At 45.6% G+C, this 71892-nt stretch overlaps 2 protein-coding genes and 1 long non-coding RNA gene across 3 annotated transcripts in view; all 3 read right to left on the bottom strand.

Annotated features, from left to right (window-relative positions):
- Positions 1 to 2963, bottom strand: part of LOC103674501 (signal-regulatory protein beta-1-like) — a 10083-nt gene extending 7120 nt beyond the window's left edge. Inside the window, exons 1-3 of the mRNA XM_040638663.1 lie at positions 2921 to 2963; positions 2480 to 2826; positions 1 to 5 (exon numbers count right to left, since the gene is read on the bottom strand). The exon at positions 1 to 5 is cut by the window's left edge and continues 350 nt beyond it. Of these exons, the coding sequence (XP_040494597.1) occupies positions 1 to 5; positions 2480 to 2826; positions 2921 to 2963 (395 nt within the window). The remainder of the gene's footprint in view (positions 6 to 2479; positions 2827 to 2920) is intronic.
- A 26753-nt stretch (positions 2964 to 29716) lies between these two features.
- Positions 29717 to 54154, bottom strand: LOC103674375 (signal-regulatory protein beta-1). Its single transcript, XM_008703283.2, has 6 exons — positions 54000 to 54154; positions 37902 to 38255; positions 35157 to 35477; positions 34034 to 34354; positions 30816 to 30923; positions 29717 to 30269 (listed from the first exon to the last, which is right to left on the bottom strand). The coding sequence occupies exons 1-6, from the start codon at positions 54100 to 54102 to the stop codon at positions 30250 to 30252; spliced, it is 1227 nt and encodes a 408-aa protein (XP_008701505.2). The 5' UTR covers positions 54103 to 54154; the 3' UTR covers positions 29717 to 30249.
- A 14396-nt stretch (positions 54155 to 68550) lies between these two features.
- LOC121104579 overlaps positions 68551 to 71892 on the bottom strand; it is an 11043-nt gene continuing 7701 nt past the window's right edge. The window contains exon 3 of the long non-coding RNA XR_005836905.1: positions 68551 to 69202. This is a non-coding gene — a long non-coding RNA (uncharacterized LOC121104579). The remainder of the gene's footprint in view (positions 69203 to 71892) is intronic.

The following is a 71892-nucleotide window of genomic DNA, read 5'->3' as shown; positions in this document are numbered from 1 at the left end:
CATGACTGTGGTCATCAACAGTAAGGATACGTGTGTGACACTGTGGAGAAACCTCGGCCTTTCTGATAGTGTGGGGAGGGCGGTGTCATCTCCTCATCGCACAGAGGAGGACCCCAGGTTCCAGAGCTGAACTCTGAGTCGGGGACAGGGCCCAGGGGCAGTTCCAGGCCTGAGTTCAAGGTCCCCCTTCTCTTCTCTGCCAGGTGACTTGCCACCAATCTGGGCACAGGAATGACATTTCTGACGGGTCTGATTCTTGGCATCAACCATCCTAGCCGCCTCCCTGCAAACCTCACCGAGGTCAGAGAGCGTGTGCAGCAGTCCGTGCAGGGGAAGCAGGGGCTGAGCGGGACCCCCATGGAAGCCAGAACGAGGCTGGCCAGCCCACAGGAGGTGTGGCCGTGGCACAGTGTGGCTCCTCCTGTGTGAAATGGGCATGTCTCCTTCCTGGGGTCACAGTGAGGGGCGAGTGAGGGAATACAAGCAGTTCTGCTTGGCATTTATCACTGAAAATGCACATGGAAAGGAGGGGATAACTCAGTGGTTGACAGTAACTTCAGTCTCATTATAATGTTAAGATCTCCCTCTGAATATTCATCCAAAGCCCTCATAAATGGAGCTTGCTTGCCCCTGTTTGGGGTCACGCTTTGGAAATTATTCCCCGAGATCTCTTTATCTGTACAAATAAAGACAACGTTGTGAGGGAACTCCCCCTGCGTAGTCTCTGTCTATACCTCGCCAAGGAGCCGACCTCCTCTGGTCCAGTTACAAAGGGGCTGTTCCTCACCCCTCATTGTATCCTAGAGGGACTTTTGTGGCCTCCAGCTGTTTCATCCACAACAGAGCAACGGTCCCGCTTTCTCCAGCCCGACAGTGACCACTGCCCTCCTTCTCCCTCAGAGATTCTCCACTGCAAGCAGTTAGGGGGAGGGGTCCCTCTGGTTGCCCAGACCTGCTGGCCCTGTAGCAACAGAGGGAAGATGCGGGGTCCCAACAGCTGAGTCTAGAATATGAACTCCGGTTCACGGAGCTGAGACACAATCCAGGAAGTGCCTCCCTAGCATCCTCAGTCTGCAGAGCCAGGAATGGGGTGCCCCGTGATGCTGGGCTTGCGGGGGCCCCTCTGCTCTGTCCAGGTCATTGCCCCAGGCTGCTCAGTGAAGGAGAACATTGCACAGAAGGGAAAGACTCTTGATGCTCTTATGTGTGCAGCCATGTCCTCCAGGAGCAGGCTCAACACTTCGTGAGATGACTGTGTGTCTGTCAGATCTGGGGGTGCAAAACAGCACCACCTTCTCTCATAACTTTTTAAAATGCTTACTGCTGAAAAAGAGAACAATGCAAGATTTTCAAGGAGAAAGTCGGCACTTTCTTCATTTTGACCAGCGCAGTGAGTATGCAGGGAGCAGGGCTGTAAGTCCAGAGGCTTGGGGTCATCTTGGCTCCTCTGCCTGCTTAGGTCAGGTCCCCTGAGCCTCAGTGTCCTCATCTGTAAAAGGGCAGCGGCGGCTCCTCCTTGCTACCTCTGGTAAGAGAAGCGCCTGCCACAATGAAGACGCAGGGTCTGGCCTGCTCCCTGCCCTGGCCCCTCCGTCTCTGTCCATTCCCATCCAGGGCATCACCTGGGTAGGCAGCTTGGGGAAGAGGAAGGAGCGGTCTCCTAGGAGGCCACGTACCAGCTGTGGCTCCAGGCAAGGGAAACACCACGGGAACTTCTGTAATATCTGCACAATCAGGATAAAGCCACCTTCATGCCTATGTCCAGGCGCTGTGGGGAGACTCAGTCGCTATTACATGAGCCAGGCCTGAATTTCATGAAGCTTTTCTGGATGGACCCACAACAAATGCCCAACTTCTGGCATCTTCTCCTGCCTGGGTTGTCAGAGTAAACAGTAAGCCTATGCCTCTTCCCACTGTGATTTTTCTGAAGCTGAAAGAAAGAAAGACCTTGTCCCACCTCCCTGCCCTAAGTGTATTCCTACATGGCAAGGGAAGGGAATGTCAGCTTCACGAGAGAGGAGACTTTGCCTGTTTTGTTCCCTGCTGCTCCACAGCATCTGAAACAAAGCCTGCATACAGCAGGTGCTCAGTAAGTGCTGAGTCAAGAGAGGACTGGCCACATGGAAGACAGTGTTCTCAGGAGGCAAGGGTGAGGTCTGGCCTTAAGACTGGGAAAGCCACTCAGACTTCAATCTCTCATCCCTGGACCAGAGGGCTGGTCAGGACTGGAAAAGGCAAGAGCAATGGAGTCTGCAGACAGGAGTTCTAGATTTTCCCACCGTTTTACAGCCATGGAGCCTTGAGCAAATAGCATGACCTCTCCAAGCCTCAACTTCCCTGATCTGTGGAAGGGGCTGAAGTCAGGGACACCCACCACCACAACACCTGATTCCAAGCTGTCAGACAATGGAGGGCATTCTTATTGACCGATTGTCACAACCAAGGGACAGCAGAGGCCCACATCATACTCACCACTCACAGTGACCTGGGTGCCTGGTCCAGACCTAATCTCTACATCAGGGAACCCTTTCTGGAACTTCACACAGTAGTAGGTTCCCGTGTCGGCTGGGATGATGTTACTGATGCGGATGGAAAAGTCTGTGTTGTTTCTCCTTCTGGTGTCTGAAATATTTGTTACTCGGGGGAAGTGGCCTCCTCTGAAACTGAAGATTAACTCCCGGGCTGGCCCTGCTCCCCGGAACCACACAACCGGCCCAATGGGGAGCATGGAGGTCAGGGTGCAGTGCAGAGTGGCTGTCTGTCCGGTTGCGACAGACACTGACTTGTCAGGCTGGATCACCTGCAGCTCCGGCTCTCCTGCCGCACCTGGAGGGAAACAGCCGGCATTTATTGCTCCTGACGTGATCCCATACGTCCCCTCAAGTGTTTATCCACAACAGCTCATTGACTGAGTGCGCACCGTGAGCGGGCCTGGAGCTCAGCATGTCACATGGACTCGCCATGCAGCCCTCCCCACGAGCCTGTAACGTGAGACCCCATCACCAATGAGGAAACTGAGACACAGAGAGACTCCGTGATGTGTCACACAGCAGGTGTGAGTGCCTCAGCCTCTCTGAAGTGTCGTGTTTCACCCAGTGTTTCTGGTTGTCCACTTTCTGGCCTCATGGCGTGTTGCACTCTCTAGACCCTTGCATCCAGGGGGACCCTGAGACTTCTTTAGACCACTGTGTGTGAGCTGAAGGGAGGACGTGTTTTCTGGGCTCTGCATTTAATTTCAAGAACCTCTGTGGATCCACTTCCCTCCTCCACACGCACGTGCACGTGCTGGGTCTGCTGATCAGTCTGGACACGTGAGTGATGGTGATGACGGAGCTTCCGACACGTGAAAAGGTAGTTGAAATGAGAAGTAAAACATTGTTTCAAATCTCTAGGATTCTTTTCCCCCCATATTGCAATCATATCGTATCAGTTTCTAAATGCTGCTGTAACAAATCATTTAAAATGTAGTGCTTGAAACCTGCATAAATGTACTATTTTATAATTCTGGATCAGGAGTCCAAAGTTGCTGTCACTGTGCTAAGACTAAGGGTCAGCCAAGCTGCATTTCTTCTGGAGGTCTGTTCCTTGCCTTTCCAAATTCTAGAAACTACTGACATTCCTTTTCTCATGGTTTGTATCTTTGTATCACTCCAAATTCTCACCTCTATTGTCACTTATTCTTTTCTTTTTTTTTAATAATATTTTTTATTATATTATGTTAGTCACCATACAGTACATCCCTAGTTTTTGATGTAAAGTTCCAGGATTCATTACTTGCGTATAACACCCAGTGCACCATGCAATACATGCCCTCCTTAATACCCATCACTGGCCTATCCCAATCTCCCACCCCCCTCCCCTCTGAAGCCCTCAGTTTGTTTCCCAGAGTCTATAGTCTCTCATGGTTCATTCCCCCTTCTGTTTACCCCCCCTTTCTTCTTCCCTTTCTTCTCCTACCGATCTTCCTACTTCTTATGTTCCATAAATGAGTGAAACCATATGATAATTGTCTTTCTCTGCTTGACTTATTTTGCTTAGCATTATCTCCTCCAGTCCCGTCCATGTTGCAACAAACTTTGACTTTCCTGCTCCTTCTTGTAAGGATTCTTGTGACTATATTGAGACCACTTTGATAATCTAGGATAATCTCCTCAGATAAGAGACTTAAGTTAATCATTTTTACAAAATGTCTTTTGCTATATAAAAGAAAACTGTTCACAGGTTCTGGGTATTAGGATATGGACCGCTTTTGGGGGGGGCATTGTTCTGTCGACCACATGTCTCCCTGGACTGTTACAGAAACCAGTCACTGTAAAACAAACAAACAAACAAACAAACAAATAAATAAACAAACAAACCCTTTGTATGGGCCATCGTCACAGAGGCTGATTGAGCAGGCAACTTACTGGAATCTGGAAGAAGAAATATTGAAGAAGTGAACTAGTGAAGGAGCTTGTGAAATTAAACTAGAAATCAATAACAGAAGAAGAAATCAAATGTTCTCAAATATATTGATATAAAACAACACACTCTTAAAAAATCAAAAGGGCCAAGAAAGAATCACAGGGGAAATTAGAGAACACCTTGACTTGAATGAAAATGGAAACACAACATGCCCAGATCTACAACCTGGAGTGAAAGCAGTGCTAGAGTTAAATTTATAGCTGTAATGCCTACATTAAAGAAAGGTCACAAATGTATTAATAACTATACACATTAAGAAATCAGAAAAAGAAGAGAAAAATAAACCGCAATCTCAAAGCTAGCAGAATGAAGGAAATAAAAAGGACTAGTATAGAGTTAAATAAAATGTTAATAAACAATGAATCACGGAACACACATCAAAAACTAATGACGTACTGTATGGTGACTAACATAACATAATAATTAAAAAAATAAAAGAAAATGTTAATAGAAAAACAAGGGAGAAAATAAAAAAGCCCAAGAGTAGTTCTTCAAAAACAACAGCAACAACAGCAATATAGTTGACAAAACTTTAGCTAAATTGACTAACAGAAAAAAGAGAGAGAGAGAGACTTGATTAAAATCCGAAATAAGAGAAAGATATTACTAACCATTTTATAGCAATAAAGGGGATTCTAAAAGTGTACCTCAAACAATTACACACCAATAAATTGAATGACCTAGATTAAAAGGACAAATTTCTAGACACACACAATTTACCAAGACTGAATCAGGAAGACATAGAAAATCTGAATAGAATATCACTAGTAAGGTAATTGAATCAATAATCAGAAATTTCTCAACAAAGAAAAGTCCAGGACCATGTAGCTTCACTGGTGAATTCTTAAAACTTCTTTTTTTCTAAAGATTTCATTTATTTGTTTTAGAGAGAGACCGAGACAGAGAGAGGGAGGGAGAGAGAGTGGGGGGGAAAGCAGAGGAAGAGGGACAAGCCAACTCTGCGCTGAGCATGGAGCCTGACTTGGGGTTCTATCCCACAACCCTAAGATCAGCCAAAATCAAGAGTCGGATGCCAACTGAGCCACCCAGGTACTATCTTCCCAAACTTTTTTTTTTTTTACGATTTATTTGACAGAGAGACAGCAAAAGAGCACAAGCTGGGGGAGCAGGAGAGGGAGAGGGAGAAGCAGGCTCCCCACTGAGCAGGGAGCCCAATGTGGGGCTTGATCCCAGGACCCTGGGATCATGATCTGAGCCCAAGGCAGACGCTTAACGACTGAGCCACCCAGGCGCCCCTCCTTCCAAACTTTCAAAGAAAAACTAACACTAATCCTCTTCAAACAATTCCAAAAAATTAAAGAGTACGGAAGACTCCTGAGTCATTTTGAGTCATTCTGAGACTCATCCTAGGGCAGCATTATTCTGATACCAAAGCCAACAAAGACACTACAAGAAAACTACACACCAGTATCTTGTCTGGATACTGATGCAACAACGCTCAACAAAACATCAGCAAAGCAAATTAAAAGAATTATACACAACGACCAAGGGGGTTTCTTCCTGGAATGCAAGAATGATTCACCATATGAAAATCAGGCAGTGTAATAGGCCACATTTATAGAATGAAGAAGAAAATTACCAAGATCATCTAATTTGATGTAGAAAAGTCACTTGACAAAAGTCAATGTTTTTCATGATAAAAATGATCATTAAACTAGGAATAGATGGAAACTTACACAAAATGAGAAAGTCATATACGAAAAACCTATAGCTAACATCATCCTTGATGATGAAAGTTTGAGAGTTTTTTCCCTAAGATCAGGAATAAGGCAAGGAAGTCCACTTCCACCACTTCTATTCAACGCAATACTGGAAATTCTAGAAAATGCAATTAGTCAAGAAACAATACATAAATAGCACTCACGTTGCAAAGGAATAAGTAAAACTACCTCTCTTTGCACATGACATGATTTCATGGGTAGCAATCCTAAAGATTTCATACATAAACGTAAACTGTTGGAGTTAGTTATAAATTCAGTTAATTTATGTTCTACAAATTCAACAGTCAAAATCAGGTGCATTTCTTTTCTTTTTTTTTTTTTAAAGATTTTATTTATTTATTTGACAGAGAGAGAGACAGCCAGCGAGAGAGGGAACACAAGCAGGGGGAGGGGGACAGGAAGAAGCAGGCTCATAGTAGAGGAGCCTGACGTGGGGCTCGATCCCGTAACGCCGGGATCACGCCCTGAGCCGAAGGCAGGCGCTTAACTGCTGTGCCACCCAGGCGCCCCAAAAATCAGGTGCATTTCTACACAGTTGTGATGAATAGCTCAAAAAGGAAATTCAGCAAAGAATTCCACTTACACTAACATAAAAAAGTATAAAATACTTAGGAGTAAATTTTTGCATGGAAATGAAAGACTTGTACACTGGAAAGTGCAAAACATTGCTGAAAGAAATGAAAGAAGACATAAATAAATGGGAAAACATCCCCCATTCATGGATTGGAAGATTTCATATTGTTGAGTTGTCAATACTACCTAAAGTGATCTAGAAATTCAATGCAAGCACTTCCAAAATCCCCAGGGCATTTTTTTTTTTTTTAAAGAAATAGAAAAGCCGGGGCGTTGGGTGGCTCAGTCATTAAGCGTTTGCCTTCGGCTCAGGGCATGATCCTGGCGCTCTGAGATCGAGCCCCGCATCAGGCTCCTCTGCTGGGAGCCTGCTTCTTCCTCTCCCACTCCCCCCGCTTGTGTTCCCTCTCTTGCTGGCTGTCTCTCTCTGTCAAATAAATAAATAAAATCTTAAAAAAAAAAAAAAGAAATAGAAAAGCCCATTTAAAAATTCATATGCAAACCCCAAATCACCAAATAATCTTGAAAAGAACATAGTTGGAGAGTTCACACTTCTTGATTTGAAAACCTACTACCAAGTATAATACTTAGAGTACTGTGGTACTGACAATAGAACAGAGATATAGAGCAAGAGAATAGAGAGCCTAGCAATAAAGCCTCACATATAAGGTCAAAGGATTTTCAACAAAAGTGCTAACACCTTTCAATGGGGGGGAAGAACAGTCTTTTCAACATAAGATGCTGGGAAAACCGGATATCTACATGCAAAGAATGAAGTTGAACTCTCACTCTATATAGAAAAATGAACTCAGATTGGATGAAGGGACCTAAATGTCAAAGTCAAACTATAAAATTCTGAGAAAAAAAAAAACTGTAGGCAAAGCTCATGATATTGGATTGGGCAATGATTTCTTGGACGTCACACCAAGAGCACACATAACAAAATAAAAAAATATAGAAATTGGACTTCATCAAAATTAAAGACTTCTATGCAGCAGAGGGCAAGATCAAAAGTGAAAAGACAACTTATAGAATGGGAGAAAATATTTGCAAAGCATATCTCTCAGAAAGGATTATTAACAGCATATATAAAGAACTCCTACAATTCGACAAGAAAATAACAAAAAGCCGGGTTAAAAAATGGACCAAGGGGGTGCCTGGGTGGCACAGTGGTTAAGCGTCTGCCTTCGGCTCAGGGCGTGATCCCGGCGTTGTGGGATCGAGCCCCACATCAGGCTCTTCCGCTATGAGCCTGCTTCTCCCTCTTCCACTCCCCCTGCTTGTGTTCCCTCTCTCGCTGGCTGTCTCTATCTCTGTCGAATAAATAAATAAAATCTTAAAAAAAAATGGACCAAGGACTAGAATAGACATTTGTCCAAAGAAAATATCCAAATAGTGAGAAAGTACATGAAAAGATGTTGAACATCACTAGTTATTAGAAAAATGAAAATCAAAATCACAACGAGATACCCCTTCATCCCTTAGAATGGCTTTTATCAAAAACAAAACAAAACAAAACGAAATACAATACAAAAAAATCAGAAAATAAGTGTTGAGTAAGTTGTGGATAAATTGAAGTTCTTGGACATTGTTGGTAAGAATATAAAATGATGCAGCCACTGTGGAAACAGTGGTATTTTCTTTAAAGTTTAATTATGTATAATTTGCCATATGACTCAACAATTCTATTCTTAGGTAAATACCCCTCAAATTAGAGGAAGGTACTGAGATAATTGTACATCAGTGTTCATAGCAGCATTATTCATGATAACTGAAAGGTAACAGAAAAAGAAATAATTTCCATCAATAGATGAATGGATAAACAAATGTATGTATGATATATGCAATGGAATATTATTCAGCCTTAATAAGCCATGACAATCTGATATGTTCTATAATGTGAATGAAACTAAAAAAAAAAATCCTAAGCGAAATAATCCAGATACAAAAGGACGGATATGTGATTTCACTTACATGAAGTAGCTAGAAGAGACAAATTCACAGATAGAACAAAGTAGAATAGGGAGCCTGGCTGACTCTGTTGGTTAAGCATCTGCCTTCCACTCAGGTCATGATCCCAGCGTCCTGGGATTGAGCCCCACGTTGGACTCCCTGCTCAGGGGGGAAACTGCTTATCCCTCTCCCTTTGCCTGTCCCCCCTGCTCATGCTCTTTCTCTCTCAAATAAAGAAATAAAATCTTAAAAAAAAAACTGGAATAGAGATTACCAGTGGCCTTGGGAAGAAGGAATGGGGAATTCTTATTTAATGGGTGCAGAGTGTCTGCTTAGGATGTCAAAAACGTCCCTGAAATGTACGGTGGTGTTGGTTTCACAACATTGTGAATGTACTTAAGGCCACTGTATTGTATCCTTAGAAATGATTGATTTTATGTTACGTATATTTTAGCACAGTAAGAATTATGTACTCAAAGAAGGTAATGGCCCCATGTAGAGCCTTTGATTGGACTAAATGGATCGAGGGAAAAGAGAAAATGTATTGTTCCAGGGGCTGGGAGATTTGAGAAACCTGTCCTTGAATGGGAAGATAGAACCACGGGAGTAACCAAGTAAGGGTACCAGGAGGCTCCAGACTTGTGTTCTGAAAAGAATTGTGGGTGGTTCTATGTCTGGACAGTGAGTTATGCATTGAAGGGACACGAGTTACCTTCAGGATATCATTTAACCACAGGTGCAAGACTTTGCAGTTGGATTTCCCTGCCTCAGTGACTAGCCAGTCCCTGGAGACACCGAGAAATACAGAATCATTCCTTCTTACTTGAAGTGTCCTACAAACCAGGCAGGGATATAAATCAGAGGAGCAGGCTGCTGGTGCAGCACACATGGGCTCAGGGTTCTTTTCTATTTCTCTTAGCTGCCCCTCGGGGAGAAAATCTGTGGTTCATTCTTGCAGCGTGTGAGCTGGGAAAACCCATGCACATAGCAGTATTTGCAACCAAACATGCCTCTTAAGGAGGGCACGTGCTGTTACGGACAGGGCTTGCGTGTGCCAAGAACATCAGGAACTTCGGTGTGTGTCTGGAGAAGATTGGGGTTGGGAAGCTGAACTGCTAAGACAATAATGGGAAGAAATAGGAATGCATCTTGGAGGGAGACATGGAGGGAATATGGGATGGAAGAGGGAACAGGGATTAGAGGGTCAAGAGGAGCCAGGGGGGGAAAAAAAAAAAGAGGAGCCAGGGAAAGATGAAAACTCTGCCATGTGTGTATCTGTAATTCTCATAGTTCATCTCTGGCCCAGGCCTTGCCGCTAAACTCCACAATTTTTGTGTACAACCAGCCACTCAACATTTTTCGTAAATAGAAATCTCTCAAAACAAAACAAAATAAAACAAAACCTCTCACAGTTAACATGTCTCAAACTGAACTCCCCAGTTTCCCATACATCCTTGTACGTCTCTTATTCTCCCAGATGCTCTGGTCCCAAGCCCTTAGAGCCTTTTTAAAAAAATTTTATATGTTATGTTAGTCACCATACAGTACATCATGAGTTTTTGATGTAGAGTTCCATGATTCATTATGGCTTATAACACCCAGTGCTCCATGCAATACGTGCCCTCCTTAATACCCACCACCAGGCTACCCCATCCCCCCACCTGCCTCCCCTCTGAAACCCTCAGATTGTTTCCCCGGAGTCCGGAGTCCGAGTCTGTAGTCTGTCATGGAGCCTTTCTTTCCCACCCCAATCCTATGCATTGGGAAATCCTGTTGGCTCCCCTCTGCATGCACCCACAATCTGACCTCTTTCCCCTTTCTCTCCTGGCTGCTATCTTGGTTAAAAGTGCTTTTCGCTGTTTGCATGAAGGCAGTGAGCTCTTGAGGCTCCGATTGCTTCTGTTTATGCCCTGTGGTCGTCTATTCTCAACCAAACGCTAGAATAATTTAAAATTCATGTCACATCATGTGACTTCTGTCTTCAAAACCTTGCAAGGGCAACCATTTCACTCAGAGTAAAAGCCCAAATCCTTGGGGGCACCTGGGTGGCTCAGTTGGTTAAGCATCTGCCTTCAGCTCAGGTCATGATCTCAGGGTCCTGGGATCAAGTCCCATGTCAGTCTCCCTGCTCAGTGGGGAGTCTGCTTCTCCCTCTGCCCCTCCCCCTCCCACTTGTCCTCTCTCTTGTTGTCTCAAACAAATAAAATCTTTTTTTTTTTTTAGAAAAGTCCAAATACTAGAACAGAGCAGGAGAATTCTGCTCTCATGCTGTTCCCATGCTGTTCAGGAAGGCTCTTCCCCCAGAAAATCACATGGCTCACTCTCCCACTTTCTTACAGTCTTTGCTCAAATCTCCATTTCCAGGGATGCCTTCCCTGAAGGTTTAAATGCGTCCTACCCTGGAAGTTCTCTCATCGTCGTATCCGGCTGTGCTGTCATGTTTTTTTCTTTTTTTTTTTTTTTAAAGATTTTATTTTATTTATTTGACAGAGATAGAGACAGCCAGCGAGAGAGGGAACACAAGCAGGGGGAGTGGGAGAGGAAGAAGCAGGCTCATAGCGGAGGAGCCTGATGTGGAGCTCAATCCCATAACACTGGGATCACGCCCTGAGCCGAAAGCAGGCGCTTAACCGCTGTGCCACCCAGGCGCCCCTGTCATGTTTTTTTCTTAACACTCATCCCTTTCTGTGTTCTATGTTATGTTCTGATTTATTATGCCCACTGTTTCCTGTCCTTTCCTCCACTCTGATATAACTTCCCTAAGGGCAACTACTTTGTCTCATCTATACAGAGGTAGGCATGTCCGGGTGTGTGTGGGACATGGCGAGTGTTGAAGGAATTGGCAAGTTACTACTTATGAGATTTCCCGAGGTATGGAGGGGTCAGCTGGTACTAGATACTGGGATCAGGGTATACAAATGTGGATGGAATTATAGATGTGGATCGTACAGGCAGGAGTCGCCACATCTTTGATCCCCTTCTGCCCTCCCCATCCCGACCCAGCATGGAGGGGGATCTCCAGGGTAGTAATGCACAAAGCTCTACTCATTTTACCAAGAGAGAAGTTGGCTTGTCTTAAGAGCGTGGTGGGGGGTGAGCAATAAGTTTAGAGAATTAAAAAAGAGGGTGAGTAGCTGAGAGACAGGGAATCAGATATCTGTTCAGTGTGCATCTCGGGTAGACGGGACCTGATGTGAAGAGAACAATATGAAAATCATTTTCAATGATCGCGTGTGTGTGCATGCCTGGGGTGTGTACCCTTCCTCACGCCCACTCATATGCATACACACACACACACACAAGTGCATTCACAAGTCTATATAAAGTGTGGCTTGTCATGCTAGTATACAAATAGTTTTGAGGATTAAATGAAATTATAATACATGTTAAAGTTCAGTAAAAAATTTGGCACATGGGAACCATCATTAACAAGAGTTTGGGAGTACAGCCAGCACAAGTGGAGTCCTGGCGACCTCGGAGTGTGATTAGTGATGGCTCTTCTTCTGTTTGCCTCTCTGTGTTTTCTGATGTTTCTGCAATTAGCCTCCACGGAGGAGCCAAGCAGCATAACAGGGTTAACAGGGTGAACTGTGGAGCTGAGTGGCCTGGACATGAATCCCAGCTTCTCCATTGACTTAGGTAAGTGACTCTAGGCTGGGTGCACTCTCTGCCTCAGTTTCCCCATCTGCAATCAGGAGTCCAGTCATAGCTAATAGGCGGGTGTTGTGAGGATTAGATTAATTAATTCGCATAAAGTTGTCGTTGTTACTAATCGGAACATTGTCTGTTTGGACACCCCTGGTAACTAGCTGCAGGTGACGGATTCATAGAGGAAATGCTCAGATCCCTGATTTCACGCTCTCAGATGAGACCCTGTCCTTGGCCTTCTGTGGCAAGTCTGGGTAGCACACCTGTGTTTATGTCCAGGGGCAGGGAGAGGGTGAGGAGGCAGGGAATGGGGAGTCCCCCCCCCCCACAAGGCATTGCTCACCTGTGAGTCCCAACAGCAGAGCCAGCAGCAGGTAAGGATGAGGGCGGGGTCCGGAGGCAGCAGGTGACATTGTGGAGGCCTGAGGACCCTGCTCTGTGCAGATGTGTGTGCTGGGGAGATGGGCGTCTGTTCTGTGGGGGAGGAACAGCCCGCCCCTCCTGTGATAGAAGAGGAAGCGTCTATGATGCAGTGACATGGCTGTGAGGCAGTAATCTGCTTCGGGATTGTGAAACAGAAGTCAGGCAGAGAAGGCCTCATGGCGGGGAGGGCCTCTTCCTAGGTTTCAGAGAGTGGACATACCCAGCAGGAATGATGCTTCCTGCCCACTGGGGGCCTCTGCTCTCTGCTCTGGGTCCCTTCCCCCATCTGGAGGTTCATGGTGATTCTCCACTTTGGGGCTGTGTCCCAAACTCCTGAGCCCAGGATACTCGGGGGTGGCTGGCTTGTGGCCTCATTCTGCACCAGCCTCCACGGAGAGCTACTCAGCTGGAAGAAAGAACAGGTACGCCAGGGCCTGCAAAACCTTGGGACTGAATGAGGTCTGCTCCAGAAATGACTCCCTTTTCTAACCCTTTATTGATGGAAAGGGTAAAACTTTGCCCCAATGCGCAGTGCAGCGTGGACCTCAGAAGTAGTATGTGTCTGGGGTGCCTGGCTGGCTCAGCCAGTGGATTGTGCGACTCTTTAGATTGGGGTTGTGGGTTCAAGCCCCAAATTCAGTGTAGAGATTACTTAAAAAAGAAATAAAATCTTAAAAAAAAGAAGTTGTTTATGTGCTTGCCTCCAACAAAAAGCATCATTTCCTCCATTCTTTCAGGAGAGGAAGTGGGTTCTATGTCCCCCAAATCACACTCCCAGACATTCATCTGAGTGTAATGAAGGCTACAGCCTCACAAAAACCTGGGTGTGAATGTGTAAATGAGCTCTCTTTGCTGTGCCAACACCCCGGAAGCACCCAAAATGCCCAGTGATAGGTGAATGGTTGAATGAACTGTGGTGCATTCCTACGGGGAAATACTACCCAGTAAGGAAAAGGAGTAACTTACCTACATGTGCACAGCTTGTCAGTTTCCAAAGGCCTTATGCGCAGTGAACAAAATCAATCTCAGAATGTGTCATACCGCGTGACTCCACTTGCACAACATTCTCGAAGTTGTAGAGAACAGATCGGCATGGGCCAGCGGTTTGGGTGCGGGGCCGGCCGTCACTACGAGAGGCGAGCAGAAGGGAAGCTCTGCGGCCGTGATACTGTTCTGTACCCTGAGTATGGTGGTGGTTACCCAAACTACACGCCAGCAGATGGACGCAAACAAAAGCTGGGAATGTTACAGATTGAGCTAGAAAACACAATGTCCTTGTCATTGTAATGTGGACACTGACTATGACATTAGTTAAAATGAAAATATTAAGGTGGTGGGGTAGAAGTGTGCACACGTAGTGTGGGGTCTGGAGTGACAGAGCGTTGTATCCCGACCACCCGGAGGGAGAAGTCAGTGATTAACGCCTATGGACGTGTTCAAGAAGTGATAATATAAGATGCTAGATGAGATCTGGCTGGAACATTTAGAGGATGCAGTTAAAAATCAATTAAGTGTGGCAAATGGTTGCCTCTGGGAGGTGGAAAATAGTGGGAGGTCGGGAGACTCCAGTTTTCATATACAGAAGGTATAGAACTCTTTGCCCATTGAAGCTGGTGCATGTGTAGCTTTAATGTGGGTAAAAACTAACGTAGGTGAGTCGATTGATGTTGTAAGAGTTACGCAGAAGAGAATGTCCATGCGATGAGCACTAGTCCGAGTGGGATAAGCTTGCTGGAGTAAGAGTGATGTTCAAAACTCAATTACATTCGTATACAGCAGTCCCAAACCCACGGCAAACAGTAATAATAGTATTTAAAGATTCCATAAACTAGAAAGTATGAAAGATAGCTCTCAGTAGGGATGTATGAGACTATCATGGGACCCAAAAGCCCTGTGAACTGGTGAGCTGAAAGTCATCAAAGAAAACCCAAGGGATGCCTGCGTGGCTCCGTCGGTTAAGTGTCTGCCTTCAGCTCAGGTCATGATCCTGGGGTCTGGGGATCGAGTCCTGCATTGGGCTCCCTGCTCAGCGGGGAGCCTGCTTCTCCCTCTACCTTCTGTTCTCTCTCTCTCTTTGACAAATAAATAAAATCTAAAAAAAAAAAAAAGAAAAAGAAAGAAAGAAAACCTAAAACATCTCATATCTGTGAGTGTCAAAACTCATATCGGAAAGATGTCCATTCGCCCACATGAATATATAACCAATGCAGTCAAATTATAATTGTAAAAGGGTTTTTAATGAAAGTTGACAAAGTGATTCTAAAATGCATCTGGGCCAAGGAGAGCCATAGCAGTTTTGAGCAACAGGTCCGAGGTGGGAAGTTTAGCCCAAAAGAGGTATCGAAACTTATTATAAAGCTGTTCTAATTAAGACAGAGCAGTTTAAAAAAACAAATACATTTTGCATCAGCAAAACTCTCGTTGCTGCTGGTATATGTTCTTCAATGGAGTTCTGGTAAAATCTTCTATGCACATAAAAAATATGATTCTCATATGTGGAATTTAAGAACTAAAACAGATGAACATAGGGAAAGGGAAGAAAAAATAAAATAGGATGAAAACAGAGAGGGAGACTCTAAACTATAGGAAACAAACTGAGGGTTGCTGGAGGGGAGGTGGGTGGGGGGATGGGGTAACTGGGTGATGGGCATTAAGGAAGGCCCTTGATATAATCAGCATCGGGTGTTATATGCAACTGATGAATCACTAAATCCTGCCTCTGAAACTAATAATACAGTATATGTTAATAAAAAATAAAAAATTAATAATAATAAAAAATAAAAAGTCTCTATGAACCAAAGAATATAAAGATTTTATTTTGTTTTTTTCCTATGGTCTCTTCTAGAAACTTTACAGCTTAAGGTCCTAAATTTAGGTCTGTGATCCATCTGATCATACAATTTTTTTTGATATTTTGGTGTAAAATGTACAATAATATTGCTATAAGCTAACATTATTTTAAGACAATATTCAACTTCGTGTATGTTATAAGGAAACAGTCAAGATTCTTCTTCTCGTTTTGGTTCTGCTTCTTCTTCTTCTTCTTTTACATATGAGTATGTAATTGTTTCAACACCATTTGTTGAGAATCCGATCCTTTCCACATTGAATTACTCTGGGAACTTTTTCAAAAATCACTTGGCCAAATACATATTATGTATGGGTCTATTTCTCTTTTTTTTCATGCTTTAAAATAAAAAAAAATTTTATTATTAAAGTTGACATACGGTGCTATACTAGTTTTATGTCCACAACATAGTTATTTAAAAATTATATGCATTCTGCAGTACTCAGACCACAGTAAGTGTAATCACCCTTTGTCACCATACAACGTGATTCCAATTCTTTGACTGTAGTCCCCTGTGCTGTACTCTCATCCCCGTGACTTACAGGATAGGGTAGTTTTGACAGATAGACAAGTAGCTACATGGCAATAAGACCCCATAAAAAGAATCACACATTAATGGAGTGGTTTGCTGTATGGCAAAGGCGGCTGTCCAGATCAGTGGGAACTGGATAACTCTTCCCAGTGGGAGAAAAAATATAAGATCCCTACCATTTATAACACACACACACACACACACACACACACACACAGAGCTCAGAAAAATAAAGCTAGGTCAAAGGTATATGGAAAGAGCAAAACTTCATGAAAAATTAAAAGCTTTTTTTTTTTCATATTACAAAAGCTCCCAAATGATACTACACTCCTGCTCTGTGGACCATGGCAGAGGAGCTAGAAGGAGTCTACCACGTGTGCCCAAGGAAACAGAGAAAAGTGCTCATTGCAAAGCTGTATTACCCAAACAGCAGATAGAGCTTTCCTACCATCCTGAGAAAAATACTTAAGTTGTAGGATATGCTTATAATGGAAAGCTGTAGAACTGTGGAAAACTGATAAAATTGAACTATGTATATCAGCATGAGCAAATACCATGCACTGTGTTGAGCATACAAAATAAAAGTTCCAGAACGCTGTATACAGGACAACAGCACTTATATAAAATATAAATTGGTTAAGGATTTATAATACATTATTAAGTTATAAAATCAAATTTAAGAATGATAAACTCCAAATTGAGGATAGTGTTTTTAAAAGAAACAGAAGAGCATAAGGGCAAAATTATTATTAATATTTTGCAAAGATGGGATGGTAGGACCAAGGATTTTTTATATATTTCAGAACCAAAAAATGCTTATTTCATGTAGTGACTTCAAAATGTGTAGGTGTTAAAATAAAATCATACTTGGGGAAGGTCTGTATAAGAGTAAAATGTGCTCTTCCAGACTATGGAAGCAGCCCAGGAGTCCATCAACAGGTGAATGGATAAAGGAGATGTGGTATATATATAATGGAATATATTCAGCCATAAAAAAGAATGAAATCTTGCCATTTGCAACAACACGGGTAGAACTAGAGAGTATAATGCTAAGCAAAATAAATCACTCAGAGAAAGACAAATACCATCGGATTTCACTTATATGCGGAATTGAAGAAACAAAACAAATGAACAAAGGGGAAAAAAGGAGTCAAACCAAAAAACAGACTCTTAACTATAGAGAACAAACAGATGGTCACCAGAGGAAGGTGGGGGTGAGGACCGGGGGTTGGTGAAGGGGATTAAGAGCACACCTGTCAGGTGAGCACTGAATAATGTATACAGTTGTTGCATTATTATATTCTACGCCTGAAACTAATGTAACACTGTATCTTAACTATACTAGAATTAACTTGCAAAAAATAAAAAATAAAATACAAGTAAAATGTGCTCTGAAAAGTAAGGGTTGTTCCTGATCAGGAGCAGAATGGAAACCTTGTTTTTTTTTTTTTAATTTAAAGATTTTATTTATTTATCTGACAGAAAGAGAGAGCACAAGCAGGAGGAACAGCAGAGGGAGAGGGAGAAGCAGGTTCTCCGCTGAGAAAGGAGCCTGATACGGGGCTCCATCCCAGGCCCTGGGATCATGACCTGAGCCAAAGGCAGACATTTAACTGACTGAGCCACCCAGGCACCACAACCACCAACTGGGTTTTCTTGACCCACTTGATTCTCTTTTGGGCAGAGGCAGGGCCAGGTTGAAGCTCAGTGCATTCAGGGTCCAGACATCCCTGGGTCCCTCAGACCAAAGTCCATCCCTTGACTCAGCTCTGAAGCTCAGAGAGAAGGAACATCAGGAGTGTGAGGAAGAGAGGATGTTCAGGGTAGAAGTGGGGGCGGTAGCTTCTCCCCCCATGTGAGCCTCTTGGACAGGGCCGGAGGCAATGTATTACAGAGCATGTAGGAGCACTCGGGGAAAAATTCATTCATTCATTCATTCATTCATTCACTCACTCATTCTTGTATTAATTCCCCAAATACTTCTTGAACATCTACTATGTGGCAGGCACTCTCAAGATTAAATTCATGGTGCAAATCAGAAAAAAGACCCCCTACTAACTACAGCCCAGCCCCTCTCTGTCTGTGTTCTGAACTCTCCTACACCCACGATCATCTTTGCCACTAGTTAAAGCCTTCCAGTCCCTCGTTGGCTCCGTTAGTAGAGTTTAGCTTTACTTTTCTTATTTATTCCAAAAATAAGTCCTATGATATTTGACATATATAATAGTATATGGGGACACTCTTTGGAGTTTGGAGCTCAAAGCTTTGAACTTCATCCCACCTCTACACCTTGGACCCCCACCCAGGATTCCAAGGGACTTCACTGAAAAACCTCCAAACCCCAGGGCACTGCAGGATGCATGAAAGCTGGAAGCCTCTGAGATCTCCATCAGACATTTACAGAAAACAAGACTGCTTTCAGCCTTTTCTTGAGGCTGGATCTGCCTGGTATGTGCTGTGTGAAATAGCGGGCTCACCTTGGACTCCAGTGGTCAGCCTATGATGGTGACCATGACCTCTCTCCCTATGTACTAAGGCCTGCCCACAACTCATCTGTTACAGTTCTACCACCTGCAGATGTAGGTGACTACGGAACTCATCACCAGCAGCACCTTGAAGCCCAGAAGGAAAGCCACAAAGATAAGGACAGGCATCTCTGGACCTACCAATAGGTGGAAGGAGACAGCAGATGGGACTCTGTGAGTTTAAATACTTCACTCCACTCAGGAGACAAGGCTGACCCAGTAGCTCAGAGCAGTAGAGATGAGCTTACCTGAGCTTCCAATGGGCTTATATGTGCCATGGGCTTCTGTGGGCAGTATGAGGTTGGCCTGGATGGGAGGTTGTGCCTCATGCTGCACCTTACAGGTGAGGACCTGCTCAGATCCCTGCCCCGACACATTCACCAAATGCAAGCTTTCCAAGGTGTAGGTCCCATCGCTATTCTGCTTGGATGTGACTTGCTTGACTCCCTTGAACGTAGGACACTTCTCTCTCCAGGTGGGATGCACACTCTGTGGATGGAATCTCTGCATGTGGCAGGTAATGGCCACCAAGTCCAAGCAGGGTGATGACTGGGACACTGTCACTGTAGGCGGACTGACACATTCCAGAGAAAGCACAGAATTACTATAGGAAATCCACTGTGGGAGCCGGGACCTCCTGAAGATGGGTCATCTGCTCAGCCACCTCCCCACCCCCAGAGGAGGATTCAGGTACCCACTGGCAGATGTACGCATAAGAAAATGCACGGCTGAATGAGAGAGTGGATTGAGTGAGTTCATGCTTGATGCATGGGTGGGTGGAGGAATGTATGGGTGAGAGAATGATGGGATTGAGGAAAGCCATCCAAATCTCTCTCTCTGGTTTTTTTTCCCCTCTACTTTGGCTATGAAAGATGCAAAGATGAATATTCCATTCCATTTAAGAACCTATAAGTCAGAACATTCCTTTTAAGAAACTATCACTCACTCTGTGACTTGATAATTCTAAAGTTTGAAGATTCACTGACTCTACATGGTTATATGAGTCCAGATAGTGAGATTTTACATAGGAAGGAACTAGGGTTTGGAGAAGTTCATTAGTAGCCCAAGGTCACGAGGGGCGAAGCTAGGATAACGCCAGCCAGAGCATGTTTTACCATCATGCTGGTCTTACAACTTTAAGGCTATATGCATTTGTGATCCTAGCTTCTGAAATTATGACCTGATGTCTTCTAGAAGTCTTTTCGACCAGATTTTCAGCTGTGCAGTAGAATGTATTCATAATGAGGAAACCCTGCAAGATGTTTAGATGCTATAAAATGTTACGTATTTCAGTAGAATTCATGTGAACACACAGCTTGGTGCAGTCTACCAGTAAACCAAGGGCAGGGAGATCCAGATTGTGTCCCTGCACTAACACCACAGTCAAATGCAAGAGAATGGTAGGTAAGCCACCTAGACTATATTTTTCAGCTTGAGGCAAATATGTACATTTTCCATGGCCAGTTGGATGGCATAGAATGTGGCTGGACTTGAAGAGAACATTCCTGAGGAAGACTAGTTTTCCCAGCAGAACAGATGGATACACCAATCTCACTGTATTTAATGTCATCAATTCAGAGAGTGGCAAGAAGCAGGAAATGCTGGTGATCTGAGAGACTAAGAGAACAGCAGAGCAGGGGTAGACCAGGGCAGACCAGGGAAAGATTAAGTGCCAGGAGAGTGACTCAACCCTTCCAGGACAACTTTTCCAAGCAAGACCTGGGAGTGGATGACACACAAGACCCCTCCTTCTAGTCTCCTAGATCCATAGTAGGAGACCACTCCCACTCATTGACTTCCTGTGTGGTGAACAGTTCCCTGACTACATTGTGGTGGCCCTTCAGGGACCTGCCACCAGGCCTCAATCACATTCCAGGTAGAAAAGGGTGAGTGGAATTATGCAGGCTTGCAGAGCTTCTGCCTGCCTGTGTTTCCCTTTGTTTTGATTCAGAAGATGCTAGGCTTGGGGGCTAACAACACCCATGTTGAGATTTCATCCAAATCCGGAAGCTAACATGTGGCTACGGGGGTCTGTGACTGGTGTGTAGGGAGTCAGGAAATGGGCTACAGTAGACACAACGCAGACGCTTGAGCTCAGGTTTGTCCCTAAACCTCACAAAGGCCAGTCAGACTTCTATGCTCCGTTTACCAGCTTTTTGGACCATGCAGTGCACACTTGTGGTTGCACTTTACCTACTGAATATCTTTTTATTTTTGAATTTCTCTTGCACTATGTTCAGGTTCTGGTGGTTGGGCCATCAGAGAAGGACATGGTCTGTCAGTACGGCCTGATGCAACATGGGGCACAGGGCCCTGGACTGACAGAAGGGACATCCGTACACTCCCATTCTACAGGATTGTTTGTGGATTCAGGGGCACAGTATCCAGTGTATAGTGATGATTTGGTACATGTTTCAGATTTAATAATTTTTATTTTTACAAACCAAGAGAATGGAGTTTCTCAGAGTGTACTCAGCATTCATAGACACATCAGTGCCTGAACCAGATAAACAGGCCATGTCAAGATGCCCAATTGTTTTTTTTAAACATAGATTTATGTATGTATGTATGTATGTATGTATGTATTCATTTTAGAGGGAGAGACTGACCTGGGACTCATTCTCATGGCCCTGAGATCTTGAGCTGAACCAAAACCAAGAGTCAGATGCTAAACTGACAGAGCCACCAGTCCCTCCCAGATGCCCTCTTGTTCACTTCACACAGCAACAGGTACCCACATCCCTGATGTAGATGGACTAGTCTGTTTGGTTGACCTCTGTGTTTTCTACTTGGTTTGTTCAGGGGCAGTGGCTTCCATTGAAACTGTAGATTAATTGCTGTCCTGGCCCAATTTCCCAGAACCACAAGACAGGCCCTGCCGTGGAGCGAGCACACACTTTGCGGCCCAGAGTTAAGACCTCTCCAGCTCTGAGTGAAACTGAACTCTTAGGCTGGGTCACCTGGAAGTCTTCATCTGAAGTTCCTGGAAAGAAAACTTGTGTCATTTCTCATGTTCTTATCTTGGGCCCAAGATGATCTGAAGGTCTGGTTCTAGGTCAAGGTGAGGAGTCTTACACACTCTTTTAGCAACACATACTGGCTCCAAAGTATGAACATTACAAATTGGGTTGCTACGTCGAATGAGGGGAAAGGAACCGATGTATAGAAAGGGGGCGGGTACCTTCCTTCTGCATCATGACAGGAGGAGGGCCTGGAGCATAGTTGGTGCTATAGGAACAAGGGAACTTGGTGAAGAATAAATTACCACAAACTTAGTGGTTTAAAAAACATATTCTTTCATAGTTCCTGTGGACCAGGAGTGCAGGCACGGCTTAGCTCAGCTGTCATACACAGAGGGATGATGATGTGAAGACACAGGGGGAAGTGCCACGTACAATCCGGGGATGGTCTGAGGCTGCCGGAAGCTAGGAGAGGCCTGGAACAGATTCCTCCTCACAGTTTGTAGCAGCTTTAGTTATAATTGCCAAGCTTGAAAGCAACCAAGATGACCTTCAGTAGGTGAATGGGTAAAGAAATCGTGGTACATCCAGACAGTGGAATGTTATCCAGTGGGAAAAGAAATGAGCTAGCAAGTTCTGAAAGGATACGGAAGAAACTTAAATGCTTACTATTAATTGAAAGGAAGAGGCTGCATACTACCTGATTCCAACTACATGACATTCTGGAAAAGGCAAAACTATGGTGAAGGTAAATATATCAGTGATTGCCAGGGGTTAGGGGGAAGGAGCTAAAAGGAGGATTTTTAGGGCAATGAAACTACTCTGTATAATATTATAAAATATTAAATACTATATAAACTATAGTTACTATATATAAACTATAAATACTATAAAAGTATAAAACTACTATACATTTGTCCAAACCCGTAGACTATGCAATACTAAGAGTGAACCACAACGTGAACTATGGACTTTGGATGTTAATGACATATCAGTGTAGGTTCATAATTTGTCATAAATGTACCACTCTGGTGGAGGATATTGATAATGGCAGCAGCTGTGATGTGTGGGGACAGGGCATAATATGGGAAATCTCTGCACCTTCTGCTGAATTCTGGTGTGAACCTAAAACTGCTTTAAAAAAGGAAGTCAATCCTTAAAAAAAAGTAATCCATATCAAAGGTCATCTAGATTTTCTTCTATGATATCTTCTATGAATCTTATAGTTTCGTGTGTTATATATGAGTTATTTTTATGAAGGCTGTTGGTCTGTATGGTGAAGCAATATTTTTTGCATGTCATGTGCAGATGTCCAATTGCTCCCGCAACATCTGTTGAAAAGATTATCTTGGTCCTTCCCAAAGATCAATTGGCTGTATTTATGTGGGTCTATTTCTGGACTTTGTATTCTGTTGCAGTGATCTGTGTGTCTAGTCTCTCACCAATGCCACTGTATCAATGACGGTAGGTTTCTAGAAAGTCCTGTAGCCCAATGGTGTCAATCTTTTAGTTTGTTCTTCTCCAACATTGAGTTGGCTATTCTGGTATTTAACTTCTCCATGTAAACTTTATAATCAGTTTGTCAATATCCATATCCATAAACTAGTTTGCTGGTATCTTGATTGGGATTGCATTTAATCCCCAGATCAAGTTCGGAAGTACGTATAGCCTGACAGGATTGAGTCTTCCACTCCATGAACGTGGGATGTTTCTCTATTTATTTAGTTCTTTGATTGCTCTGATCAGCTTTCGAACATTCTTTATATAGCTCTTGTACATATTTTATGAGATTTCTACCTAAGTATTTCTCTCTTTCTTGGGTGGTAATGAAAATGTTCATGTGTGTTTTTAGTATATAGAAACACAATTGATTTTTGTGTGTTGATCTTTTATCCTTGAGGAACTCACTTATTAACATTAAGAGTTTATTTGTAAGTAGATTCCTTGGGATTTTCTATGTAGACAATTCTGTCATCTGCAAATAAGGGAAGTTTTATTTTCCGTCTCAATCTACATTCCTTTCCTCTCCATTCCTATGCTTCCCTTCCTTTCTTCCTGGCCCTTTTGCTCCTACAACTTCCAATACTATGTTGAATAAGAGTTGTGAGAATGAATATCCTTCCTCAGTCCTTATCTTAGGAAAAAAATACACTGCCATTTGTCATTAAGTATAATGATAGCTGTAGGGCGTTTTGCAGATTTTCTTCATCAAACTGAGGAACTTGCCTGCTATTTCTAGTTTGCTATCAGTTTGCATCAAAAATAGGTTTTGGATTTGTCAAATGCTTTTTCTGCATCAACTGATAGAGTCATGCAACTTTTATCTTTAACCCTTCGATCTGATGGATTACAATGATTGATTTTCAAATGTCGAAACAGTTTTGCATGCCTGGAATAAATCCTACTTAGTCATCTTATATAACCTGACAAATTGTGAAATTCTACTTTCCAACATGTTGTTGAGGATTCTTGAATTTAGATTCATGAGAGATATTGGTCTGTAGTTATCTTCTTATCATAATGGCCTCATCAAATGAGTAGGGAAGTGTTTCCTTCTCTTGCATTTTTTGGGAAGAGATTGTGCAAGATTGGTATTAATTCCACCGTAAATGTTTGCTAACATTCTCCAGTGGGCCTGAGTGTCTCATATATTTTCCTCCTTCCTAAAATATCCAAGCTTTCTTCCTCCTTCCTTATACTCAGTTAAGGGTCTTGGCTTCCTCTTTCATCTGATCTGAACCCCTCAAGCAACTGCCCTGGCAACTGGGACTCAGAGCTTCTGCCAAGATGGACAAATGGCCTTGGGGAAGAGACTCTACATGTTTCTTTAGCTTTTTCAGCAAGCAGAGGCAGAACTGCCCAGGACTGTTGGAGACCCTGCAGGGTTTAGCTTCCATCACTGACCCAGAGAGACCTCTAGTGACCACTTCTGGCTAATGTTTCATGAGCCCATAAACCTTGGCAAATTTTTAACAGTGATTATATTTGGATGGAAGCATTGTGGATTCTTTCCTTGCTTTATAATTTCATGTTCTCCATCATTTGTTGCCCATTGAGAGGTAGCATCTGTGTGGTGGTAATAAGTTTAAAAGACAGGTTCTTTGTTCCTAGGGCCTGGCGGGACGGGATGAGAGCTCTGATGTGTATGCTATGCTCAGCCCTCTGACCATGGGGTACTGCCCATTCTCCGAATAAAAGCGTATTGAGGAGACATAGCCACTGGGAGATTTTCTGGGCTGGGAGCCATTGAAATCTAGTTCTATAAATTCTGGATGGGGCACAAATTCTCCCCCAAGAAATTCTAGGTAAACAGTTGAGAAGCACACAATAAATAGGCATAGATGTGTCCCTACCACACACACCTGAGGTCCTGCTCACCTGTGAATCCTAGAAGTAGAGTCAGCAGCAGGGATGGCAGAGGTGGGCCAAGTGGGGAGGCAGGGACAGGCATTGTGGAGGCCCCTGGAGCCTTCTCTTTCTGAGTGTTGTCCTTGAGAGGCTCAGGACTCTGTGTTCTGAGGAGAGAAGACACTCCCTGCCTCTATGTTCTCAGAGGAAGAGGATTGCGATGAAGGAAGGACCACTGGATTTAACACTTTTTCTTTGAGATTATAAAATGGACAGGAAAGATGGCCACAAGCTGAGAAGCTGCTGCTTGAAATGCTTGGAATTTCCAGAGTGAAGGACATAACATCCACAGGCTTATGATCATTTCTGAGCCTTGTCCCGTCTGAGGTCTCCCCAACCCACACCCCTGCTGATGTAGAGGCCCGGAGACATGGTGTGGGAAAGAGGTTTGAGTTTTGGAGATGGTGATGATTTGTGTCTTAGAGGATGGAAGGGACTACAGGGAAGGTGGGGTTGGGGGAACACTCTGTAAAAGGCAAAGCAGCATACCTAGAAACACACCTGGAAGGTGAGGGCTGCCTCGGCTGTCTCTGCTGGGTCTGGGGCCAGAAGAAAAGCTCTCAGAATGAGATGGATCCAGCATGTTGGCCATCCTTCTCTCACCTCTGGAATGGGCTCTACCCAAGCACAAAGGTTGTGATAGGGGCTCTCAGCACACACTCAGCTTGTGAGCCTTTCATGTCCATGAGTCCATAGTCAGGCACTGACTGGTAGGGCTATTTTGCTATTGCTTCCTTGTTCGCCCCACATCCTCTTAGGGAGCAACAGGATGTTAAGGCCAGGAGAGGTGTTAGAATAAGAGGAGAATGCAGAGCAGGCCCAAACTGCCTATAGGAGATGATAAGACCCTCTCCCCCAGTGGTGCACCATCCTATCACATCCTATCACGTTCCTCTGGAATGAGGAATTCCATGCTGGAAAGCCATCCACGGCCCCTGCTGAGAACTGGACAAGATCTTTCTCACTAGCCTCCACCATCCTACCCTTTGAAGCACCTCCAGCAGACTTCACACCTTCCATTAGACTCTAATGTCTTCGGAGTCTGGGATTTTTAGTGCCTTGAATGTCAAGAGCACTGGCTTTGCAACCAGATGCAATGTAGGTTCCAATCCTGAACATCTTCTTGGTGGCAGTCTTGTACATGCTATGACCTGAAATTTCCATTTGTATAGCTCAGATATTGAAAACTGAGTCATAGTCTGCACTCAGACATGCTCTTCTCCCTTTATATGCTGTGTAGTATGTTGCACAACCTCTACCCATTTGGTCAAACCAACAAGGGATCCATGTTTTACTCCCTCACTTGTCCATTCATGTCTGCCCCTTACCAGGCCCTGTTAGTTTTACCTCCTAAACACCTCTAGAATCTATATCTCCACCTGTATCATCATCTCTTGCTTGAATGAAACTATTACTTTTTAATAGGCTATCCCCAACTCTTTTGCCCATTGTAAGGTCTCCTTTCTACTTCATCCAGGGTGGTCTTTTACAACACGGATCTGAGTCCACTCCTTTCTTGTAAAACAGGATTGCGGATTCTCATTGCTCTTGTATAGTAAGACAGTTTGGTATGTAGTATATGGTGTATGGTATATGGAATGTGGTATATTTATATGCCACGTGGTGTGTGATATGTGGTATATATGTTATATTGTATGTGAAACGTGGTATATGGTATCTTGTATACGCCATGTTGGGTGTCGTACATGGTATGTAGTATACGGGTTGTGTCCTGTGGTGCATGGTATGTGATATATCATATTATGATATATGGTATATGGTATGTGATAGTGTAAAAAATCCATCCATCCAGGAATTACTTGACACCTAGAGACAAAAGGACCCCATCTTTTCTCCTACTCACCACAGCATCACTCTTTCACATCAGGTTCCCTGGGAAAAAGTCACTGAGATGAATATTAACAACCAGGTCATTTTCAGGGAGTACTTTAGGATCCAACGGTAGATGTGAGGAAAAGGGAACAGGATAGTTTAGAAGAAATTGAGGTTCAGTGATGTCCCAAAGAAGACCTCAGCTGATTTTCAGTGGAACTCTGGTACTAGGACGTTCCTTCAGAGTTGTACTGAGCTGGGGTTAGAGGGCTGGACCTTTACATCCCATGTTGACGAGCCACTGGATGTCGCAAGGTCCCAGGCATGACCTTTGGCATGGTGGCTGTCCTCAGCTGAGGCCATCCCAAAGAGGGCTGACAAGCTGAGGGCCATCTCCTCAGGCCCAGAGCATCACAGCCTCCACCATCCTCTACAGAGCCCCTTCCACCTCAATCCCTTGGTCTCAGGACATGGATTAACCGCACCTCCCACTGAGTTTGTAAAGCTACCGCACCTCCCACTGAGTTTGTAAAGCTACCCAAGGGCCCAGAATTCTCTGACCTCACTTGGCCTAACCTGGGCTTTATAGTTGGAAACATTTAGGATGAATATCACAGGGGACTCAGAAGCAGGTTCTTCTGGGATCTCTGAGTGCCTGGCTCTGGAGTGAGCTCTGGCAGAGGACAGAGGAAGGAGGAGAAGGAACCTCAGACTGTGAAATGAGATAAAACCTGGGTATAGAAACACAGAAATCTTTCTACCACACATTTCCTTGCATTGTACCCCAACAGGTTACAAGGAACAGAGATTCTGCTGAGGACAAACTGTTGATGTTTTTTTGTAATAGAGTTACTTTTCTGGAGCAGTTGTACATTTAGATTAAATTGTGACAATCATACAGAGTTCCAACATATAGCTGCACACGGTTTCATCTCTTATTAGCATCTTATCATTATTTGGTTCATCTGTTGTAATTAATGAAGTGAGGAAATATATACATACATATATATTTGTCTTAGCTTGGGCTGCTATAACAAAGCACTGTAAATCAGATGCCTTTAAACAAGAGATACTTGTTTCTCACAGTTCTGGAGGCTGGAAGTCTGAGATCAGGGCACCAGGAATTTTCGGTTGTGATGAGAACCCTCTTTGTGGTTGTAGACTGCTGACCACTTGTCATCTCACCTGGGGGATGGGTGAGCTGGTTGTCTGGCCTCTGTTCCTGACGGCATTGATCCCACTCATGAGGACTCCACCCTCATGACCTCATCACCCATCAATGATCCCACCCCCAAATCCCATCACACTGGATTTTAGATTTCAACATTGGAGCTTTGGAGAGACACAGATATCTAGGCCAGAAGAGAATTCCTTAGTTTTTACCCCAATGTCCCTTTCCGTTCCAGAAGTCCATGCAGGATACCACATTACATTTTCTTGTCATATCACTTTAGGCTCCTCTCAGCTGTGACAGATTTCCCAACTTTGTTTCCAGGTGATGGCCTGATAGTTGTGAGGAGCATTGCTCAAGTATATCATGGGATGTCCCCCTGCAATTTGTTGGATGCTTTTCTCATAAGCAGACTGGGATGACGGGCTTGGGGAGGAAGGCCACAGAGGAAAAGTGCTGCTTTCATCACACTGTTCCAGGGAGCATACTGTGGCTGTGGTTTAGGACTGTTGGTGAACCCCTGATCATCTGGCTGAACTGTACTTGTCAGGCGTCCCCTCTGTAGTTACTCTTTTTTCCTCCTTTTCATTCTTCTTCTTTGGAAGGCAGTCACAACAAGCAGACCCCACTTCAGGAGTGGAGAGTTATGCTTCCCCCCGTAGGGTGAAATTTCTATATAAATCATTTGGGACTTCTCTGCACAGGTCATTTGTCTTCTCCTGAATTTATCAATTTATTCACATTTTATTTATATCAATATGGGCTCAAAGATATTTATTTTATTTTTGAAGATTTTTATTTATTTATTTATTTGACACACACAGAGAGAGAAAGAGCATGAGCATGGGGAGCAGCAGGCAGAGGGAGACAAAGAAGCAGGCTCCTCCGGAGCAAGGAGCCTGACACGGGACTCGATCCAGGGAACCCGGGATTGTGACCTGAGCCAAAGGCAGACTATTAACTGAGCCACCCAGGCACCCCAAAGATATTTGTTTTATGTATGCAGTTATAATCAGTCTTAGTCAATTCAGGTAGCTGCAAAAAAATTCCCAGACTGGGTGGCTAATAAACACAAGAAAGAACTTGATTGTAGTTATGGTGCCTGGAGTCTGAGATTAGAACCTGTTAGAGAGAAGGCAATGGTCGAGGAAGGCATGCGGGTGGCTGAGACCAGGGAGTAGCCCTGGGAGTGAGCAGTGTGCAGATTCTGGGTGGAGCTCACTGGGGAGTGGCAGGATGCTTGCACTCACTCCTCAGAGCTTTGCAGGAATTTTGCAAGCTAGTTGTTAACCTGTAGGTAGCTTGGAATTGGCCACATTGGGAGTGTTGACACACAGAAGTCCACGAGCACCACAAGTCAGGCCTCTTTTCCTCTCTGAGAGTGGACTGTTTCACGTTTACCATCCCACCACTGGACACAGCATTCTGAAGGCAGAATTGAACGTGGGATATAAATAAGAAAATCAAGGCTGGCTCCAGGCTTCTAGACTGCCTGCTTGAGTACATGAGCTGTGGGGTCGGGAAGGATGAAGGTGATGGAAGTTCGAGTGTTCCCATCATAGGGAGGAGGGAATCTTGTCTCTGGGATTGAGGAGTACGACATGCAGGCAAAGAGGAAGGAGAATCATTTCTCTTCTGCAAACCAGCATGGGATTCATTTGTATTTAAGACCCAATGGAGAACCTCACCAAGGCTGGGGAGGCTGGGGCTTGGCAGGAATAACTCCTGAGAGCATGGACATGAGTGTGTAGTTCATGGCCACGGTCCCCAGGAGATGGATGAGAGATACCTGGGATGTGTAGATGTGACTTGTTTCTCACATTCCAGGCAGATATCCATGCTTCAGACCTCAGAGCAACTTCCCATGGCCCCTGCTGAGTACCTGGTATGAAGACACAGCTCTGGGGCATCAGGGACCCTGAGAAGGAGCAGCAGGAGGTGTGGGGAAGTGGGTCTCAGGGGGAAGCAAGGCACTTGGGGGCAGAGTCGTGGAAGCTTCTAGTTGTTCCTTCTGTTAGGCCGGGTCCCTCAGGAAAGGAAGCAGGCAGCAGAGACTGAGGGTGGCATGTAGCAGGGGAGGAAGGAAGGTGCTGTGGGACCCATGTTCACAGTTAATTATCTGCTCATCATTCCAGAAATGCTCCCCATGTGTCTCCTATGTCCTCAGTGCTATTTTCCTCCTGGGACACCTGTTGTGAGAGGACAGGCAACTTCTGACATTGGACTCTTCCACCTCAGCTTTCCTCCCTCCCCTCCTCCCTTCCCCCTGATCCCCCAATCCTAACCCCTCCAGTGTGTCCCACACAGGGTCAGAGTGGAAGCCGTCTTTTGAGCAGCCATCTGGCACTTGTCAGCCTTCCTCTAAATGTGGACATCTTGTAGGCAAAAGAGCACCAGTGCTCAAATAATCTAGAGATGATCTCCAAGGGATCCTCCCACCGAGCTGCCTCTCATTCATCCCCTCTGCCCACTTCCTTCCCAGAAGCCCAAGAACGCTGTGCACATTCGTTGAAAGGTTTGACCACACTCACCTCTTACAGACCCTCACACAGTTCCTGGGAGTTGAGAACCTGTCAGAGGGATCCCTGAGGTTCCTGAGGGTATTGAGTTAGGTGTATCACCTGCTCTTTACTCCAGGTGGGTGCTGACCCTGTGTGACCTGTGGCCTGCCCCTCTTCCTGACTTGGCTACTTCTAGGTCTGATCTTGGCCAGCCATCACTGTCCCACAACTTACAGTCAGGCCCACACTTCCTGTGGGCATAGATGGCAGAGAGAGCGATGAGCAGCAGCAGCTTTGGGCTCAGGGTGACAGCCACCAGGAATGGAGTAGACAGCTCTTGGACTGGAAATGAAAGGATAGGAGGCACCATCAGAGGGGGCACCCAGGAGTCCCTTCCCTGGGACCTCCACTTACGTCATATGAGGCCACCTGGCCCCATCAATGCTCTGAAGGCCAGGAACCTCCACTGCACTGAAGACTGAGGTAGACTTCAGGGTAAGAAGTTCCTTATCTAATGTACCCTTCTCAGGGTACCAGGTGTACTTCTTGATGGAAGGGTTGGATAGAATGAGTGCTCAGTAACCCAGCGATGTGGTTTACTGACTCGGTCCTCACACCCAACAGGGCAGGTTGTATATCCTCTTTCTAATGAGAAAACAGGCTCAGAGTTTATGGAGGGTCATAAGATGAGTGGGAAACCCCAGGGAAATCCGTCACCGGTGTCTCGTAGGATCACTCTGACACCTTGTCTTTTGTCTGCGGCATGTCCAACATCTCAGGGTCATAAGAACGAATGTCAGCCTGGCCTCGAGTAGAGTGAGGACAGATGTCACTGTGAGTGAGGTGCAAGTTTGCCCTGCTTTGCTTTATGTCTGGGGCTCGATGACCTCATGTTTTCATGTGCTGAGGGAGGCCTCAGGGTGGCCTGACCTCATGAGGCCTGCTGTCTGGACAACACCCTGGGGAGGCAAGGAAATGGGGTCTAATGCTGGAGAGGGGCTTCTAACACCATCCAGCCCACCTGGACCCCAGTGCTTACACCAGCTGACATCTTTCTGTTGGACATAGAGGTTGGATCTGGTAGCACAGCTTCATATTCTTTACCTTTTCACAATAACTGGTTTTTGCTTTTATGTTTATGTAGTGAGATTGAATTAATCTTTTGAAATATATGGCATAATCTTAAAGGAAGGAGCAGAGAGCTCACCGTATTAGCCCCTGGCATGTTGGAGGATGGCAGGTCTTGACTGGGTGGCCCTTTGGTCTTTTTCTCAGTTGACAGAGCTGTACTGCCCATGTTTCACTTGCTTAGAGGGGAGCCTGCAGCAGATGACTTCAGGAAGTGGGGGTACAGAGGTTTAACCCCTCCACTCCATTTAAAACAACTCGAAAAGAGCATCCAGCTGGCCAGCCCTCTGTGCATGGGCCATGTCTTGCTGTTCTGTATTGTGTTCAACATCTCCCTTTGCCAGTTCTGCCCCCTTCCCTCTCTCATGCACGTGGATGGGGCAGCACTTCAGAGTGAGTTTCCCCTTCTGCTATGATCCGAAGCCAGCTCTAATGTGCGCATTTGGACCTGGTCTCTTTCAGTCGGCTGGCCAAGAAGTCCCCAGCCCTGGTGGCAGATAGAGCAGGGTAGGTCCAAGATATCCTGGCTCCACACTCCAGATTCCCTGGGGAACAGAAGGCGGCTCAGGCGTGGCATTAGAACAAAGAAAGGCTAGTTGCAGTAAACTTTGTTCCCATTAAAAAAATGAGCAGGAGCAAGCAGGAAATAAAAAAGAGGAGAAAAAGCCATGAAATTAAAAACAAACAATAGAGAAAATCACTGAAACAAAAGTGGGTTCTTTGGAAAGATCGGTAAAATTGAAAAATTTCTGGCAGTTCTGACAATGAAAAAAATGAGAAATGGCATATTTTCGACATCAGGAATGAAATAGGGGATCACTACAGACCCTACAGACATCAAAAGGACAAGGTAATATCATGAGCAGCTCTATGGGCAGAAATTCAACAACTCAGAGAAAATGGACCAAATTCCTCAAAAGCACCCCTCCCACAAGCATCCAGTATAAAATGAAGAATTTGATTAGCCCTAGCTATTCAGATTTTTTTTTTCAAATTAAAAAAAAGAAGTGTAGTTGTCCAAGTGTTTCACAGGAAAATTCTTTCAATCATTTACAGCTGAACTAAAACCAAGTTAGGTGACAAAATAAAGTTATACTGGAAATTTTGGGAAAATCTGAATATATACTCCATTTTAGATGCTCTTAGGGAATTCTTGTTAATTTTACAAAGTGTGTAATGATATTGCTTTCATAGAAAAACCAATTACATTAATCATATGACCACACAAGTGTGGGCTCCGTTTGCAACTGGTTGTGCATCCATGACTAAGTCATTAGTGGACACAATTACGCAACTTCTCCATACTTGTAGTTTTAAGGGAAATCATTAGTTCTCCCCTTCCTATCTCTACGCTCCCAGCTGAGCTGGGAAATGCATACTCGGAGAAGCCAGTGTTGACCCAGCAGTGAGGACAATGTCATAGGGCATGTTAGAAGGATCATGGGCCTTTCAGAGGTATTGCAGAGCAGACTCCTGGAAAACTGGCTCAAACTCCTCCTGATGTTACATGAGAGAGAAAGAAGAAATATTTTGGTGGTAGAAAGGGGACTCTAGGTCTTTGGGGAAAGACCCTGCTGCTATAATTGACACATGTTTGTTGTACATGTTCCTGGTTCCTGTCTTCAGGGACTGGGGTTCCCTTGACTAGTTTATTTCCTCACCTACTCTAAGGGCAGGAAATCTTTACCATCTGGCCCTCACTGCTCCCTGAGTCCCTTCTGTAAAATTCCAGGTCACAGGGTTGGTTGAAGCAGGAAAGATCAGAAATGAACTCTTAACTACAGAGAACAAACTGATGGCTACCAGAGGGGAAGAATGAGGGGAAGGGCTAAGGGGTGATGGGGATTGAGGAGCGCACTTGTGATGAGCACCGGGTGATGTACAGAAGTGTCGAATCACTGTATTGTGCACCGGGAACTAGTACGACATTGTATGTTAACTATGTTGGATTTAAATAAAAATTTAAAATTAAAAAAAATGAACTGGAATTGGCATAAAGTAAATGTGCTGTGAGCGATCGTGAATATTGCTGGTCTGCTGTCACAAACAAGGGGACGAAGGAGACCCCAGGTGTGAGCACACACGGTCACCGGGAGCCTGGTCAAGACTCAAATCTCCAGGTCCTCAGGGTCCCTTCCAGAATTTCAGAGTGGCAGGTGCAGACATTTCCTGGGGTGGTGATGGAAAGGTCTAGAAGGGATAAGAGAGCAGGCCCAGGTGAGAAAGAGCAGGAGCAGGGGGTGGATGGAGGGGTAGGGACTTAATCACTGTCAGGGGAAGGAGCAGGGGGCAGGCCACTAAGAAGAGGATCAATGAGGTCTCACCCTGGTCCTTCTGGTGGGCAGAGGCCACAAGGGTATGGTTTTTGGTGACCGCGGGCTGCCCGTCATGCTGCACCTGGCAGGTGAACACCACATCTTCCCTGTGGGCGGACGAATTCACCAGGAGCCAGCTCGTCCAGTTAAACGTCCCATCCTTGTTCTCTGTGAGGTTCGAGGCCGTTGAGGCTGTTTCTGTTCGGTACATGTTTCCGTTCTCCAACCAGGTCAGCTGTAGGCGCTGGGGATAGAACTTTGTCACTTGGCAAGTGACATTCACCTGGTCCCCTGCCACGGGTTGCTGGGAAACCTCGAAGGTGGGCGGAACTGAAACAGCACAGAGCAGAAGCTCTGACCTTATGGAACAGACAGATCACAGCGGAAGGCTCGAGAACTTAGCTCCCCCCACACAGCAAGGGAATCACCCAGAACAGTGCTAGGTATGCAGCTGGTGCTCAAACACTGAGGGTAGTGTCTGCATATGAATGAAATCCCTAAGCACAGTGCCCAGCACACAGTAGGTGCTCAAGGACTGGTAGCTCCTATTAGGCTAAGAATGAGTGAAATCAAGATACTCAGTCCAGGGGCGCCTGGGTGGCACAGTGGTTAAGCGTCTGCCTCTGGCTCAGGGCGTGATCCCGGCGTTATGGGATCGAGCTCTACGTCAGGCTCCTCCGCTATGAGCCTGCTTCTTCCTCTCCCACTCCCCCTGCCTGTGTTCCCTCTTTCGCTGTCTGTCTTTATCTCTGTCGAATAAATAAATAAAATCTTTAAAAAAGAAAAAAAAAGATACTCAGTCCATGGCATGCAGTTGGAATAGAATAACTGTAGCAAAATAAATGACATCACCAAGGACACGGTGGCTTGGATTACAGCAGGTGCTCAATAATTGGGATTGCTATGGTAAAGTAAATGAACCACCCAGCACAGTGCTGGCACACGGTAGGTGTTCACCCCGCAGCTGCCATGAAAACAGTAGGGGATGACGGTGCATCTAGGTCAGGGGTGACTGGGAGGGTCTGTCAGATGTCAACCCCGGGCAGTGGAAGGCCTGGGGCAGAGTGGGGGAGGGGCAGGCCCAGAGACTTGGAGGCAGACCTGGGCTTGAGCTGGGGTGAGGGATATCTACCTCGGAGGACCGCAGACAAGTTGGCAGTCCCACGGAGAGGAGGGCCCCCCTGCAGGGTCACGTGGGTCACCTCGCAGATGACCTGGGAGCGAACGTCCCCCGGGGCCAGCGCCAGCCTGGTCGTGCTAGAGATGGTGTAGGAAGTGCCGTGTCCCTCTGCATCCACGGTGGTCTGGGAGGCTGCGAGCTCATTCCCGTTTTTGAACCATCTCAGGGTGATGTTTCTGGGGGAGAAGCCGTGGGACTCGCAGGTGAAGCTCACTGTCTGCTCAGGCGAGGCCCTGGCCGCGGGGCCCGACACCACGGGGGGAGAAGGTTTGGCTACAAGAGGAGCATTTATGATCAGTAAGCATGACTGTGGTCATCAGCAGTAAGGATACGTGTGTGACACCTTGGAGAACCCTCGGCCCTTCGGATAGTGTGGGGAGGGTGGTGTCATCTCCTCATCGCACAGAGGAGGACCCCAGGTTCCATAGCTGAACTCTGAGTCGGAGACAGGGCCCAGGTGCAGCTCCAGGCCTAAGTTCAAGGTCCCACTTCTCTTCTCTGCCAGGTGACTTGCCACCAATCTGGGCACAGGAATGACATTTCTGATGGGTGTGACTCTTGGCATCAACCATCCTACCTGCCTCCCTGCAAACCTTACTGAGGTCAGAGAGTCCGTGCAGGGGAAGCAGGGGCAGAGCGGGACCCCCATTTAAGCCAGAACCAGCCTGGGCAGCCCACAGGAGGTATGGCCGTGGCACAGCGTGGGCTCCTCCTGTGTGACATGGGACAGCAGGCATGTCTCCTTCCTGGGGTCGCAGTGAGGGGCGAGTGAGGGAATACAAGCAGTTCTGCTTGGAATTTATCACTGAAAATGCACATGGAAAGGAGCAGATGAATCAGAAAGCCTCTGAAAGTTAAGTCAGCCTCAAGAGAATGTTAAACTCCCGCTCTGAATATTCTTCCCAAGGCTTAATAAATAGATCCAGCTTGACCACGTTTGGGGTCAAGGTTTTGGAAATTCCCTGTGATCTCCTTACATGTTCAAATAGTGACAACGTTGTGAGGGAACTCCCCCTGCGTAGTCTCTGTCTATACCTCGCCATGGAGCCGACCTACTTGGGTCCAGGCACAAAGGCGCTGCCCCTCACCCCTCATTGCATCCCAGGCGGACTTCCCATGGCCTCCAGCTGTTTCATCTACAACAGAGCAAGGGTCCCACATTTTCCATCCCGACAGTGTCCACCACCCTCCTCTCACCCTTTGAGATTCTCCACTGCAAGCATTCATGGGGAGGGTCCCTCTGGGTGCCCAGACCTGCTGACCTGTAGCAACAGAGGGAGGACGTGGGGTCCCTACAGCTGAGTCTAGAATATGAACTCTTGCCCAGGGGACCCAGACACCCTCCAGGATGTGCCTGCCAGTCACCCTCAGTCTGCAGAGCCAGGAATGGGGTGTCTGGTGTTGCTGGGATTGCGGGGGCCCCTCTGCTCCGTCCAGGCTGCCGCTTCAGGCTGCTCCGTGAAGAAGAGCATCGCACAGAAGGGAAAGCGTCCTGATGCTCTTAGATGTGAGGAACCGTGTCCTCTAGGAACAGGCTCAACTCTTCATGAGTTGTTTTGGGACCTGTGTGATCTGGGCGTGCAAAGCTCTCCTCATGAGTGTTTTAATGCTTATTGCTGAAAAAGGGAACAATACAAGATTTTCAAGGAGAAGACTGGAAGTTTCTCTGCTTTGACCAGCACAGTGAGTGTGCAAAGAGCAGTGCTGTGAGTCAGGGTGTGGCTCCCGTCCCTGGTCAGGCCAGATCTGCTCAGCCTCAGTGTCCCCATCCATAAAAGGGGCTGAGATGGCCCCTTGACTTCATCCACTGTCACGCAGGGCATCACAGTGTGGGCAGCTTGGGGAAGAGGAAGGCGCGCTCTTCTAGGAGGCACAGGTCTGCCTGGTGCTGAAGCCACGTACCAGCTGTGGCTCCAGGCAAGGGAAGCATCACGGGAACTTCTGTAATGTCTGCACAGTCAGGATAAAGCCTCCTTCAGGCTTATGTCCAGGCGCTGTGGGGAGACTCAATCACTATTACGGGAGTCAGGCCAGAATTGCATGAAGCTTTTCTGGACGGACCCACAACAAATGCCTAACCTCTGGCATCTTCTCTGCCCATGTGGTCAGACTATACAGTGAGCCTGGGCCTCTTCTCACTGTGATTTTTCTGAAGCTGAAAGAAAGAAAGACATTGTCCCCCCTCCCTGTGTGGGTGCATTTGTCCACACTGGAAGGGAAGGGAATGTCAGCCTCATGAGAGAGGAACCCTTGCCTGTTTTGTTCCCTGCTGCTTCCCCCACACCCAGAGCAGAGCCTGCACACAGCAGGTGCTCAGTAAGTGCTGAGCCAAGAGAAGACTGGCCACATAGAAGGGAGTGCTCTCTGGAGGCAGGGGTGAAGTAGGACTTTGTGACTGGGCAAGTCACTCAGAATTTCAGTCCCTCATCCTGGAACCAGAGGGCTGGTCAGGAGTGGAAAAGGCGAGAGCTGTGGAGTCCACAGACTGGGGTTCTGGAGTTTCGCATGGTTTTACAGCCGTGTGACCCTGAGCAAATAGCATGACCTTTCCGAGCCTCAACTTCCCTGATCTGTGAAAGGGGCTCAAGTCAGGGGCACCCACCACAACACCTGGTTCTTCACTGTTCCTTAGACAATGGAGCGCATTCTTATTTACTTGTCACCAGCAGGGGACAAGGAGGCCCAGGCCATACTCACCGCTCACGGTGACCTGGGTGCCGGGTCCAGACTTTAACTCCACATCAGGGCTGCCTCTCTGGAACTTCACACAGTAGTAGGTTCCGGTGTCTGCTGGGGTGATGTTACTGATGCGGACGGAGAAGTCCATGTTGTTTCTCTTTGTGTAGTCTGAAACATTTGTTACTCGGGGGAAGTGGCCTCCTCTGAAATTGTAGACTGACTCCCGGGCTGGCCCTGTGCCCCGGAACCACGCAACTGGCCCAATGGGGAGCAGAGAGGTCACGGTGCAGCGCAGAGTGGCTGTCTGTCCGGTTGCGACAGACACTGACTTGTCAGGCTGGATCACCTGCAGCTCCTGCTCTCCTGCCGCACCTGGAGGGAAACAGAGCCGGCATTTATTGCTCCTGACGGGATCCTGTACGTCCCCTCAAGTGTTTATCCACAACAGCTCACTGACTGAGTGCGCACCGTGAGCGGGCCTGGGGCTCAGCACGTCACATGGACGCGCCATGCAGCCCTCCCCACGAGCCTGTAACGTGAGACCCCATCACCAATGAGGAAACTGAGACACAGAGAGACTCCGTGATGTGTCACACAGCAGGTGTGAGTGCCTCAGCCTCTCTGAAGTGTCGTGTTTCACCCAGTGTTTCTGGTTGTCCACTTTCTGGCCTCGTGGCGTGTTGCACTCTCTGGACCCTTGCATTCAGGGGGACCCCGAGACTTCTTTAGACCACTGTGTGTGAGCTGAAGGGAGGGATGTGTTATGTGGGCTGTGCATTTCACTTCCAGATCCTCTGTTGGTCCACTTCCCTCCTCCACACGCACGTGCACGTGCTGGGTCTGCTGATCAGTCTGGACACGTGAGTGAGGGTGATGACAGAGCTTCCACACAATGAACAGGTAGGTTAAATGAGAAGTAGAGTAGTGTTCAAATCCCTGGGATTTTCCTCCATAGTCCAATCATATCATATTAGTTTCCTAGTGTTGCTGTAACAAATTATTAAAAATGTAGTGTCTGAAACCTGCATAAGTGTACTATCTTGTATTTAGGGATCAGGAATCCAAAGTTGGTGTTGTTGGGCTAAAACCAAGGTTCAGCCAAGCCGCATTTCTTTTTTCTTTTTTAAGTTTTAACTTTTGTTTATTTATTTTCAAAAAAAATTTTTAAATTTTTTTTCAGTTCTGTAGAGAACTCTTTTTTAAATTTTAAAATAATTAGTAAGAATGGGAAGAAGAAAGGGGTGGGTAAAAAGAAGGGAGAATGAACCATGACAGACTATGGACTCTGGGAAACAAACTGAGGGCTTCAGAGGGGAGGGGGGTGGGGGATCGGGATAGGCAGGTGATGGGTAGTAAGGAGGGCACGTATTGCATAGTGCACTGGGTGTTATACGCAACTAATGAATCATCGAACTTTACATCAAAAACTAGGGATGTACTGTATGGTGACTAACATAATATAATAAAAAATCATTTTAAAAAAAGGTATAATAAAATATCAAGAGAAAAAATCAATTGACCCTAATGTAAGTTCTATTTCTGCACTTTCTTTTTTTAAAATTTTTTTAATAATATTTTTTATTATACTTTCATGGGGGAAAGAACAGTCATAAGATGCTGGGAAAACTGGATATCTACATGCAAAGAATGAAGTTGAACCCTCACCTTCCTCTATATAGACAAATGAGCTCAAATTGGATGAAGGGACCTAAATGTAAGAGTTAAAACTACAAAAATCTGAGAAAAAAAATTGTAGGTAAATCTCATGATGTTTGATTTGGCAATGATTTCTTGGATATGACCACAAAGCACAAATAACCATATATATATAATATATATATATCTGTAGTTTTGACTTTATCAAAATTAAAACTTTTTGTAGCAGAGGACAAGAGTGGAAGGACAACTCACAGAATGGGAGAAAATCTTTGCGAAGCATATGTCTCATACAGGATTAATAACCAGCATACTCCTCAATTTCATAAAAACCATGCATGAAAAGCCTACAGCGAATATCATTCTCAATGGGGAAAAGCTGAAAGCCTTTCCCTTAAGATCAGGAACATGACAAGGATGCCCACTCTGGCCATTATTATTCAACATAGTACTAGAAGTCCTTGCAACAGCAATCAGACAACAAAAAGGGATAAAGAGTATCCAAATCGGGAAAGAAGAAGTCAAACTGTCTCTCTTCGCAGATGACATGATACTTTATATGGAAAACCCAAAAGACTCCATCCCCAAACTACTAGAACTTATAGAGCAATTCAGTAATGTGACGGGATACAAAATCAATGCTCAAATCACTTCCATTTCTATACACGAACAATGAGACTGAGGAAAGAGAAATTAGGGAATCGATTTCATTTACAGCACCAAAAATCATACGTTATCTCAGAATTAACTTAACCAGAGACATAAAGGATCTATATTCTAGAAACCACAAATCACTCTTGAAAGACATTGAAGAAGACACAAAAAGATGGAAAAATATTCCATGCTCATGGATCGGAAGAATTAACATAGTTAAAATGTCTATGCTACCCAGAGCAATCTACACTTTCAATGCCATCCTGATCAAAATACCAATGACATTTTTCGAAGAACTGAAACAAACAGCCCTTAAATTTGTGTGGAACCAGAAAAGGCCCCGAATCACCAAGGAATTGTTGAAAAGGAGAAACAAAGCTGGGGGCATCACGTTGCCGGATTTTAAGCTATACTTCAAAGCTGTGATCACCAAGACAGCATGGTACTGGCACAAAAACAGACACATAGACCAATGGAACAGAATAGAGAACCCAGAAACGGATCCTCGGCTCTTTGGGCAACTAATCTTTGACAAAGCAGGAAAGAACATCCAGTGGAAAGAAGACAGTCTCTTCAATAAATGGTGCTGGGAAAATTGGACAGCTATATGCAAAAGGATGAAAATTGACCACTTTCTCACACCATACACAAAGATAAACTCCAAATGGATGAAAGACCTTGATGTGAGACAAGAAGCCATCAAAATCATATAGGAGAACATAGGCTGCAACCTCTTTGACATCAGCCACAGCAACTTTTTTCATGACACATCTCCAAAGGCAAGGGAAACAAAGAAAAAATGAACTTGTGGGACTTCATCAAGATAAAAAGCTTCTGTGCAGCCAAGGAAACAGTCAAAAAAACTAAGAGGCAGCCCACAGAATGGGAGAAGATACTTGCAAATGACACTACAGATAAAAGACTAGTATCCAGGGGCGCCTGGGTAGTGCAGTCTTTAAGCGTCTGCCTTCGGCTCAGGCCGTGATCCCAGCGTTCTGAGACCGAGCCCCGCGTCAGGCTCCTCTGCTGGGAGCATGCTTCTTCCTCTCCCACTCCCCCACTTGTGTTCCCTCTCTCACTGGCTGTCTCTCTGTCAAATAAATAAATAAAATCTTTAAAAAAAAAAAATACTAGTATCCAAGATCTACAAAGAACTTCTCAAATTTTATGTATTTATCTGACAGAAAAAGAGAAGGCACGAGCAAGGGAAGCTGCAGGCAGAGGGAGAGGGAGACGCAGACTCCCTGCCGAACAGGGAGCCTGATGTGGGGCTCGATCCCAGGACTCTGGGATCATGCCCTGAGCTGAAGGCAGACGCTTAATGACTGAGCCACCCAGGAACCCCTGGGGGAGGTTTTTGATCACTGCTACAATCTCTTCATAATTATTCGGTCTGCTTAAATAATCAATTTCTCCCTGTTTCAGTCTTGGTAGTTTATAGGTTTCCAGGAAGGCATCCATTTCTTCCAGGTCGTTTAATTTATTGGCATAAAGCTGTTGATAAAAGTTTCTAATGATCGTTCCTATTTCATTGGTGTTGGTTGTGACCTCTCCTTTTTCATTCATAATTTTATTAATTTGGGTCCTTTCTCTATTCTTTTGAATAAGTTTTGTGAATAAGTTAAGCAGAGAAAGACAATTATCATATGATTTCTCTCATCTGTGGAACATAAGAACTAGGAAGATTGGTAGGGGAAGAAAGGGATGAATCATGGAACTTTACATCAAAAACTAGGGATGTACTGTATGGTGACTAACATAATATAATAAAAAATATTATTATAAAAAAAAGGAATAGAGAGCCTAGCAATAAAGCCTCCATATATGGTCAAATGATTTACAACAAGAGTGCCAACACGATTCATGGAGAAAAGAACAGTCATAAGGTGCTGCGAAAAATGGATATCTACATGCAAAGAATGAATTTGAACCCTCACCTTCCTCTGTATAGACAAATGAGCTCAAATTGGATGAAGGGGCCTAAATGTAACAGCCAAAACTACAAAATTCTGAAAAAAAAACCCATAGGCAAATCTCATGACGTTTGATTTGGCAATGATTTCTTGGATGTGACCACAAAAACACACAAAACTGTATATATCTATATCTATAGTTTGACTTCATCAAAATTAAAACTTTTTGTAGCAGAGGACAAAAGTGGAAGCTCAGCTCATGGAATGGGAGAAAATCTTTGCAAAGCACAAGTCTCATACAGGATTAATAACCAGCATACATAAAGAACTCTTACAATTCAACAACAAAATAACAAAGAGCCCAACTAAAATGGACCAAGGACTAGAATAGACTCTTCTCTAGAGATCTTCTCATTCAAATGGTTAGAAAGCACATGAAAAGATGCTGAACATCACTAGTCATTAGAAAATGAAAATGAAAACCACAATGAGATATCCCTTCATCCATTAGAATGCCTTTTATCAAAAACAAAACAAAGCAAAACAAAATACAATACAATGAAATAAAAATATCAGAAAATAAATGTTGAGGGGCGCCTGGGTGGCTCAGTTGGTTAAGTGTCTGCCTCCAGCTCAGGTCCTGATACCAGGGTCCTGGGATCGAGCCCCACATCGGGCTCCCTGCTCAGCTGGGAGCCTGCTCCTCCCTCTCCCTCTGCCTGGTGCTCTGCCTACTTGTGCTCTCTCTCTCTCTGACAAATAAATAAATAAAATCTTTTTTTAAAAAGAAAGAAATGTTGAGCGTGTTGTGGAGAAATTGAAACTCTTGTACGTTATTGTTAAGAATACAAAGTGACTAACATAACATAATAAAAAACTATTACAAAAAAGAGAATACAAAACGATACAGTCACTGTGGAAACTGCAGTATTTTCTCTAAAATTAAATATAAAATTTAGATATATGATCTAACAATTCCACTCTTGGGTAAATACCCCCCGAATTAAAAGTAGGCACTCAGATACTTGTACATCAATATTCATGACACCATTTTTCATGATAACCGAAAGGTAACAGAAAAAATTCATTTCTATCCATAGATGAACGGATAAACAAAATCAATATATACAATCAAATACTGTTCAATCTTAAGAAGCAATGATGTTCTGATATGTTTGATAATATGGATGAACCTAAAAAATATTATTCTAAGTAAAATAAGCCAGATACAAAAGGACCAATATATGATTCCACTTATAGGAAGTACCTAGAAGAGATGAATTTTATTTCATTTTTTAATTTATTTTTTAAATAATTTTTTATTATATTATGTTAGTCACCATACAGTATATCCTTAGTTTTTGATGTTGTGTTCCATGATTCATTATTTGCGTATAACACCCAGTGCACCATGCAATACGTGCCCTCCTTACTACCCATCACTGACCTATCCCAATCCCACACTCCCTCCCCTCTGAAACCCTCAGTTTGTTTCCCAGTCTGTAGTCTCTCATGGTTCATTCCCCCTTATGTTTACCCCCCTTCATTCTTCCCTTCCCTCTCCTACCAATCTTCCTGCTATTTCTTATGTTCCATAAATGAGTGAAACCATATGATAATTGTCTTTCTCTGCTTCACTTATTTCACTTATCATAGAGATGAATTTTAGATGCAAAAAAGTAGACTAAGGTTTGCCAGTGGTTTGGGGAGAAGAGGAATGGGGAATTCTTGCTTAATGGGTGCAGAGTGTCTGCTCGGGATGTTGACAGAGCTCCTGAAATGTACAGCGGTGCTGGTTTCACAACACTGTGAATGTACTTAATGCCACTGAATGGTTTTCTTAAAAAGGTTGAAACATTAGATTTTGTGTTATGTGTGATTTAGCACAATACGATCTATGTACTCAGATAGGGAGATCATCCAGGTAGAGACTTTCATTGCATTAAATGGCCTGAGGAAAAAGAGTACATGTATTGTTCCAGAGGCTGGTAGATTTGACAAACCTGCCCTTCAATGGGGGAGGTAGAACCGTGGGAGAAATCAAGCAAAGGGAAGAGCAGGCTTCAATCGTGTTCTGAAAAGAATCGTGGGTGATTCTATGTCTGGACAACGAGTTATGCATTAAAGGAACATGAGTCACCTTCAGGCAATCACTGAACTGCAGGTACAAGACGTTGCAGTTGGATTTCCCTGCCTCAGTGACTAGCCGGTCTTTGGAGACATCAAGAAATACAGAATCATTCCTTCTTACTTGAAGTGTCCTACAAACCAGGCAGGGATATAAATCAGAGGAGCAGGCTGCTGGTGCAGCACACGTAGGCTCAGGGTTCTTTTCTATTTCTCTTAGCTGCCCCTCGGGGAGAAAATCTATGCTTCACCCTTGCGGCGTGTGAGCTGGGAAAACCCATGTACTTAGCAGTATTTGCAACCAAACATGCCTCTTAATGAAGCCACGTGCTATTACAGGCGGGTCATGGGTGTGCCAAGGAGATTGGGTGGTTTGTTTTGTTAGTCTGGAAAAGAAGATTGGGGTCAGCAAGCTGAACTGCTAGGACAAAAATGGGAAGAAATAGGAATGCGTGTTGGGGGGAGAAATGGAGGGAATATGGGAGGGAAGAGGGAAGAGGATCAGAGGGTCAAGAGGAGCCAGGGAAATGTGAAAACTCTGTCATCTGTATATCTATAATCCTCTTTCCATCTCTGGCCCAGGCCTTGCCCCTGAACTCCAGATTTGTGTGTCCAACCAGCCATTTGACAGTTTTCTTAGATAGAAATAAACCTGTCATAGTTAGCATGTCCCCAGCTGAACTCCTCAATTTCTGCCACATTCTTGAACATCTCAGCTGAGGCACCTTATTTTCCCAGACACTCAGGTCCAAAACCCTTGGAGCTTTTCTTTCCCACCCCAAATCCTATACATCAGGACACCTTGAGCTCCCCTTCTGCCTGCACTCACAGTCTGACCTCTTTCCCCTTTCTCTCCTGACTGCTTTCTTGGTTAAAACTGCTTTTTCCTGTTGACATGAGTGCAGTGAGCTCTCAAATGCTCTAGTTGTTTCTATCTATGTGCTGTGGAAGTCTCTTCTCAACCAAATGCTAGATTAATTTAAAACTCATGTTGGGTCATGTCAGTTATGTCTTCAAAACCTTGCATTGGTAACCAGTTCACTTAGAATAAAAGCCCAAATCCTTAAACAGAGCAGGAGGATTCTACTCTCATGCTGTTCCTATGCTGTTCAGGAAGTCTCTTCCTCCAGAAAATACATGGCTCACTCCCCACCTTCTCATAATCTTTGCTCAAATCTCCATTCTCAGTGATGGCCACTCAGGCTACCTGTTTAAATACAACCCGCCCTGAAGATTCTGACATTGTTGTATCCAGCTGTACCGTTTTTTGGTTTTTGGGTTTTTTTTATTATTATTTTATGTTAGTGACCATGCAGTACATCATTAGTTTTTGATGTAGAGTTCCATGATTCATTATTGCTTATAACATCCAGTGCTCCATGCAATATGTGCCCTCCTTAATACCCATCACTGGGCTAACCCATCCCCCCTCCCTCCTCCCCTCTAAAACCCTCAGATTGTTTCCGGGAGTCCATAGTCTGTCATGGTTCGTCTCCCCCTGATTCCACCCCCCCTTCATTTTTCCCTTCCTTCTCCTAATGTCCCCCATGCTATTCCTTATGTTCTACAAATAAGTGAAACCATATGATAATTGTCTTTATCTGCTTGACTTATTTCACTTAGCATAATCTCCTCCAGTTCCATCCATGTTGATGCAAATGTTGGGTAATCATCCTTTCTGATGGCTGAGTAATATTCCATCTTATATATGGACCACATCTTCTCTATCCATTCGTCTATTGAAGGGCATCTCGGCTCCTTTCACAGTTTGACTATTGTGGACATTGTTGCTATGAACATTGGGGTGCATGTGGCCCTTCTTTTCACTGTATCTGTATCTTTGGGGTAAATACCCAGTAGTGCAATTGCTGGGTCATAGGGTAGCTCTATTTTTAACTTTTTGAGGAATCTCCACACCGTTTTCCAAAGTGGCTGTACCAACTTGCCACCAACAGTGTGAGAAGGTTCCCCTTTCTCCACATCCTTGCCAACATTTGTTGTTTCTTGCCTTGTCACAAAGTGCTGGAACAAACAATCCTATAATTTGTATGTAACCGGAAAGACCCCAAATCGCCAAGGAAAGTTTGAAAAAGAAATCTGGGGGCATCACGTTGCCTGATCTCAAGCTATACTACAAAGCTGTGATCACCAAGACAGCATGGTACTGTACTGTTTTATCTCAACACTCATCACTTGCTGTATTCTATGTTATTTATTGATTTGTTATGTCTACTCTTTCCTGTCCTTTACTTCATGATGATATAACTTCCACGAAGGCAACTACTTTGTCTCTTCTATTCACCAGTGTGCCCTAAGTTCATGTACCAGTTCTTGGTACCTATTAGGCATCCATAAATATTTGTGTAATGTGTAAATTGTCCAGTGCAACACCTTTCTGAGACCCTGAATCTATTTTCAATGTAGGATTTCTCAGGAAATTCTCAGGAAGCTGTTTCCCACATAGATGACTTGGAGGAAACAACCATTTGCATATACCCAGAAAGCAGAAACACCCAAGAGAAGCAAACCACAAATGTTCTTCCCCACACCCCACCCTTTCCCACATCCATTGGCAGATCTGCAGAAATCTCATGAGATGGAAGTGGGGCCACCGGGTTTGGGAAGAGCAATGGTTAGACGCGTGAGATCCAGAATCAGGCTGCCTGGCCTCCAGTCTTAGCACTACCATTTACCAGTGAGTGATTTTGGACCTTTCTGTGGCTCCTTTTCTTATCTGTAAGGTATGGGTGATGAGAACGTCCAGCTTGGATACAAAGATCACATGACATAATAGACGTAAGCATTTCCAGGTGTGTGGCACATGGAGAGTGCTCAAAAATCTAGAAAGTTATCACTCATGAGATTACATGAGGCATGGAGGCATCTGTGGACACTAGATGATTGGGATTGGGATGTATATATAATTATAGCTGCAGATCATACAGGCAGGAGTCCCCATATCATTTATCCCCTCCTTTCCTCCCCCAGGAATGTTTGTATGGTTATTACCCTGAAACATCATTTTCACTCCTGGCCATGTGAATGGGAAATTTACAAAGTGATGCAGGATGATTCCTGAGCAAATATTTCCTCCTGTGGTCCCTGCTCCCCAGGCTGCCTTGGGTAACTGGACATTAGGTCTCTGAAATTTACAATTGACAACACCCAATGGCCACTTCATCACACAAACCATCCCAACTTAAGGCCGGAGACTGTGCGATAATAAGAAGACAAATATAAAAGTGCAGGGAAATTGATTTATTGAAGCAAGATGTTGAAACCTTTACATTTTCCAGAAGAGGTGATTATTGAAAGACAGACATATTAGTCTATAAGATTCATATGCCACATTTCACCAGGATTTTCTCCTGAAACAGAGAGAGGAGAGAGAAGTTCAGTCATGATGCCCCTGGGGGTGACACCTTAACACAGACTCTACTCACAAGATCTCTGTGAAGCTTCAAGCAACAAAAGGCAAGTAGAATGGGCACAAGACAGGAAACCAGGGAGGATGGTAAACTAAATACACCTGACACAATCACAACAAATGATGCAAGTCAGGAAAAATGCATTTCCATAGTCTGGCCAATAAAGCCTGAGGTGACCCAAGAGTAGGACTCGGGTTTCTAATGGAAGGAGGAGCAGCCCAGGATTTTTTTTCTCTGCTTTCCCAGGGTGAAGGACTGTAATTTTTCACTGCAGTGGGGATATGGGGGTGAGAGACTAGAACAAGGATGGGAGGGGACTTTGGTAATACTGCTTTCAGGAGAGTCCCAGGTTCAGGGTGTGGAAAATCAACCAGATGGCACATGTCTTCTCAGCACTGAACACCCAGCCCCCGTGGGCCTTTGTGACTGAACCTCATAACCTAAATCCAGCAGTGGATAGGTGGAGAGACTTCTGGGTGATGATCTTCAAGCTAGTTTCTTCATCTCTTTCTCCAGTTCTCTTCTTCTTTTAGTCTTTTAAGAAGATAATTTGCTCACAACTACAAATGCTGGTGGGGATATGGAGCAACAGGAGCTCTCATTCATTGCTTGTGGGAATGGAAAATGGTACAGTTATTTTGGAAATTAGTTTAGCAGTTTCTTATAAAAGTAAGTGCAGCCTCCCCATATGATCCAGCATTGTGTTTCTTGGTATTTATGCAAAGGAGCTGAAGATGTGTCTGCACAAAATCTGCACATGATGTTCATGGCACTTTCATTCATAGTTGTCAAAATTTGGAAACCATCCAATGTTCTTCAGTAGGTCAATGGATAAAGAAACTGTGGTATCTTCAGACAATAGAATGTAGTTCTAAAACCTATAGAATGAGGTCTTAAAGATGAGCTGTAAAGTATGAAAAGGCATGGAAGAACCTTACATACATATTACTAAATAAGAGAAGCCAACCTGAAGAACTGCATACGTAGTGTATGATTACAACTCTAAGACATCCTGGGAAGGCAAAATTATGGAGACTGTAAAAGATCCATGCTTTCTGTGGTTTGGGAGGTGGGGGAAAGGATGAATATGCACAGTGCAGAGGATTTGCAAGCTGGGACACTACTCTGTATGAGACTATGATGCTGGATACTTGTCATTATGTATCTGTCAAAACCCATCAAATGTACAACCTGAGTGGAATCTAATGTAAATTACTGACCTTGAGTGATAAGGATGTGTCCATATAAGTTTGCCAGTTGTAACAAACATACCATCAGGTGTGGCATGTTGATGGTTTGGGAGGCCATGCATGTTAGGAACTGAGGGGTTCATTTGGATGCTGTGTGCTCTGCTTGATTTTTCTGTGAACCTAACACTTCTCTAAAACAATAAAGGCTATTGAAAAAAGGGAAACATCTTCTCTTCCAGCAAGAAAACAATCAGAAAAAAAATGAATCAATGGAATTGTCACCATATACATATAGTTGATCAACCTTCTGGAAAATCTAAGATAATCTACTAAAATAGTGTTAGGGCTAATAGAAGTTCACTATGTAGCTGAATATAAGATTAGCTTGTAACTGTCAATCACATTCCTATAAACCTGCTAATACCATTCAACATCATGGAAAAAATGATGCCATTGACAACAGAATAATAGCAGCAACAAAAACACGTTGGAATATACTTAAGTGGAAATATACAAAACTTTAAGGATCAAATAATCAAATTTTACTTAAAGATATAAAAAGGAATTTTAAAATATAGATGAACACTTTGTTCTTGAAGGAAATAGTAGAACATTAAGGAAGCCCACTCTTCTCTAATTATTTTACAAAATCCAATCCAGCCCACATCAGAATCCTCATCGGATAGTTTTACACTGTGTGTTGAACTCTGAAGTGCTGGATCTGTCAAAGGAGAATGTGTTCATTCACTGAGCAGTGTGAGCGGTGTGTAAGAAACCAACCGTAGGGTCAGACTACTGGGTTTAAGCTCAGCTCTTGTACTTTCTACTTGTGGGCACATCAGCAAGATGCTGACTTTCTTAGCCCGGTGCCTCATCTGCAAAATGAAGTGATAACAACAGTGTTTATCTCATGGGATTTATGTTAGGATAAATGAATTAATACAGGAAAAACACTCAGCACAGTGTCTGACAGTAATATCAGCTTCATGCTTAGGTAACAAAAAGGAAAATATACAAACAAAATGTCAAACAAAATAAATCAGCTCACTGCCAAGTCAAATCTCAACCGGAATGTAACTGACTCCACCAACGAGGAATGTTTATTTATCCTAAATGGGAACAAAGTGTGCTTCAGAAATTTGGTTTTGATTCCTTCAGGATTTCTCTCATGTTACAGTGGGATTTCTCTAAGTTAAAATTTCTCCCATGTTACTTTTGATTTTAAATTCCTAATCACTGAGTACTGGAACTGAAGGTATAGGAGAGTGGTGAATGGCCATAGATGTTAGTTATCCCCAAGCCACACAGGGTCTCTGGGCTCCTGTTCACAGCAGGAGACACTGGTCACATGGGTCCTTTTAGGTGAGGTTGAAATTCTGGGGATTCTCTAGGGCTTAAGTCTTTTAGTGGTTTACATATACATGGGACATGCAAAGGTCTAAGACATCACTTCTGGATTATAAGGTCCACAAATAATGTTACAATGGATATATCATGTGATCACACTGGTTGTCATGTTCCATTTCCCATCCATTAAGCATTCTTTTTCCAATTTATAAAGACAGAGGCATTTGTAACCCATCAGATCTTACACAGCAATGACTCCGTGTACAAATATCTAGACTCCAAAAAATAATTGAAAGTAATATTTTGTGGTACACCCATTTTTTTTCTATAGGAAGTGGTTTCTGATCCTTGTTTTGGATAACATCAAAGGACCTAATTTAGCTGGGGATGATAAATCATTTTTTTATTATGTTATGTTAGTCCCCATACAGTACATCATTAGTTTCTGATGTAGTGTTCCATGACTCATTGTTTGCGAATAACACTTAGTGCTCCATGCAATACGTGCCCTCCTTAGTACCCATCACTGGGCTAACCCATCCCCCCTCCCTCCTCCCCTCTAAAACCCTCAGATTGTTTCCGGGAGTCCATAGTCTGTCATGGTTCGTCTCCCCCTGATTCCACCCCCCCTTCATTTTTCCCTTCCTTCTCCTAATGTCCCCCATGCTATTCCTTATGTTCTACAAATAAGTAAACCATATGATAATTGTCTTTATCTGCTTGACTTATTTCACTTAGCATAATCTCCTCCAGTTCCATCCATGTTGATGCAAATGTTGGGTAATCATCCTTTCTGATGGCTGAGTAATATTCCATCTTATATATGGACCACATCTTCTCTATCCATTCGTCTATTGAAGGGCATCTCGGCTCCTTTCACAGTTTGACTATTGTGGACATTGTTGCTATGAACATTGGGGTGCATGTGGCCCTTCTTTTCACTGTATCTGTATCTTTGGGGTAAATACCCAGTAGTGCAATTGCTGGGTCATAGGGTAGCTCTATTTTTAACTTTTTGAGGAATCTCCACACCGTTTTCCAAAGTGGCTGTACCAACTTGCCACCAACAGTGTGAGAAGGTTCCCCTTTCTCCACATCCTTGCCAACATTTGTTGTTTCTTGCCTTGTCACAAAGTGCTGGAACAAACAATCCTATAATTTGTATGTAACCGGAAAGACCCCAAATCGCCAAGGAAAGTTTGAAAAAGAAATCTGGGGGCATCACGTTGCCTGATCTCAAGCTATACTACAAAGCTGTGATCACCAAGACAGCATGGTACTGTACTGTTTTATCTCAACACTCATCACTTGCTGTATTCTATGTTATTTATTGATTTGTTATGTCTACTCTTTCCTGTCCTTTACTTCATGATGATATAACTTCCACGAAGGCAACTACTTTGTCTCTTCTATTCACCAGTGTGCCCTAAGTTCATGTACCAGTTCTTGGTACCTATTAGGCATCCATAAATATTTGTGTAATGTGTAAATTGTCCAGTGCAACACCTTTCTGAGACCCTGAATCTATTTTCAATGTAGGATTTCTCAGGAAATTCTCAGGAAGCTGTTTCCCACATAGATGACTTGGAGGAAACAACCATTTGCATATACCCAGAAAGCAGAAACACCCAAGAGAAGCAAACCACAAATGTTCTTCCCCACACCCCACCCTTTCCCACATCCATTGGCAGATCTGCAGAAATCTCATGAGATGGAAGTGGGGCCACCGGGTTTGGGAAGAGCAATGGTTAGACGCGTGAGATCCAGAATCAGGCTGCCTGGCCTCCAGTCTTAGCACTACCATTTACCAGTGAGTGATTTTGGACCTTTCTGTGGCTCCTTTTCTTATCTGTAAGGTATGGGTGATGAGAACGTCCAGCTTGGATACAAAGATCACATGACATAATAGACGTAAGCATTTCCAGGTGTGTGGCACATGGAGAGTGCTCAAAAATCTAGAAAGTTATCACTCATGAGATTACATGAGGCATGGAGGCATCTGTGGACACTAGATGATTGGGATTGGGATGTATATATAATTATAGCTGCAGATCATACAGGCAGGAGTCCCCATATCATTTATCCCCTCCTTTCCTCCCCACTCTGATCTAGCACGGAAGGGGAACCCCAAGGCAGCACTGGCCAAAGTTCTCCTCATTGCACCAAGAGAGAAGTTAGTTTGTTTGGTAGAATGATGTGTGTATTCTAGCAGTGTTAATGAGAGAGAAGCGAGCATCCGAGGAGCACAGAGGAATGCTGCCTATGTAAATGAATATTTTCTCAAAGTCCAAATCTTCCTCCCCAGTGCCCAACATGGAGTAATGACAAAGAGCATTTTGACGTTGGATTTTTCCCAGCCTCACACCCCAACAATTGCAGCACCCAAAGTAATGTTTGTTAATGGCAATGAGCATAGACAAAGCAGTCTCCTATGACAGCCTTTATAAGTAATGGAGAAGCGTGGGGGAAATCCAAGGTACAGAGAGAGAATATGGCTAACGGATCAATCAGGTCAACTGGCTGCTAGCGAGGTCACTGTTTTCCGGGGCCTTTCTTTAGTCCCCTAGCCACAGTCTATACCCCCCATATTACATCTGCTCAACAGGCAATGACTGTGCTACCACGCAGACAGGACAAGAGGAGGAGGGTCACTGGGTGGAAAGTACCACCAGTAATCGACACATTATCATTTACTAATGTGGATCAGTAGTATCAATGGTGTTCAAGCATGCTGTGTGTGCTCTCTCTATCACCTGGTTCTCATCATGGGAAACACCAGGCAAACCACAACTGGGGGACATTCCACAAAATGGAAGGGTCATGGAAGACTGATTGGAAGAGACTAAGAAGCCATGCTAACTACATGCGATGTGGGTTCCTAAGAGCTTGGTGGAGGGTGAGAGGTGGGTGTAGACAAGTACAAAAAGAGGGTGAGTAGCTGAGAGAAGGAACCAAACACGTGTTCAGAGTGCATTTCATGTAGACTGGACATGATGTGAAGAGAAAAAGGAAAGCCTTTTCAAAATCCTGAGTGTGTGCCCTCACGTGTGTACCCTACCTCACACCCAGTCGTATGTGTACAGACACACAGACACACACAAACATGAGTGCATTCCAAGTGTATATACAGTGTGTGGCCCAGCATGCTGGTATACAAAGAATTTTGAGGATTAAATGAAATTGTAATACATGTTAAATTTCAGTAAACATTTGGCACATAGGAAACACCCAAGACATCATTAACAAGAGTTTGGGAGTACAGCCAGCACAAGTGGAGTCCTGGCGACCTCTGAGTGGGATGAGTGATGGCTCTTTTGTTTGCCTCTCTGTGTTTTCTGACGTTTCTGCAATTAGCCTCCACGGAGGAGGAGCCAAGCAGCATAACATGGTTAAGAGGATGAACTGTGGAGCTGAGTGGCCCGGACATGAGTCCCAGCTGCTCCACTGACTTAGGTAGGTGACTCTGAGCTGGTTGGTCTCTCTGCCTCAGCTTCCCCATCTGCAATCAGGAGTCCAGTCATAGCTAATAGGCGGGTGTTGTGAGGATTAGATCAATTAATTCACATAAAGTTGTCATTGTTACTAATCGGAACATTGTCTGTTTGGACACCCCTGGTAACCAGCTGCAGGTGACAGATTCATAGAGGAAATGCTCAGATCCCTGATTTCATGCTCTCAGATGAGACCCTGTCCTTGGCCTTCTGTGGCAAGTCAGGGTAGCACACCTGTGTTTATGTACAGGGGCAGGGAGAGGGTGAGGAGGCAGGGAATGGGGAGTCCCCCCCCCAAGGCAATGCTCACCTGTGAGTCCCAACAGCAGAGCCAGCAGCAGGTAAGGATGAGGGCGGGGTCCGGAGGCAGGGGCCGACATTGTGGAGGCCTGAGGACCCTGCTCTGTGCACATGTGTGTGCTGGAGAAATGGGGCCTCTATTCTGTGGGGGAGGAACAGCCCGCCCTTCCTGTGGTAGAAGAGGAAGCATCTATGATGCAGTGACATGGCTGTGAGGCAGTAATCTGCTTCGGGATTGTGAAACAGAAGTCAGGCAGAGAAGGCCTCACATGGTGGGGAGGGCCTCTTCCTAGGTTTCAGAGAGTGGACATACCCAGCAGGAATGATGCTTCCTACCCATCTGGGGCCTCTGCTCTCTGCCCTGGGTCCCTTCCCACATCTTGAGGTTTTCTTGGGCATTCCACACTTGGGAGCCCCAGGCCAAGAAGGATGTGCAGTTGGGGGCTGTGTCCCAAACTCCTGAGCCCAGGACACTTGGGGGTGGCTGGCTTGTGGCCTCATTCTGCACCAGCCTCCACCAAGAGCTACTCAGCTGGAAGAAGGAACAGGTACGCCAGGGTCTGCAAAACTTTGGTATTGAAAGTAGTCTGCTCCAGATATGACTCCCTATTCCAACCCTTTGTTGATGGAAATGGTAAAACTTTGCCCAAATGCACAGTGCAGCATGGCCCTCAGAAGTAGTATGTGTTTGGGGTGCCTGGCTGGCTCAGTCAGTGTATTGTGCGACTCTTTAGATCTGGGTTGTGGGCTCAAGCCCTGCATTCAGTGTAGAGATCACTTTAATATAAAAAGGAAGTTGTATGTGCTTACATCATTTCTTCTCTTTTTCAAGAGAGAAAGTGGATTCTATGTCCCAGAGAGCACACTCCCAGGCACTCATCTGAGCGTAATGAAGGCTACAGCCTCACATAAACCTGGTGTGAATGTGTAGATCAGCTCTCTTTGCTGTGCCAACACCCTGGAAACACCCAAAGTACCCAGTGATAGGTGAATGGTTGAATGAACTGTGGTGCGTTCCTACGGGGAAATACTACCCAGTAAGGAAAAGGAGTAACTTACCTACGTGTGCACAGCTTGTCAGTTTCCAAAGGCCTTATGTGGAGTGAACAAAATCAATCTTAGAATGTGTCATACCGCGTGACTCCACTTACACAACATTCTCGAAGTTAAAGAGAACAGATCGGCATGGGCCAGCGGTTTGGGTGGTGGGGCCGGCCGTCACTACGAGAGGTGAGCATAAGGGAAGCTCTGTGGCCGTGAAACTGTTCTGTACCCTGAATATGGTGGTGGTTACCCAAACTACACGCCAGCAGATGGACGCAAACAAAAGCTGGGAATGTTACAAGGTTGAGACACTTGATGTAATAAGCACTGGGTGTTATATGTTCCTGATGAATCACTGAATTCTACCCCTGAAACTAATACTACATTGTATGTGAACTAACTTTAATTTAAATAAAATCTTGAAAGAAAAAAAAGGACTGAGCTATAAAACACAACGTCACTGTCATTATAATGTGGATACTAACTATGACATTATCTAAAATTAAAATATTAGGGTGGGGGAGTAGAAATACACACAGGTGGTGTGGGGTCCATAGTAATAAAGCGTTACGTCCCCATCATCCAGAGTGGGAAGTCAGTGAATCGTGCCTATGGGTGAGAAGTCAAGAAGAGACGATATAGGCGTGGTGTGTGAGATCTGGCTTTAGAATCTAGAAGAATCAATTAAAAATGATCAATTAAAGGAGTGGAAAATGCTTGCCTCTGGGAGGTGGAAAATAGCGGGAGGTCGGGAGACTCCAGTTTTCATATGTAGAAGGTATAGAACTATTTACCTGTTGAAGCGTGTGCATATGTCACTTTAATGAGTGTAAAAACTAATCTAGGTGAGTCGATTATGTTGTGAGGGTTACAAAGAAGAGAATGTCTATACTATGAGCACCCGTCTGAGTGTGATAAGCTTGCCGGATATAAAATCAATGCTCAAAACTCAATTACATTCTTATGTCCTAAACCCCCTGCAAACAGTAATAATAATTCTTAAAGATTCCACACACTGGAAGGTGTTAAAGATAGCTCTAAGTAGGGATGCATAAGACCATGATGGGACCAAAAAGCCCTGTGGACTAGTGAACTGAAAGTCATCAAAGAAAACCGAAGACACCTCTTATCTGCGAGTGGCAAAACTTAGTACCAGAAAGATATCAATTTGCCCACATGAATATACAAAGTCAGTGCAATCGAATCATAATTGTAAAAGGGTTTTTAATGAAAGCTGGCAAAGTGATTCTAAAATGCATCTGGGCCAAGGAGAGCCATAGCAGTTCTGAGCAACAAGACGAGGTGGGAAGTTTTGCCCAAAAGAGAGACTGAAACTTATTATAAAGCTGTTCTAATTAGGACAGAGCAGTTAAAAAAAAATATTTTTTTTTGCATTAGCAAAACTTTCACTGATGCTCATATATGTTCTTCGATGGAACGCTGATCAAATCTTTCATTCACATAAAAAATGTGATTGTCCGTCTTCTTGCTATTTTGTTGTTAGAGTTCTTTAAACATTCTCTCAGGCATTGGCAAACTTTTTCTTAGAGGGCCGGACAGTAAATGCTTTATGCTTGTGGGCCATCGGGTCCGGGCCGCAATCACTTCTTTCTGACATTTCAGCCTGAAAGAAACCACAGATTATAAACCTGATTGGCACAAACGGGTGACTGTCCCAGATGAAAGTCCTTTGTTAGTTTTCGCTTGGCAAATATTTTCTCCTAGTCGGTAACCTTCCCTTTCTTTTTATTAACAGTATCTTTTTAAAAAATGTTATTTATTTATTTATTTGACACAGAGAGAGCACAAGCAGGGGAAGCAGCAGGCAGAGGGAAAGGGAGAAGCAGACTCCCTGCTGAGCAGGGAGCCCGATGTGGGGCTCGATCCCAGGACCCTGGGATCATGACCTGAGCCGAAGGCAGAAGCTTAACCATCTGGGCCCCCCAGGCATCCCTAACAGTATCTTTTGAAGAAGAAAAGTTTTAAAGTTTCATGAACTCAAACGGATCAATGCTTTCCTTTATAGATTGTGTTTCCCCTGTCTTATCTACAAAGTCTCTGCTAACCCAAGGCCAAAAAGATTTAGTTTTCTTGAGGTTTTTTTCTCCATGGTTTCTTCTAGAATCTTTATCATTTCAGTTTTTAAATTTAGGTCTATGATCCATCTGATCATATTAATTTGTTCTTCGTATTTTTGTATATGTTTTTCAGTAATATTAATATTAGGTAATATTATTTTAAGACAATATTAAATTTCGTATATAAGGAAATAGTCAAGATTCTTCTTTTTTTTTTTTTTAAAGATTTTATTTATTTGACAGAGATAGAGACAGCCAGCGAGAGAGGGAACACAAGCAGGGGGAGTGGGAGAGGAAGAAGCAGGCTCATAGCGGAAGAGCCCGATGTGGGGCTCGATCCCATAACGCCGGGATCACGCCCTGAGCCCAAGGCAGACGCTTAACCGCTGTGCCACCCAGGCGCCCCCAAGATTCTTCTTTTTTTTAACATATGAATATCTAATTGTTTCATGACCATTTGTTGAGAAGACGATCCTTTCCACATTGAACTGCTTTGGTACCTTTGTCAAAAATCACTTGGGCAAATACGTATTATGTATGGGTCTATTTCTTTTTCCATGCAAAGGCAAATTTTATTTTTAAAATATTTTTAAAAATTTTTATTATTAAAGTTGTCATACAGTGCTGTATTGGTTTTAAATGCACAACATAGTAATTTGAAAGTTCTATGCATTCTGCAATGCTCACGACGACAGTAAGTGTAATCACCCTTCGTCACCATGCGACATTATTCCATACTGTTGACCGTAGTCCCCTGTGCTGTACTCTCATCGCCATGACTTATAAGGCAGGGCAGTTTGGCAGAGAGAGAGAAGTAGCTCAACAGCAATAAGACCTCATGAAAAGAGCCACACATTTATGGAATCATTTGCTGTACGGCAAAGGCGGCTGTGCCGATCAGGGAGTCCTGGATAATTTATCCCAATGGGAGAAAAAAATATAAGATCCCTACCATTTATAACACATGCACAGACATACACAGACACACACAGACACACACACAGCTCAGAAGAATAAAGCTAGATCAAAGGTAAAATGGAAAGAGCAAAACTTCATCAAAAATTAAAAAGCTTTTTTTTTTATATTACAAAAGCTCCCAAAGGATACTAAATCTGTTGCAGCGTGGACCACAGCAGAGGAGCTAAAGGCACGCTCCCATGTGAGCCCATGGAAACAGCGAGAAAAACGCTGGTGACAAAGCTGTATTACCCAAACAGCCGATGAAGCTTTCATACCATCTTGAGCAGATTCCCTAAGTTGTAGCATGTTCTTATAACAGACAGCTACAGAGTCGTGGAAAATTGATAAAATGGAGCTACATACAGCAACATGAAGAAATCCCACAAACTGTGTTGAGCATAAAAATAAAAGTTCCAGAATGCTGTATACATATAACAACATTTACATAAAATTTAAAACATGCAAAGTAGTATTGCCTATTGCTTAAGGGCTTATAGTATGTGGTAAAATTATAAAATCAAATTTGAGAATTATAAACACCAAATTCAGAGCAGTGGTTTTAAAAGAAACAGAAGATTATAATGGCAAAATGTCAATATTTTGCAAAATTAGAATGGTAGGACCAAGGATTTTTTAAAATATATTTCTCATAAATTTCAGAACCAAAAAATGCTTATTCCACATAGTGATTTCAAAATATGTAGGTGTCAAAATAAAATCATACTTGTGAAAGCTCTGTATAAAAATAAGATATGCTCATTCAAATTATGGAAGCAGGCCAAGTGTCCATCATAGATAAATAGATAAAGGATACATATGGATATATGGATAAAGGGTATACAAATGTATATATATATATACACACACACACACACACACACATCACCTCTTCTTTTTATATATATAATGGAATATTACTCTGCCATAGAAAAGAATGAAATCTTCCCATTTGCCAAAACATGGATGGAACTAGAGGGTATAATGCTAAGTGAAATAAGCAGTCAGAGAAAGACAAATACCATTTTATTTCACTTATATGTATAACTGAAGAAATACAACAAATGAACGAAGGAAATAAAAAAGAGTCAAACCAAGAAACAGACTCTTAACTATAGAGAACAAACTCTTGTTTACCCGAGGGGAGGTGGGAGGGGGAATGGGTGAACTAGGTGATGGGGATTAAGAGCACACCTGTCAGGATGGGCACTGAGGAATGTCTGGAATTGCTGAATCACTATATTGTGCACCTGAAACTAATATAACACTGTGTGTTCACTAACTGGAATTAACACTTAAAAAATACAAGTAAAATGTGCTCTGAAAATTAAGGGTTGTTCCTGATCAGGAGCAGAATGGAAACCTTGTTTCCTTGACCCACTTGATTCCCTTTTGGGCAGAGGCAGCGCCGGGTTGAAGCTCAGGGCATCAGGGTCCAGACATCCCCAGGTCCCTTGGACCGAAGTCCATCCTTGACTCAGCTCTGAAGCCCAGAGAGAAGCAACATCAGAGGGTGTGAGCAAAGGGAGCATGTTTAGGGTAGAAGTGGGGGCGGTAGCTTCTCCCCCCACGTGAGCCTCTTGGACAGGGCTGGAGGCAATGTATTACAAGGCATGCAGGTGCAGTCGGGAAAATCATTCATTCATTCATTCACTTATTCATTGAGCATCTACTATGTGGCAGGCACTCTGCATGCCTGGAATCATGGTGCAGATCAGAAAAAAGATCCTTACTCACTACACCCCAGCCCCTCTATCTCAGTTCTGAATTCTCCCACCCCCATGTTCATCTTTGCCGCGAGTTAGAGCCTCCCAGTCCTTCGATGGGCTCCACTAGTAGATTCTAGTAATGCTTTCCTTATTCATTCCAAAAATAAGTCCTATGAAAACTGACATAAATAACTGCATATGGGGGCACTCTTTGGAGTCTGGAGCTCAAAGCTTTGACCTTCATCCCACCTCCACATCTTGGACCCCCACCCAGGATTTCAAGGGACTGCATTTAAAAACCTTCAAACCCCAGGGCACTGCAGGATGCATGAGAGCTGGAAGCCTCTGAGATCTCCAACAGACTTTTAGAGAAAACGACCGTGTTCTCAACCTTTCCTTGTGGCTGTGTGAAATAGTGGGCTCACCCTGGACTCCTCTGGCCAGCCCATGACGGTGACAGGACCTCTCTCTCTATGTACTAAGGCCTGCTTCCAACTCACCTGTTACAGGTTCTGCTGCCTACAGATGTAGGTGACTATGGAACTCATCACCAGCAGCACCTTGAAGCCCAGAAGGAGAGCCACAAAGATAAGGACAGGTGTCCCTGGACCTATGTACCAATGGGCAGAAGGAGACAGCAAATGGGACTCTGAGTTTAAATACCTCACTCCACTCAGGAGACAAGGCTGACCCAGTAGCACAGAGCAGTAGAGATGAGCTTACCTGAACTTCCAATGGGCTTGTATGTGCCGTGGGCTGCTGTGGGCAGTATGAGGTTGGCCTGGATGGGAGGTTGTGCCTCATGCTGCACCTTGCAGGTGAGGACCTGCTCATATCCCTGCCCCGACACATTCACCAAATGCAAGCTTTCCAAGGTGTAGGTCCCATCGCTATTCTGCTTGGATGTGAGTTCCTCGGCTCCCTTGAAGATATGACAGTTCTCTCTCCAGGTGAGATGCACACTCTGTGGATGGAATCTCTGCACGTGGCAGGTAATGGCCACCAAGTCCGAGGAGGGTGAAGACTGGGACACTGTCACTGTAGGGGGAACTGACACATCCCAGAGAAAGCAGAGAATGACTATAGGAAATCCACTGTGGGAGCCGGGGACCTCCTTGAAGATGGGTCATCTGCTCAGAACCCCCCCCCCAGAGGAGGATCCAGGTATCAGTTAAAAGGTGCGTGCACGAGTAAATGCACGGCTGAATGAGAGAGTGCACTGAGAGAGCGCATGCCTGATGCATTGTTGGATGGAGGAATGCATGGATGAAAGAACGATAGGATTGAAGAAATCCATCCAAATCTCTCCCTCTCTCTCTCTCTCTCTGTTTTTTTCCACTTTCACTACAAAAGATGCAAAGATAGACATTAAATTCTATTTAAGAACCTACAAGTCAGTTGCCTCATTCTCTGACTTGATAATAAGATGTGAAGAGTCACAGACTCTACACAGTTATGAGATTTTACATAGGAAGGAACTAGGGTTTGGAGAAGTTCAGTAACTTGCCCAAGGTCACAAGGGGCACAGCTGGGATTACGCCAGACACAGCATGTTTTACAAACATCATGCTGGTCTGACACCCCAACTTTAAGGCTATATGCATTTGTGATCCCAGCTTCTGAAATTATGATCTAACAACTTCTATAATCCTTTTCAACTGATTTTCAGCTGTGCAGTAGAATGTATTCATACTGAGGAAGATGTGGAAGATGTTAGGTACTATAAAATGTCATGTATTTCAGTAGAAGTCAATGAACACACAGCATGGTACAGTCTAACCATAGAGAGACCCAGACTGTGGTCCCTGCACTAACACCACCGTCAAATGCAAGAGCTTGTGTGAGTCACTTTCCCTCTGTCTCCAAAATTCTTCAATCATGCAATTGTCCAAGGTCAGATCATGTCTCATGAGTCTAGTCAAGACAGATTTCACCCCTTGATCTTGGATAGAGAGAATAACTCCTTAGGTGGAGACATAGAAGGAACAAAGGGCATCTGATCAACCCACCCAGCCCAACAGAATTCTGTCAGTGCTGCTTAATGTGTGGATAGCAAGGCAGGCCCACACCCCAGAAGGTCTCTGTACTCAGCATTCCCCTTTTAGCACACAGGCAGGGATTATTCCCAAGCAAAGAGGGGGACCCTGAGAAGGGAGGACTCAAGCCTCCTAACTGGGGTGATGTCCAGGAAGGATAGGCCAGGGTAAGGTACCCCCAGGCAAGTGTTATGGGCCATAGGAGATGCCAAAGTCCACTCAAAGGAGGGAGAGGCTCAGATGCCCAGTGAGTTCTCCTGGCTGTGTGGTATCCAGGCAGTGACAGGAGGACAGACACCCGGGCACAGCGGATGATTCCTGCTTCCACGCACGGAATGGTGGCGCATATGACGTCTCCTTGAATCCTCACAAAACCAAATGAGCAAAACATGGAAGCCTACTTGGTATCAGAAAACAACAACAGAAAGCCACTTAGAAGGAACCAGCACAAAACAGGCCCCAATTTCATAGACACTGTCATGGAAGCATTGGTTGAAATTTCATCTTGAAAAAATTTCAACGATAAAATTAATTTTACTTCATTTATATTTTAATTAAATATAACATATAACCACAACTATGCACCAACTCTTAGAAGGAACAAGTGTTGCGAGTGGAAGAAGATAGAATTAATTTTTTCCAAAACCTTACATGACAGTACCAACAGACCCTTATGGTACCCACAGATTTCACATTCGTGGCAGCATCATTAAAACGTAATGGAAAAATTATTTGAAAGCATTTGAATGTTCTATCAATTTTCACAGGGGCCTCTTTCAATCCAAGGGTCCTCTTTCGAAGTGCCCACGGACTCATGAGCACCGTGGATCTTTTTCTTCTTTTTCCATCTCGAAGCATTCAGAGGCTTCGCCTGTGATCCCAGCAGTTTCCCACATCACTGGCCTCAACTTCTTGAAATACAACTTTGGCCAGATCTCCGATTTCCCTTTGCACTGGATGCAGATTCTTTCTGCACGGTGTGGTCTCTTGCTTGCCACACTTCAAGCAAGGCAACGCTGATCTAGAGCGGAGGGTTTCTGGGCTCCACACCACCGCCCCCAGCTGCCTGATCTCAGGGCAGCCATGCTGGGAGGTCCTTCGTCCCTCCTGCAACTCCCGCAACACTTTCCTCATCTTCCTGCCTTGGGATTTCTCCATAACCATGAAATGCCACCCAGACCATGTGGGCATATCCGAACTCCCCTACCCCGCCCAGGGACCATCCTGAGGAACAGTCTACCTAGTTCCTGAGAGGGTCCCAGCGGTGCTGAGCCTCAGGTGTCCACCGGGGCACCCATTCATCAACTCACCCCTTCTTGGGCGTCCTGCCTTCCCTGTCTGACGTCCGCCATCCCTCATCTCAACTTCGGTGCCTCTGCAGATCATTTCCCACACGCCGGCAGTCAGTCCAGCTTGAGGCTCTGCTCTCAGGGGAACCCAGATGAAAACACCCACAATGATGGGAAACCCAGCAGAGAAGTAGCCAGTGTTGAGCGGGAGTGGGAGTGGGGGGTTGAGTGGGGCTAATTTTATAAGTAATTAATTCATTTGTGAATATTTGCATTTTCCTATTTTTGCCTCCTATGCACTTGTCCCGACTCCAGGAAATTGTATAATAAATAGATAAGGAGGACCCCCTGCATGATCATTGTCCTGCTTTACACTCAAGGATACCGAGGCTAGGAGAGCCTAAGTAACTAAGCAGGTGATCCCACAGACGGTAAAGAGCAGCTAGCAGCCCCAATCCATACGAAAGCTCTCTCACTCATCGGCTTTACCACCTGGGGCACACTTTACCTCTTTGAACCCCAGTGTCCTTGTGTAAATCACCAATGGGACAAACAGTATAGGGCAGTGGCACACACTTAATAAGTCAACCCACACGCATGTGCTTTACTGTGTGCTACGCTCATGTGAGGTGTTAATATCAACATTTTTATTCGTGTCACGTGATGTCTTTATTACCATGATAATAGCAAAAATGCTGAGGAAAATATTTTGCAAACTTTAAGGTCCTATACCCATTTAAGGAATTAATTTTCCTGCTGTGCAACCTTGGACCATTCGCTTGCCTTCTCTGGGCTTTAGCGTTGTCATACACAAGGAGAGGATTGCTAGAATTCCTTCCAGGCATGATGTGTATGACCTCATGGAATTTACAGACCTGCCAAGCATGGGTCCAGGCCAGGAAAAACAACCACAACAAAAAAAATCAGTAAAAAAAAAAAAAAAAAAAAAAAAAAAAAAAAAGACTTTGACGTGCTCTTCGTATAAAATAATAATAAAAACAGGAAATTCCCGGAAGATACTGTTGTCCATTTTACAGATGAGGAAACTGAGTCCAGAGAGGTGATGTGACTAGGACAAGTAAGAATGAATATAGCCGCCGGAGCAACTGCCCCTCTGAGCGGTTAGCACGAGCGAGGCCTGCCTCACGCACTTTACAGGTCTTAGGTCGCTGAATCCTTGCCACAACCGAGAGAGGGCGGTACCGTTCTCGGAGGAGGCAACTGAGGCAGAGACACGCACAGCCCACCTCTGCACGGACCCACCTGAGCGGGGAGAAGGTCCTTACCACGGAGGTACTGGTCCAGGCCGATAGTCTTCTGGAACACCGGTGTGGACTTGTGATTGACGTGGCAGTGGACAAAGGAGAGCACGTCGTCGGCCTGCAGCGGGTCGAGCACTCTGCTGGTCACGTTGTACGTGTCTCCGCTGGCGTGGACGTGGGTCTGCCACGTGGGGAGCGCGAGGTTCTTCTTCAGCCAGGTCACGGTAACCTGACGTGAGGGGAATCCGGGGAAGCGTAGGTCAGCCGGATGCTCGCGCCGGGCTCCGATCGCTGGAGGGGGACTTGCAAGGAATAGGAGTGGGCGCTCCGGCCTGCAGGGAGAGACCCCTCCCGTGAGAGGCACGGAGGTGCCCAGATGCCGGCGGCTCCATGAGAAGCCCCATGGCTTCTTCCCCCTAGGGTGTGAAGGTTAATTCTGATAGCAGTTGGAGTCAGAAGCCGACATCAGAGGCCAGGCAATGACAGCAGCGTGTCCGGGGCTGACTTCCACCCCCACCTCCCTGCAAACACCCGAATCGCTGGTCTCCGCTGTCCAGCTCTGCTAACTTGCCAGGTTCTGGCTGCAGTCTTAGGAGCGGGGACTATTACTATGTCCATTTCACAGATGAAGACACTGAGGCCCAGACAGGCTAGGGAACCTGTCCATGCTCCACAGTCAGGGGCAGAGCTGGGGTTCTTAGCCAGGCAGTCTGGCCCCAGGGTCTGTGTCTGCGGTCTCGGCTCAGGTCTGTTTTCCATCCCCAGAAAGGGAATAGCGCCTCCACGCTCAAAGCCCAGGTCATATAAAAAGCAGGTGGCAGAGAGAAGAGGTTAGGAGCACAGGCTTTGGGGTCACACTCAACTCGAGTTGCCCCTCCACTGGCTGCGCCTGAGCAAGTTAGCTCTTGGAGACCCAACCTCCCCATCTGCAAACTGGCAGGGTTCTTAATTTTCAGTTAATAAATTAGGTAAAGGAACTGGAGTAGAATATAGTGATCACCTAATGATCACTCCATAAATGATTTAACATCATCCTATGCTCACAATAACCATCTGAGAAATTATTAATTGTACTTCTAATGTTATAGAAAGAAAAGGCTCAGGGAGGTTAGTGACTTGCCCACAGGCCTCACAGCAAACGGAACTCACGTTCCAAACCAAGGGTTGTGACTTCAGGTCAGGGGCTCTTTATGTTACACCACGGCTGCCTTTACTTTTCTACAGTTGGTCCCTTAATGGTCATTTTAATATTTTGCTTCTTGCAGCCCAGCTTTGGGCTGGGCACCCCAAGGACTGCAAAGAGTCATGGCACAGCACGCTTTGTGCGCCCCATTGTTCGGTTGCCAAGCAGGGGTCAAAGAAAGGACACCCCGGCAGGTTCCAGGAGGCAAGTGCCGCAGTTGTCAGGGCAGAGATGAGGACCCCAGGACAGGCAGTGCTTTGCCTGAGGGCACAGATGGCTGGTGGCAGCCCTCAGATGGGACACCGATCTGCTTAGCTCCAGAGTCTGGCCACCTCCAAACACAAGATCCAGAGTGTCTGCTTCAGAGGAGGGAGGATCCCATCGCAGAGGTGAGGTGCAAGCAGAGGGAGCCCAGCAGCAGGAGGCCCTGGGGGCCAAGTGCCACTGTGGGGACCGAACCATATGCACCGCGGAGCCATTCAGGGACAAGGAAATACCAGAAATAGAGCGTGTAAGATTGAGATTTGAGAGAGGACGTGAGATCACACCAAGGTCTGTATTCTCAGGCAGGAAGGGGGAGAAAAATACAAAAGAGCACAGTGAATTTGTGGACAGACCGTCCTGCCTTCCGACCCCAGCTCAGACCTCTGAGACCTCTGGCCCCTCTGCTACCTGTTCTGTCACATGTCAGCCAAGCCATGCGAGCACGCCTGGGACACAGTAAGAGCCCTGCAGGTGTCAGCCAAACGTCAAACAGAAGGGGGCCAAGAAGGAAGCGAGGAAAAAGCTCGGAGTGAGTCAGCGAAGAAGTGAGTCAGAAAGAAATCACGACGCTCGCTTCGGAAGAGAAAAGACCGGTTTGGAGTTTTCCACCCAGATCCGTGTATCCCACTGGGTGAACGTTTCTCTTATTTCTGCTGGACAACAGACAAAAAGGACCCCAAGAGACTGAATGATGAGTGGGATCATTCCCCGAGAATTCTTACAGCAGGCAGATCAAGGCGGGATCTGTCCGCGGGAGACGCGATGCAGGGTCAAAGCCCCTGCGGGAGGACCTGCTGTTTCGCCAGCCACGCCTGCATCCACCCTTTGCGGGGAGCAGCGTGGGCCACGATCCGTGCGCACAGACGGCTAGCTGCTAGCACCTCCTGGAGGGAGCTGTGCTTCCCCACTTCATGGGGCTCCGGAGAGCTGTCAGTCCGCTCTGGGCTCACCCAGGCCTGGCCAATCGCAAAACTCTCTTCTCTTCCCACCCAACATTCCACCCCCACCCCCACCCCCAAGCCAGTCATTCTCCCAAGCTGATCCGGGCTGGACCAGGAAAAGCCGCGAGCGCTCCTGGGTCTGAACTGCTAGCAGGCAGCTCCCCCTAGTGGACAAAGTCATCTGCGGCCAAAAAGGACAAGAGGGGAGGAGGGAGAGGATTAGGATGGGGAGAAGGGAGGGTAGAAGGAGGAAGAGGAGGAGGGGGTTGGAGGAGAGAGAAAGGACACAGAGAGAGAGAGACAGAGAATACTGAATAGTAGAGAGGAGAATCTTGCTGCAGCACCCACTCTGTTTCCCAGCTAAGGGAGTTAAGAATTCTGGCCTCTCTTTAAAATTGACTCCCAGAGGGGAGCCTGGGTGGCTCAGCTCAGGTCATGATCCCAAGGCCCTTGGATGGAGTCCCGCATGGGGCTCCCTTTCAGTGGGGAGCCTGCTTCTCCCTCTCCCTCTGCCTCTTTCGGGGGGGGGGTGTGCTCTCACTCTTGCTCACTCTCTCTTTCAAATACATAAAAATCTTTAAAAATAAAATAAAATAAAACTGATTCCCAGAAACTTCCAGCTGAACCAGTTTTGATTAAAAGCCTTCCTGGAAGAGTCTGAGTACCCAGCAGTCTCAATCTCTGCCATTTCCTGCAGTCAAGTGTCAAGGCAGAGAACTTCCTACCTGAGGAGCTTATGGAATTGGAGAAGGGAAGTTCTGCTCCTTCTTCTTGGTGAGGGTGCGGGGGAGGGAGGGAACTTAGGGGTGAATGGCTCAGAGTTTTATCACCAGCCCAGGGCATCCTCCCTTCCTTCACCTTCCTCCAATGCTGCCCTGAGTCCCTGACCTACTATTGCCTGCACCCCAGGCCGATGGTTGGTGTGTTCACGTCTGCCCCTCCCAGCCCGGAGGGGCCGGCGAGAGACCGCACCCACCTTTCCCCAGCCTGGACCCCTGCACCCGCAAGGTGATGTTGGCCTGGACTGGGGGCTGCTCATCCTGGACCACCCAGCAGGCAAACTTGCTCCCCTCCAGGGTGGCCTCTGCCTGCCACGTGTGCTCCAGAGAGTAGGTCCCATCTGGGTTTCTCGTGACCTGCAGGGACTCCACCGTCTGGACCTTGTGTCTGTTCTCCATTCAGGTGAGACGTAGGTGGGAGGGGTAGAAGTGGCTCGCGTGTCAGGTGAGATTCACTCTCTGATGAACGTGGATGTGTGTCCCAGAGGGCTTGGTGGAGATCTTCAGGGTGGGGCCAACTAGACAAACAGAAGCGTCTGTTGAAATTACTGCTGCCCGGCAGCCCGCTCCTTCTCCCAGGAGCCCGCCATGGGACCTCTCGCTCTCTCATCCGTTACTTTTTTTTTCTAGAAATAATGTTTTCTTGTATCCTCAGTGTAAGGCAAATAAGGTGAAATGTTAATGTTCATTAAATACGGGTAGGGGGTACCTAGGTGTCTAGTATATTAGTTTTTGTATGTTTGAAATATTTCGTCTCATGAAATATAATTTTAAGAATGACTAAAATAGGATGCCCACAAGGACAGGAATTTAATGTTATTACCGTATCCCCAGCACCTACAACAGTGCCTGGCACACGGTAGCTATTCATTACTGGCCGAACAAATAAGACTTTTTTTTTTAATTTAAAAATGATAACAGTGATATTAATAGAGCAAGATGTTTACAATAGAAGGTTGGGGCCAGATCAGAAGATAATAGCAAGGTAATAATGATGATAAATCATTATAAAGGTTGGAGTCAAACATTCATAAACAACGTACTGGGGGCCAGGCACTGTTCTAGGGGCTTTATAAGGAATAACTCATTTAATCCTCACCTCACCCTACAAGGTGGTTTTACTTTTATTCCCGTTCTAAGAGGGGACTGAGGCACAAAGAGGTTCAGTAAGTCACCGAAGATCACACATGTGGAGTGGTACGGCCAGGATTCAGCCCACGTGGTCGGCCTCTGAAACCTGTGCCTTTACCAGCTATGCTGTGTGGTCAGCTACGGCAATGAGGGGTTCCAGGCTCCCTGTTGGGAACTGGGGCTCTGGGCAGAAGATTCTGGAAGCCAGCGCTGCTGGGGAAATGGTATCCCCCTCCTCCACCTACTGCCCACCCACCTTGGAGCACTTGGGAGAGGTTCATGGTCTTCCGCAGGACTCCTCCAGCATCCTGTGGGTGACTTCGCGGGTGAGCCCCGGTAAGATATCTTGGCGGGCCAGTGTCACCCACACCTTACTGGTGATGAAATAGTTGCCTTTGTCGTTAGGCACCAGGTGCTGAGCCGAGGCTGGATGCTCGTCTCTGCCCTTCATCCAGGTGACATTGAAGTCCCAGGAGCTGAAGGGGCCAGCGGTACAGTTGAAAGGCACTGGATTTCCGGGGGTTGTCCTCTGAGATGGGCCTGTCAGAGAGATGAAGGGCTTTCCAGCTGGGAAAGAGAGCTTGTGACCACACAGAGCAGGACGCATCCCACGCTCAACAGCCTGTGAGGGCTGCTCGTGGCACGTCCGGCCTTGGGGGCTTGCTATGCGCTGTGTCTGGTTCCCGCCTTAGAGAGCATGAAACACATGGTAAGGAAACAAGCTAATACATGGTTAAAACTGGGGCTCACTTCAGGGAAACTGGCAGTACAGAGGTAAAAAATGCCAGAAGGCTTATTCTAGAAGAGAATGGAGAAGGCTTCCTGGAGAAGGTGACATTTTGAGCTGAACCTGAGGGATGGATAGGAGTCAGCCATGAGAAGGGGCAAGGAATGAACATTCTAGAAAGTGAGAATAGCAGGTGAGAATACCTTAAGAGGAAGAGCTTGGTGGGCTTGAGAGGCTGAGAGATCCGTAGGACTCTGAAGAGCCTGTGGGACAGGCCATGCTCCTGACTCCACTCTGAGTGTGATGGGAGGCCACTGGAGGCCCCTGGAGATTGTGGACACAAGGGCAGGTGGCCTCACTGGCGTCATTTAGAAGGAAACTGGTTGCCGTGTGGGGGATGGAAAGGGTTGCCGGGACACCAGCAAAGAGGTGGTGTTCTAGGCCTGCCTGGCCCAGGATGGTGAGCGACTGGGGGACCAGAGACCCGTGTGGCAGATACAGCCAGCAGGACTCAGTGACAGGCTGAAAGCGTGTGGGGGACACAGTGCCTTATGGGGAAATGTCTCCCAGGCTTTTCTCTCGGGCGTCCGGGTGGATGGTTCTGGTTTTAGGGGAGATGCGTGGTGAGGACTCAAGGTTTCCCTCTCAGACATCAGTGTGAAGTAGAGAGCCACAGTGGACAGGGACAATTGGCACGCCTAATCAGATCCATCCTGACCACCTCTCATTGGGCATCTACCCTCTGCTTGTTCACCTCCAGGGATGGGGAGCTCTCTCCCTCTTCTAGCCCAACATCTGTGTCCTAGAGTCATCCCAGGACAACTGCAGGACTAGACTCCCCTCCCTCTCAGATCACTCTGAACACCCAAGACATTGATCAGAAGTCTTAGAGAACGAAGCGGCATGTTCACAAACCAGAAAAATGACCCTCGGAAGGTGAAGGAGCTCACCCCAGAAGAGGAGACAGAGACAGAGAGGGTTAGTGACTTACACAAGGTCACCCAGCCTGTCGGGGGCTGAGGAAGGATGTTAAGCAGATCTGTCTGCCTGAGAGTCCTGCACTCTTCCCATGGTACCAGAGATGCCGTCATTCGGGGGTCCTCTCCCTCTGTCTCTCCGGCCCTCATGCCCTCTCTGACCTGGATCTGCTAGCTTCTTGGACCGGAGTCGACATCCAGAGACTGGGTGGGAGGTAGGCTCCTTCTCACTCCCTGTCCTTCCCCAGTTTCTTGCCCTCCTGTCCTCCTGACCCCCCATCACTTTCATTTCCCCACAAGGTCCACAGTGAGGAAGGGATGCAAACTAGCTCCCTGGCAGGTGGGCAGAGGGCTCAGTGAGGTCCTCTGGGACCCAGACCCCTGCAACACAAGGCAGTGGGGTTTAGTAATCCCCGAGGGCCTCTCTGCTGGCTCTGAGGGTGTCTCTGGGCAGCACCCACGACTTACCTGTGAGTCCCAGCAGAAGGGTGGGCAGGAGGGAGCCCAGGGCCTGGCCATGTGGAGCAGCCATGGTGAGGAGGCTCAGTGTCCCTGATCTGTGCTAGGCACCAACCCCGGACAAGGCTCCGCAGAGCCCGGGAGCCACTGCTGGGTCTCCTGACAGCCGAGGGCGGGTCACACGCTTCCTGGACACATGCCCACCCAGGGTCTGGAGTGGTGGCTTGAGCCACAGGGAAAGAAGTGGTCCCTGTGGCTCAGACCTCCTTCCAAACTCCAAGCCCTCAGGCCTGGGGTCTGTGGCTGGGGGCATGTCTGCTGCCCGTAGCCTAGGTGCTGACTATCCCTGAGCCTCACGATGGGGGAGTGGGAAGGGGCTGGGCTCCACCCTGAGCCTGGAGCCACAGGGCTAGGTGATGTGCTGAGCCTGGTACTGTCATGGACAGCCTGCTCGGGCCCAGGCTGCGGTGGCTCCTGGGTCTACCGAATTGGTTGGGTGTGGCCCGGGAAGGGCTGGTGAAGTGAGCTGGGACATACATGAGCAAATAAAACCAAGAAGGGGCACAGACTTGGGTGCCCAGCCCCTGCCCGCCGCTTCCCTAGGCTGGCACAGTGTGGCCCGGCTTCTCCTGGTACCCGGCTAGAACTGTCTAGTAGGCTCCAGGCCGGGGGAAGCCCAATGTTAAACACAGCTACCAATGCCCTGGCCTCTCCCCCTGGTCGCTCCGCACCCCCTTACGCTACTAGACTTGGCTTCCCACTGGCTAGCCCCGACGTGTATCCCTATTCGCTCTTGATCCCTTTCCCCCACGAAGAATGATCGGCCGTGAGGATTGCTGTCTTTCGTTCATTGCTGTGACCAGCACCTCGCCCCGTGCTGGGCACATAGTAGGTCCTCAGTAACAATGAATGGGACCAGGTATGTTCTCAGGGCTAATAAAAGGCACAAAGTCTGGCTGGGCTCCAGCCATCCCTCCTCTCCTCTGCTCTCTGTTCACCCACCCAGCTGAGGACGGAGCCGTTAGCCTGGGGACACTGCTTTGGAATCTCTCCCCTTGTCACCTCAG

The sequence above is a fragment of the Ursus maritimus genome, unplaced genomic scaffold (assembly GCF_017311325.1).
Source record: "Ursus maritimus isolate PB19 unplaced genomic scaffold, ASM1731132v1 scaffold_22, whole genome shotgun sequence".
NCBI classification, from domain to species: domain Eukaryota; kingdom Metazoa; phylum Chordata; class Mammalia; order Carnivora; family Ursidae; genus Ursus; species Ursus maritimus.
Note: the sequence above shows the minus strand (reverse complement) of the source record. Positions and strands in the feature narration are given on the sequence as shown.

Excerpts from the sequence above, each read along its gene's own strand:
- LOC103674375 (XM_008703283.2), bottom strand. The coding sequence starts at position 54,102 with ATGTGCACAGAGCAGGGTCCTCAGGCCTCCACAATGTCGGCCCCTGCC. Across the intron at positions 35,478-37,901 it reads CACCCAGGTCACCGTGAGCG|CCAAACCTTCTCCCCCCGTG; the intron begins GTGAGTATGGCC and ends CTCCTCTTGTAG. Across the intron at positions 30,924-34,033 it reads TGCCCACCAGAAGGACCAGG|TCCAAGAGCTGTCTACTCCA; the intron begins GTGAGACCTCAT and ends TTTCATTTCCAG.